Source organism: Zingiber officinale, chromosome 2A (assembly GCF_018446385.1).
Source record: "Zingiber officinale cultivar Zhangliang chromosome 2A, Zo_v1.1, whole genome shotgun sequence".
Taxonomy (NCBI): domain Eukaryota; kingdom Viridiplantae; phylum Streptophyta; class Magnoliopsida; order Zingiberales; family Zingiberaceae; genus Zingiber; species Zingiber officinale.
In genome coordinates, this window is record NC_055988.1 from 170,048,434 (window position 1) to 170,120,043 (window position 71,610).

Below are 71,610 nucleotides of genomic sequence, written 5' to 3' on the forward strand. Positions count from 1 at the left end.
AAGGAGCCTTACAAAAGATGTGACCGAAGGAGGAAGCGAGGGATCACCGGAGTGCGGAGAAATGAGTTCGCCGGAACACTGAACGAGACTAAGCGAAAGCCCTCGGATGCGCACGCACGATAACGCGAAGCGGATGGGGAAGAGGAGATGCCCTTATAAACGTTGGGCTCGATCGACCAGAGTCGTCTGATCCAGGTCACAAGATTCGAGGAGCGAATCCGACCGTCGAATTCGAAAAGCCAAAGGTCACATCAGCCTTGACAGCTCGAGCGAGCGGTGACGACTGCACGACCACTTGGCGCCCGCTCATAGGTCGCATTTAATGAGCACCATTATGTGGGCATGGTCGCGTGCTCAACCTTAATGACATTGATTTGCATAAATCCCGAGGAGTTTCTAAGGATACCGGCATTGACCACTGCCGGAGCGGCGTGACAACCACTGGCAAACAAAATTTGCCAAGTGCTAACCGGTGACATGCCGATCGACATCACCCATTTGTGTAGTCCCCGATCGGATAGACACTAACATCAACAGCCGAGTGGCAGACACGCCACCAAGCCAACGGTCCAGTCAGTCGGACTTGCCGTCTCCTTCGACTAGACTTGAAGGGAAGACATGTGATTTGGTGGTAAGGATCGGGGGCCTACAGAGGAAGGGGTCAATGGAACGGGGGAGTCAAAGGTCCGGCCGAGCAGAGAGGAATCTCCTGGCCAACCGGCCTGGGTAGACCCCGGGCTGGCATGAAGACAGCTCGACCTCGGGTTGAGCTTCCGACGCTCACAAGCTCCTTTATAGAGGAACCAGTATGCCGAGTAGCTGAGCTGCTAGGCCAAATGGCAGAACAACTAGTCGGTGCCCCATCCGAGTATGTGACCAATCGGCTGTCTCACCCGGTCCGAGGTGCGTGTATACCCGGGCGCCCGGGAGGCCGAGCGATCAGCCCGACCGACCCAGTTAAAGACAAAGGGCTTAGAAGAGGACAAAAGGGGCAGCTAGTGATATCATTCTCGAGACGTCTGTCGCCGACAAGCAGCATGGTCGGCGACCGGGCCGTACCAAGGATCATACGGAGGAAGTTTCTGTTGCCATGACAGAGATATGCTCGGACAATTGAGGTATGGCGTCAGACATGCTTTTCTGACACAACTATTCCAAGGTATGCTTTGAGGAACGTGCACGCCTTGGGAAGCGTGCACACGCCTCTCCGGGGTCCTATATAAAGACCCCCGGACTTCGACGGAGGTATGATTTTCTCCTATTCTACTGTAGCCACAGTCTCTATTTTACCGGTGTTTCTTCTCGCCATCGTCTGACTTGAGCATCGGAGGGTCGTCACCGGGAACCCCTTCCCGACCCGACTTGGTTGCAGGTTCATCGGAGGCTTACGTCGCTGTGAAAATCACTTGGAAGCAGCAGATAGCGTCACGTCTCCAGTTTCCATCGACTCAGTACACGTGTTGGTGCAATATCCCTCAGGTCAAGGTTGACCTGGGTAACCAAGCTGAGTCTTGGTTTGGGTTTAGATGTTTGACAATAAGATATTGATTGAAGAAGAGTCAAGTAGGTCAAGGTTGACTGGATACTTGACTGGTAAGTCCTAACTGGGATGTTAGGCAAAATGAAAGTCCTGGTGAGTGAAGCCAGGCAGAAGAAAAGTCCTGGGAGTGAAGCCAGGCAGAAGGAAGTCCTAGTGAGTGAAGCTAGGCAGGTGAAAGTCCTGGTGAGTGAAGCCAGGTGAAAGTCCTAGTGAGTGAAGCTAGGCAGATGAAAACCCTAGTGAGTGAAGCTAGGTAAAAGTCCTGGTGAGTGAAGCCAGGCAAGGGAAAATCCAGATGGATCAAGGATGATCGGACATCTGGTGTTGGGAAGTCCAAGTAGGTCAAAGGATTGACTGGATACTTGGCATGAAAGAAAAGTCCAAGTAGGTCAAAGGGATTGACTGGATACTTGGCACAGAGAAAAGTCCAAGTGGGTCAAAGGGATTGACCGGACACTTGGTAAGGGAGTCCTAGCAGGTCAAGGGAGTGACTAGATGCTAGGCATGACATACCAACAAGTCAAGGTTGACCGAATGTTGGTTAGGGATGTTTGGGACTTGGTTTTGGACAAAACCAAGTCTTTGGATCGATCCGTGGATCGATCAGCTGGATCGATCGATGGATCGATCCGGCCTTTCCAGCCGATCGAAGCACGGATCGATCCGTGGATCGATCAGAGGTCCCAATCGATCGCTGGATCGATTGGATTCGCGCGATAAGCGCCGGATCGATCCGTGGATCGATCCAGCGCTTTCGATCAGAAGCTCGGATCGATCCGTGGATCGATCCAAAGCCTCCCGATCGATTGGGAACATTGAATCGATCGGGATCCGACCGTTGGCGTCGTTTATAGCTGCAGGCGTTCGATGGCTGCGCAAGAACTTCATAGATTCATCTCAGATCTTCACCAGCTCCTCCACAACTCTTCTCAAGCTCGAGATCGCCAGTTCTTGAAGGATCTTGGAGGCTCTTCCAAGTCAAGAGGCGGATCAAAGCAAGAAGAAGAAACTAGGGTTAGGGTTTGTGCACTCATTGTAAGCTTGTAAGCTTGTATTTCTTTACTACCCTTTCTTCTTCTTGTATTGAGTCTTGTAGGGCTTCTCCGCCTTTGGTAGTTACCATAAAGGAGAGTTTTATTAGTGGAGGGTGTGTGTGTAGGTGTGGATCCTTGGACTAGTCACCTCTTGTGAGGTGGATACCAAGTAAACCAACCTTGTTAGCGTTGTGTGATTTGTTTCTGTATTTTCCGCTGCGTATCTTTGAAGAAACAAGCAACGCCGAGCAACGAGCACGCGACGAGCTATTCACCCCCCCTCTAGCTACTTTTGGTCCTAACAAGTGGTATCAGAGCGAGGCCGCTCTTCACCGGAATCATCGCCGGAAGGGTCAAGCATATCAAGAAAAGCTAGAGGGTGAAGAAATTGGAGCAAATTCTTCAAGTTCAAGACTTTATCAAGCTCAACTTCAAGATGCAATTCCAAGATGGGCTTGGATTTGACACAAGGGTGGCTCCACCATACACTTCTACGAGTTTCGATTCTTGGAAATCAAGAATCGAAAATTTTCTTATGATGGAGATAGAGCAATGGTTTGCTCTAATGGAAGGCTTCAAGGCTCCAAGAAATTCAAAGGGCAAAGTTCTAAAGAAAAGCAAATGGAGCCCGGAGCAAGTCCAAAGGTGCGAGGCCAATGACAAAGTGACCAAGCTTTTGGTCAATTTATTGCCAAGCACCATCCTTTGCAAAATTGGAGAGTTTGAAGATGCAAAGGAGCTATGGAGCAAATTGGCCAAGTTTCATGAAGAGATCCCCTCCACTGTACGAGATCATGAAGAATCCAGAGAGGGTGACTCTTTGGAGCAAGACCAAGAGGAGGACTCCGAGGTTGAGAGATGCTCAACCTTCGAAGAAGAAGAAATCCAAGAAGCTTCATCCTCAAGGGAATGCAACGAAGGGAACAAGGAGGGAGCATACTCCTTGTTTCATGATCAAGATGATGAAGCCTCCACCTCTAGGATTGAGGGGGAGCAATCCTTGGTGACGCCGGATCAAGAAGAAGGAGAAGCTTCTACATCCGGGTCAAGTGAAGAAGAAGAAGATGGTGCCACCTCCGAAATTCAAGAAATAGCAAATGGAGGAGCAAGTGCCATCCCTACACAAGAAGGTATAAATGTTTCAATTAAAAATAAAAATCATATAATATGTTTTGAGTGTAGGGAAAGTGGGCACTACAAGAGCAAGTGTCCCAACTTGGCCAAGAAGAAGGGTCAAGTGACGCAAAAGGGCAAGGAGAAGCCCGAGGAGACCATTCCCGGAACAAAGAAGAGCAAGGAGCATATCATATGCTTCTCTTGCAATCAAAAGGGGCATTACCGGAGTCAATGCCTCAAGGGGAAGAAGATGGTCAAGGCTCAAGGAGGCATTAGTCAAGGGGGAGCCTCCAAGGTAAAGAAGAAGGTAACATTTATTGAGCCTACTCCTTTACATTATGGTAAAAAGCATGATAGTTCTAATTTTTATCATTTTAATGCGATTTACCATAAGAATAGGAAGCATGAGGGCTTTAAGGAAAAGCATGTGGCCCTACATGCCAAAACTACTACACCTAAGGCTAGGAATGTAGGTAAAAACCTAGGCGATAACTCTAAGGATGTAAGATACAAGCCTAGAAACAAAAATGCTCATGAACTTAATGGAAAACCAAAAACTAAGGACTTAGTGATGGAAAATCAAGTCTTGAGGTCAAGACTTGATAAAATTGAAAAGACCCTAAAAAGGATGGAAAATATCCTATTAGGGCAAAATGAGCATAACCTAGGTCTAGGAGCACAAAGGTCATCTAATGGCCATAGAGGTTTGGGATACAAACCAAAGGCTAAGAAGGATGTGCCCTCTTACCATAGAGTTCCATATAGTTATGGAACAAACCCTAGGTCTAGTGGTCAAGCCAAGAATACTAGGGAAGTCATCCCTAAGAGTATTTTTGTAATAAATGTGACTAAGACTTCTAAGAAGTCTAAGAAAGTCACAAACAAGGTCACAAGGGAGGTTATCCCTAGAGTTGACCTAGGAAATGTGACCAAGGCTTCTAAGAAGCCCAACAAGGTCACTAGGAAGGTATCTAGGGAAGTTATCCCTAGTGAGTACCTAGAGCATCCAAGGAGCACCAATAGGTGTTGGGTTCCTAGGAGCATCTTCTCTACCCCATAGATGGGTTAGAGAGTGTCAACTCCGATTAGAAGGGTAGTTAACCCAACTTTGAGGAAATTGACACTCAAGGAGCATTTTCAAGGTTTAGTTAACCTTTGAAAATGAAATGGACCTATTATTTACTCCTTGAAAGAGTAAAATGTGCCTAATGGTGGAAGATTTGATTTTAATCTTAAATGGCACATATTGGAAAATTAATAAGAACTATCAAGTTGGGTTTTTGGTATGTTCTTAGGCAATTTAAGGCAATCCGGGCCTTAAATTTAAAAGTGCTGCTCTTGAGGAAAAATGGAATATGCCAACATTTGAGGACATGTTCATTTTAATTGGCATAAATTAATCAAGGGAATAAGAAATGCAAACTTAGGCTTTGGCATTTTCTTGAAGCACTTTGGGCAAGCTAGGGTTTAAGTCTTAGGATTAGCTAAGATTAACGATACTTAGATAGGTAATCTAGGTATATTTTATTTATGCTAAACCTTGCTATGATTGTTTGCTCATAATATGCCATGACATCATATTTTATCTTATTTGTATTTTGCATTCATGACTTATCATGAAAAATACAAAAATACCATGTCATGTCATACATACATCATGTAGTTATAGGAATCTTTCTTTTGAAAGCTATTTTATTTTGATGTATGTCATAACATTATCATGCATTATGTTTATTTCCTTAAAAATTAAGGACATATGACATTAGTTAAACAAGTGGCATTTGTTTACAACAAGTGGAATAAACAAGTGACATTTGTTTAACAAGAAAATCAACAAGTAACATCCTTTGTGGATGTCTACCTCTCAAAATGCCTAGATAGATATGCATGATCCCTAGAATAGGGCAAAACCAAAATCTTACATCTCACAAAGACCTATAAGATGACTTGTATGTGTTTCAGTGCACATTAGATACAAGTGAGATGTTAGGATGATGAACAAAACTCAAGATGTTGATTTAGTGCATTCTTTTGAGTTTTAAGTTCATCAAAACACATAGTTATGTGTTTTCCCATCATTGGGAAAGCTAATGTACAAGTCATGTGCATTATGCCCAAGGAACATGATGGGATATTGGTTTTGAAAATGTTTTAAAATGTTTTTGGAAAACCTTGGTGAAGGCTATCTTTTGATAGTAATCACCATTGAATAGTTAGACACAAACTTGAAGAAAAACACTAAAGTTTTTGCAAGTTTTCAAGTTTGTGTCAATCTTTGAAAATATGATGTATTTTCATAGAAAACTATTTTTCCATGATTAAGTATGCCCTAAATAATGTCTACAGGAAATTTCATGATTTTTGGATTTTTGTAGAATTTTTTAGGGTTTCTTGACTGAAATGGAATTTCAGCAACTATCGAGCTCGATCGATCCATGGATCGATTGAGTTCTGAATCGATCCATGGATCGATTCAAACGGCAATTCCCGACAGCATTTGGATCGATCAGCCGATCGATCCAGGGAGTCTGAATTGATCCGTGGATCGATTCAGAAAGGTTCAATCGATTGGAACCCAACTCCAATCGATCCAAGTTGCTGATTTTGGCTGGGAAGGCCTGATTTCAGCATTTTTGAACCTCTTTGAGTCTAGGTAACCATTCCAAACCCCTTAAATACGTTTGTATACATACAAAGGGTGTTTTCATGTTGAAAACAAGGATGGATTGGTTAACGAAGACTAAGTAGAAGTTTAGGTTGAGGTTGTTTCAAATTTTGAATATTTGAACCTCAAAACTTCCAAATTTGGGTTTCCTAATGTTTTAGGGATTCCAAGTCATTGTTGGTGCAATGACAGAAGTTACCACCATGTCTTTAGGGGGAGGGACTCTTTAAAGACATGAAAATTATTTTTCATGAACCTTGGAAGGTGGTTAACCTTCTGTTGTAAATTTGCTCAAGGTTGAGCATTTAACACTCGAAATGGGGAGAAATGGGGAGTGGATATCCTCATTATTTCAAGTGGACACTCAAGTAGTAGATAATGCTCAAGGTTGGGTAGTTGTCTACATTGAGGGAGAAGTTAAGGATAAATGAAGGGTATGAGACCTTCATTATCGTGTTGATCACAACGAGTGATGTTGTGAACAACGATGAGCAACTCTTCAGGGGGAGAGTCTTCAACAAATGGATTTGTTGAAGTGTGCCCAGAATTGGAGCATAGGTTGATGTGTGTCCAACGATGGGTTGATGTGTGCCAATAGGGGGAGAATGTATGGTTAAGTTTAGGCCTTCATTACCTATGGGAAGGTCATAGGGGGAGAATGAAAGGACTCATGAAAGGGAGTAAGTTAGGCTTTCATTACCTAGAGGGAGTTTGCCCTCTTAGGGGGAGAATGAAGAGCTCAATTTATGCTTTCATTACCTAGTGGCATGAAGAAGGAGGCTATGGGATTAGCCGAACACACATATGGGATTGTAAGTGTTATTGTGGTATTGTCAAACATCAAAAAGGGGGAGATTGTTGGTGCAATATCCCTCAGGTCAAGGTTGACCTGGGTAACCAAGCTGAGTCTTGGTTTGGGTTTAGATGTTTGACAATAAGATATTGATTGAAGAAGAGTCAAGTAGGTCAAGGTTGACTGGATACTTGACTGGTAAGTCCTAACTGGGATGTTAGGCAAAATGAAAGTCCTGGTGAGTGAAGCCAGGCAGAAGAAAAGTCCTGGGAGTGAAGCCAGGCAGAAGGAAGTCCTAGTGAGTGAAGCTAGGCAGGTGAAAGTCCTGGTGAGTGAAGCCAGGTGAAAGTCCTAGTGAGTGAAGCTAGGCAGATGAAAACCCTAGTGAGTGAAGCTAGGTAAAAGTCCTGGTGAGTGAAGCCAGGCAAGGGAAAATCCAGATGGATCAAGGATGATCGGACATCTGGTGTTGGGAAGTCCAAGTAGGTCAAAGGATTGACTGGATACTTGGCATGAGGAAAGCCAGGTAGGTCAAAGGGATTGACCTGACATAGATGAAAGTCCAAGTGGGTCAAAGGGATTGACCGGACACTTGGTAAGGGAGTCCTAGCAGGTCAAGGGAGTGACTAGATGCTAGGCATGACATACCAACAAGTCAAGGTTGACCGAATGTTGGTTAGGGATGTTTGGGACTTGGTTTTGGACAAAAACCAAGTGCTGGATCGATCCGCGGATCGATCCAGGCTCTGGATCGATCAGTGGATCGATCCAGACCTGTCCCAGCGAACAGAAAGCTTTTGGATCGATCCGTGGATCGATCCAGAGGTCCCAATCGATCAGTGGATCGATTGGGACGCGGCTGCTTCGCGCGATAAGCGCTGGATCGATCCGTGGATCGATCCAGGCGCGTTTCCAGAGCACAGAGGCGCTCTGGATCGATCCGTGGATCGATCCAAAGCCTCCCCGATCGATTGGGAACATTCGAATCGATCGGGATCCGACCGTTGGCGTCGTTTATAGCTGCAGGCGTTCGATGGCTGCGCAAGAACTTCATAGATTCATCTCAGATCTTCACCAGCTCCTCCACAACTCTTCTCAAGCTCGAGATCGCCAGTTCTTGAAGGATCTTGGAGGCTCTTCCAAGTCAAGAGGTGGATCAAAGCAAGAAGAAGAAACTAGGGTTAGGGTTTGTGCACTCATTGTAAGCTTGTAAGCTTGTATTTCTTTACTACCCTTTCTTCTTCTTGTATTGAGTCTTGTAGGGCTTCTCCGCCTTTGGTAGTTACCATAAAGGAGAGTTTTATTAGTGGAGGGTGTGTGTGTAGGTGTGGATCCTTGGACTAGTCACCTCTTGTGAGGTGGATACCAAGTAAACCAACCTTGTTAGCGTTGTGTGATTTGTTTCTGTATTTTCCGCTGCGTATCTTTGAAGAAACAAGCAACGCCGAGCAACGAGCACGCGACGAGCTATTCACCCCTCTAGCTACTTTTGGTCCTAACAACACGGACAGGATCAATATAGATTTTCAGACATGAAGAAAAGAAATAAATCTCAACATATAAATCCTAATTCTTAACTTGTAAAGAAAGAAAAGGAGTTCACAATTCTATTCACAATAACTCCTCCAACTAGCTAATCTCGCTTCTTTCTCAATACGTATGCCTACATGATTCTTCGAGTCCGTCGTCTCCAATTCATCCCCAACCTGACGACTTATTCATTTGGTCGTTCCTCGAGCTTCGATGTGATCTTGTGCTGGTCTGTCTCTTCGGATTTACCTAGCCGTAAGAAGACGTCGGAGGAGAAAAGGGATGAAGGCATATAATCCGAACATGTAATGGCTACGTATATTTTTTTTCTCTTCCTTGCATTAGTGATAAGCTGTCCTAGGTTTAAGGGATAAATAGTAGAATTAGTCTTCCTAGTTTTAAGGGATAAGTTATTGGACTTAGTCTTAGTTTATGGTGTATATAAAGGGTTCTAGAGGTGTGTATTGATTCATTCATTTTTCAATCATCTTCATCACTGTAAGAAAGTAGTGTATCAGTTGTCTTCCTCCTCGGTCTATTTTTTTTTGCATATTAGTGTGTGTCTTGGGTGTGCTATTCATTGATTCTAAGCCAACATCTGGTATCAGAGCCTTGGTAGTATAGAACACCCAAGAATCCACAATTCCACAAAAATGTCTGGCATCCCACAAGTTGTTGCGAAGGAGAACGACGGAGTGTCATTTCTCTATCCGATGCTAAGCCCTCACAATTACACTGTGTGGGCAATAAAGACAGAGGCGATCCTTGATGCCCAGGGAGTCTGGGAGCCGGTGGAGCCAGTGGAAGGAGCCCAGGTGGATGCAAAGAAGGATAAAAAGGCACGTGCATACATCTTGCAGTGTGTCCCCGAAGACATACTTCTCCAGATCGCAACAAAGAAGACGACGAAGGAAGTCTGGGACAGCCTCAAGACGAGGTACCTTGGAAGTGATCGAGTGAAGAAGGCACACGTACAAACGTTGAAGAGCGAGTTTGACGCCCTCCGGATGAAGGAGACCGACACGATTGATGAGTTTGCTGGCAAACTCAGCGCTATGAGCAGCAAGTTCTCCGCTCTTGGTGCCACGCTTGAAGATTCATCTTTGGTAAAGAAGTTACTCGATTCTGTCCCTGATAAGTTCTTCCCTATTGTTGCCGGTATTGAGCAGTTTCACGATCTTGAGATGATACAATTTGAGGAGACTATTGGGCGACTGAAGGCGTACGAGGAACGAACACTACGATTACGCAGCAACACCAACGACACTGCAGGTGAGCTCCTACTAACTCATGCCGAATGGCAAATGCGACAGAAGGGGAGCAACGTGGACACTTCGTCAGGAGGAAAGGGGCGTGGGTCCAGCAGCCCTAGTCGTGGCAAATGGTGTGGACGAGGGCGAGGGCGCGGTCGTGGTCGTGGTATGCCGAGCCAAGATAGTGGAGGAGGCACTAGCAGCAATGGCAGAGGCACTCGAGACAAGAGACATATAAAGTGTTTCAATTGCGAGAAAATGGGGCATTATGCGTCTGAATGCTACAACAAGCGGCGTGATGATGAGGCTCACCTCACTTGTGCCACCGATGAAGAGCCAGCACTGATGATGACCGTGTCCCACGAGGAGTCTGACGCTAGGCATGAGCGGCAGGATACCATTCTACTCAGTGAAGAGAGGTTGTTACCGGAGATGTACCGAGGCGTTAAGAAAGAAGATAAAGACGTCTGGTACCTTGACAACGGTGCCAGCAACCACATGACTGGCCATCACGAGAAGTTTCAAGAACTAGATGAAACCATCACCGGGAGGGTGAGGTTTGGCGATGGATCAACCATTGAGATCATGGGCAAGGGGACGGTTGTGTTCGAATGCAAGAATGGCGATCGGAAGGCTCTCCACGAGGTATACTTTTGCCTATTATTAATATTTAAATTTCCTCAATTTTTAATCCTACGCCCCACATACACACAACAAATCGTGAATCATTAACCTTACTCCTTAAAAATCCAACATTCCGATCGAGATACTTAGAAAAAATAACAATCCAATTTTCGCGCCATTATTGGCTTCTCTGTCATCGGAAATTAACTCACTTGTATAGGTAATACGCATGGAATCCATCTTCTAATTTTATTAAAAATAATTTTATAGATAATAATACAAACTGTCGAATCTCGATTGATTGGGTGAAGTCCAAAATTAAATTACGTTAATATCCATTTTTATTTTCATACCTAAAATAATTTTAAAACTTATTAATAATTTTATCTTCTTATCTTTATCAAAATTTTTATAAAATAAATACACATAACATGTTTATTTAATTAATCAAAATGTGAGATGTATTACATACTTTAATTAATGAAATAAATAAAATAAATAATCGATGCATATAATTGAAACATACTAAATAAATTTGAGAAAGGGAGCAAATAAATTTTTTGATATATTACTAAAATAGATTTAAAACTACAATTTACAATTCCATTAATTAAATTGTATACCGAATAAAAACAAACTTAAATTGTATAATTATATTTTATTTATATAAATGGATGCAATGGAAAATTTGCTCGTTAGTGAATTATTTTAAGAAAGAATAAAATTCCTATACCTGCACAATTTTAATATGGTTCACCAAGATTCTAACCATAAAATTTTACCAAAATAAAACTAAAATACCATATTTATTGACTATGAAAGGGCTCCCTTTTTTTAGCGCTCATATTATTTTGCTATTTTTTTCGTGATTCCCGCTTTTAATTTCTAGAACCCTAAACTTACCTATCTAATGTATTGATATATATTGCTTCATCTACTCATCTCCTTTTACCGATACTTCTTAGGGAGAACATTACAACTAATTTTGATTCTTGGAGGTAATTTCTTGCTTAATATATATATATATATATATATATTTGAATCTAGTTTCATTGTTTTAGGCGTGATTAATTTTTATTTTCATAGTTTAAAGATGTTGATGTCTTGTTATGTTTTTGACTACCTTTTGTTAGCTTTTGTGATTAATTTTGATTTTCATGGTTTAAAGATGTTGATATCTCGTTATGTTTTTGACTACCTTTTGTTAGCTTTTATTTATTGTTGTCATTTTTTAGATAAAATTGTCTGACCTTAATTTTCTGGCCTTTTTTTTGGAATTGTCAAAATTTAAAAATATAAAATCTGGATAAGAGTTTGAATTTGCAACATAAATATGAGTATGTAATCATCTTTTGAAAAATGTCACACACTTGTTGTCTATTTCTTGTAGGAATTGCTTCACTTTGAAAATGGTGAACAAAAGAATTCAAAAGTTGCTTCAAAATACCAGAGGACGATCTAGAAGAGAAGAATCAAATAATAGAGGATTAAATGGTGAAAATGAACCACAAGATGTACCACTGCCGCAGTCTCAATCGAAAACACAAAATGCTGAATTGGACTTATAACACAATGTTGAGCATAATGAGGAAGGTTAGAATTTTTTTGGGGATATGAATAGCTAATTGAATTTACAATGAAGTAACATTATGTTTTTTAATGAATTAATATTATGTTTTAAATACTTTTTTAGGTTCATCTCAAAGGAGCCAAAATACACGGGGCAGGGCAGTGATGAGGGATATTCATTCATTAGGTCCCAATGACTTACTAGTTGTAAGATTTAATGAAAGGGGTCAACCTTATGGAGAAATGCAACCCACGCTTTCAAATTTTGTGGGAACGATTGCTCGAAATGGAAACTTGTTACCCCATAGTTTTCTAGACTGGAGGAAAATACCTAAAAATCGTTTGGATCTTGCATGGGGATATGTAACTGTAAGTTGAGAATCTTTTAGTTCCAAATTTCAATTAGAAATTAATATAATTTGTTTAATATTCATAGGAACATTTTTGTATCCCTACTCGCCACAAAAAATTGTGATGCAAATGATGGGAGTTGCATGGAGGCGATGGAGGGTCGAAGTCAAGGCAACGTCTTATGACCCAATATTCCTTTAGATGAGCTCTTGCAAATTCATCCTGTCCCTCATAAGCTGACACTCGAGATTTGGGAAACTTTATGTGACTATTGGAAGAAGAATGAGGTAGTAATAATAAATTTATTATTTTGTACATATAGATGGGTGTATATGATGCATTTTTGTTAACCTATTGCAGAGAATGTCAAAAATTAATAAAGAAAATGCTCATAAAAAATGAAGAATTCATGCACAAGGACGCATAAATATTCTAACATTGGAAGATAAATTTGTAAGCATTATATATAATGATTCTTTATATAAGTTCTATATAATTTTTAATTCACAAATTCTATATTTTTAGGGTCGGGATTTAAAGTATTGATTAAAGTGAATAGAATATAGTTGGTGTTAGTTAAGTTTGATGGCGCAATTTGTTGATTAGTTTCAGGAAAATGGTGTAAAACCTACTCGTATTGAAATATTAGAATTAAGTTGTCATAGTAAAAAGAAACGAAGGTCTCCTATTGCTGATGAAGCTATACGACATGAGGTAAGAATTTTGTTTCAATTTTTAAAAATGACTTGTCAATATTTTTGTAATGTTATTCACAATTTTTGTGTCAAACTTTATTGAATGAGGCTGTGAAATGTCATCTCCAAGACATGCCGGAGGGAACAGATCCAAGACAAGTGCATGAGCAAGCATTTCGGTAATGAGCACATTTAATTTTTGCTAAAGTTATAACTTTTATGATACTAATTATTTTTTATACAGTGAGGTGTTCGGGCCTGAGCATTCTGGCCGAGTTCGATGTTTAGGAGCTGGTGCACTGCCTAGCCAAGTTTTTCCTGACCAATATAAGCGTAGCCATTGCCAAGGATATGACACTGGATGCCACAGAAAAGTTCAAGCAATTGAAAGAAAAAATAAAGGAAATGGAAGCTAGGGAGGCAAAGCGAGAAGCACGACTACAATTAGAAATGGAAGCACGTGAAGCACAAAGGAAAATAGAAATGGAGCAATCGATGAGGCGGATGCAGGAACAACAATTCCAAAATTTTATCCGTATTATGCAAAGTATGATGGTTGGAACTGTTGGGGAATCTCAAGGGCCCGAAATGTTATCGGGACAGGTATTAGCATGTTTGATGTTAACAAATGAGTTATTAAAAATTACTTGTATAAATGCATGATGTAAAATCTGCTTTCTTTTGTAGATGACAAGTGTGATGACAGAAATCATGCAACAATATAAGAGTATTCCATCAAACACTCAACAAAATATCCGTAGACCTCCTCCATGAGAGAAATCAAATGGTAGCAGCTAGAATTTGAGAAAAAAGATATTTTGATTTATATTAGGGTTGGAAATAAATAATATGTTTTTAGATGAATAATATGCTATTTTGATTGACAATGATTGTTCGTAAGGATTATGTACTTATTTTTTATGATGGAATGCAATTGTTTTTTTTCATCTATTTATTATGTTGAGTTATGGAATGATTTATAAAGAAACATAAATGTTTTTTTTAAAAAAAATCTGGCATCTACAAAAGACCGTTCCAAAAAATTAAAAAATTGATGTTAAACCATTCCAAAATTATAAAAAATCGCTTCGAAATATGACTTTCAAGAGCAGTTACGAAATCGTTTCACATGAACACATATAGAAGCAGTGAATAGAAGCGCTCTTGTAACCCACATTTAGGAGCGGTTATTATGTGCTCTTGATATGTGCAAACAAAAGCGGTTTTGTAAACCGCTCCTAGTTTTCACCTTCTACAGCGGTTTAAAAACCATGGCAATATCCATGTCTCACAATCGGTTGGTCAACCGATTCAACATCCTCACTTGCAAAATCGGTTAACAACCGTACCTAAATATAGATTTCAGATCAGTTTCAGAACCCGCTCTAATTGAGGATATATTAGAGTGGTTTTTAACCGGTGGGAAAAGTAACATTTTAGAGCGGTTAGGACAACATTTACCACCGCTTTTATCTTCCGCTCTAATTGGGCCTAGCAACGGTGGCAACAAGTGCGCTTGCCAAACCGTTGCAATATTTATAGCAGCGGTGGAAAACCGCTCCTACAAGTCAAATAAACTGGTCCTATAGCTTCTTTTTTTTGTAGAGCTACATTCCGAAACTTTGTAGTAATATCATAAGTCTCGGTCAATTGACAAAAACTGGGAACGAAGTGCACATGGAAAAAGATTGTTGGGATCGATGATCTCGGCTAGAGAGGGGGGGTGTGAATAGCCGCCCCAAATCCTTCGCGTTTCTTCCTACGATTAGGGTTAGCGCAGCGGAAATAACTAAATAGAAACGCAAAAAGGAAAGATCAAACCTCAAACTCGAACTCGACGATGTAATGAGGTTCGGAGATGAAACTCCTACTCCTCGGCGTGTCCGTAAGGTGGACGAAGCCTATCAATCCGTCGGTGGATGAGTCCCCGGAAAACCGGCTAATAAGTACTCCTTGTGGGTGGAGAAACCTCGCCACAATAACTTGCAACAGCAATATGGAAATACAAAGAAGAGCAAGAACAAAATACACAATGAATACTCGCTTGCCTTCTCGTCGATTGAAGTTCCGGATGAAGCACCAACTTCACGGACGAATGCCAACAAGCAACTCAGTCGAAGAAGCTCACCCGAAGCTTCGGAGCTCAGCAAAGCTCAAGAGCACAGTAGTGAAGAAACAGAAGCTTCGGACCAGAAGAAGAGTGAGAGTGAGCCTTCACTGTAGAAGCCCTCAGCCCTCTTATACCTGCATCCACCTGCGAAGAACAGAAGACAGAAGACTAGCCGTTGTGTCACAACGGCTAGGACCTGGACCGATCAGGCTGAAGCCTGATCGGTCCAGGGCCCTTCTGATCGGTCTTGGGGACCAATCAGGCCCCAGTCTGATCGGTCCCCGGACCGATCCCACCTCTCTATAAGAGAGGTGGCTGCGTCTCTGATCGGTCGTGGTGACCGATCAGACTCCCTGCTGATCGGTCCCCAGACCAATCAGTATGCTCACAATAGTTGCCTCACTCCTCTGATCGGTCTCCAGACCGATCAGATAACTACAGAACCCATCTGTAGTTATCTGATCGGTCACCGGACCGATCCGATACAGTATCACTAGATCGATCCACTGATCGATCCAGAGCTTGGTTTTTGCCCAAACCAAGTCCCAAGCCTTCCAAACCAACATCCGGTCAACCTTGACCTGTTGGTACATCATGCTTAGCATCCGGTCACTCCCTTGACCTGCTAAGACTCCCCACCAAGTGTCCGGTCAATTCCTTTGACCCACTTGGACTTTTCTCTTCGTGTCAAGTATCCGGTCACTCCCTTGACCTACTTGATCTTCTCAACACCAGATGTCCGATCACCCTTGATCCATCTGGATTTTCCCTTGCCCGGCTTCACTCACCAGGACCTTCACCTAGCTTCACTCACTAGGATTTTCAGCTGGCTTCACTCACTAGGATTTCCAATCTGCTCGGCTTCACTCACCAGGACTTTCCCACTGCCTGGCTTCACTCACCAGGACTTTCCCTTTCACCTAGCTTCACTCACTAGGATTTTCACCTGGCTTCACTCACCAGGATTTCCAATCTGCCTGGCTTCACTCACCAGGACTTTCCGCATCCGGTCCAGAGAATGAGCTACCGAGCCCTCTCTGACCACAGTTCGGAGAACGAGCTACCGAGCCCTCTCCGACTCCCATCCGGTCCAGAGAACGAGCTCCCGAGCCCTCTCTGACCTAGTCCGGAGAACGAGCTACCGAGCCCTCTCCGACTTCCACTTGTGGTCCAGAAAACGAGCTACAGAGCCCTCTTTGACCTAGTCCGGAGAATGAGCTACCGAGCCCTCTCCGACTTCCACTTGCCAAGTTCCCATACTTGGACTTTTCCCGTGTCAGGTCAACTCACCTCGGGTCAACCAGGTCAACCTAGACATAAGGTTGCACCAACAATCTCCCATCAAAATACAACTCTTTTGTTCTTGTCAAACATCAAAATACAACTCGAGTCAGGTCAACTCGAGTCGGGTCAACCAGGTCAACCTTGACCTAAGGTTGCACCAACAATCTCCCCCTTTTTGATGTTTGACAATACCTTTAAGTTAGGCTAATCCAATAGCCTCAACTTTCCTCATGCCACTAGGTAATGAAACATAAGTTACAACCTTACATTCTCCTTCTAAGAAGGCAACCTCCTTCTTAGATAATGAAGGCCTAACTTAAACCCTTCATTCTCCCCCTATTGGCACACATCAACAAACTCTCCCCCTGAAGAGTAAGTTATCGTTGTTCACAACTTCACTCGTCGTGATCAACAAACTCTCCCACTAACTCCAATGTTCTTCCTTGAACATTCTCTAGACATTCTTCCCCTTTTTGACACACATCAAAAGGAGTGAATCAAGGTCAAGAGTTTCTTCCTAATGAAAGTCCCATACCTTTCATTGAAACCCTTAATTTCTCCCTTGACACTAGAGTCAACAATCAACTTAGTGATAATCCCATATCACTCATCCTCAAAAATTTCGACGAGTAAAAACTCCTCCTAAAAGTCAACTCCTCCTTGACTAATAGGTAAAACTCCCCCTAAAGGTCAACTCCCCCTTGACCATTGCATCAACAATGTATTGGAGAGTTTCAAACCTTTAGAAATCCAAAACACCAACTCCCAACTGAAATTTCAGACAAAACAGTCGAAAATCAGCAAGTTGGCACGCGCTGATCGGTCACCAGACCGATCAGCCTTCACTGGATCGGTCACCAGACCGATCCATACTCTCCTGGATCGGTCCTAGTGACCGATCCACACCTTCCTGGACCGATCAGAATCCTCTCTGATCGGTCCACAAGTCTGATATCAGAATTTCTGATTTTCCTCCCGAAATTCAGAAACTCCTAGAAAATTACAGAAAATTCCAAAAATTGTAAAATTTTGAGGATACACTCCTCATAACATATACTATTATGGAAAAATAGTTTTCTATGAAAATAACTTCCATTTTCAAATCTTGATACAAAGTTCAAAAGTCTTTGAAATAGCTCAAAGTTACTTATCTTTGTATCAACTTGCTCAATGATGAGTGCTATCACTAGAAAAGCTTCTTCAAGGTTTTTCAAATCAATTTTGAAATGATTTTAAACCCTTTAATTTGGGACCACAATCTTTGGGCTATGTGTACATGACTTGTACATAAGCTTTCTCTATGATCCCCAATTTTTGAATTAGGCTCATCTAGGTACAAGAACTATGCACCTTGATCCTAACTCATTATCCTAATATCTCACACACATCTAAGGTGTATCAAACACATCCAAGTCAATTTTGATGTGAGATATGGGTTTAGGTCATCTTAGGCTAAGTTTTCATGCATTTTCTAAACATCAATTTGATCTCCATATCAAATTATGTTTTTGTCCTTAAATCAAATTAATTGATTATAAATGCAAGATAAGAGATGATGACATGGCATATACTGATATCATAAATGAAACATGTGCCAATGTCATGATGTCATGGCATAAAGTATGAAACTTAAATAAAGCATGACATTTAACTAACCTAAGTATTATCATGACATTTTAAATGATCATAAAATAAATATGATGTCATGACATGGCATATGACAAACAATATATGGCAAACAACATGTAAAGGTATAGAAGATACCTAATTCTAGCCTTAGTTGTCATTTTTGATAATTTTGATCATTTTGCCATAAATTCTATATTCCTAAGTGTAATAGACCTAAAATCATATCCTCAAGATTTTTAGATCACTATGTGCCAACTAGATTGACTCTAGAAAAATTCCTCAAATGTGGTTGGCACATCCTAATTATCTTAGGAATAACTTTCAATTTCATTTTCAAGGCTTGATTGCACCTTGAAAATTCCTAAAGTGCCACCTTTTGCCATGATTAGGTTAACTACCTATTCAAGTAAGGTTGGCACACCCTAACTCATCTAGCGTGATGAAATCACGCTCCTAGGAACCCAATACCTATTTGAGCTCATTGGGTTCACTAAGTATTCACTAGGGATGACTTCCCTAGCAACCCTTCTAATGACCCTCCTAGGCTTTGAAGCCTTGATCATTTGGGACTCATCAAGATCAACTCTAGGGGTGACTCCCCTTGTGACCTTGGTGATGGTCTTCCTAGCCCTAGATTTTATTCCATAATCGAATGGAACATTAAGATAAGTGGGCTTGACCACTTGGGACTTAGGTTTGTGACCCAAACCTTTCTTGTCCTTGGACATTGGTTTTTGACCCTTAAACCCTAGAGATGACTTCTCCAAGTTCTTAAGAGCCTTTTCCAAAGTATCAAGTCTTGACCTCAAGACTTGATTCTCCTTCTCTAATACCTCAATTTTTAATTTTTCATTGTTCTTTGAGGTACTCCTAGGCATATGTCTAGTAGTTTTGGGATTCCTATCTAGGTTTCCCTTAACCTTAGATGAGTTAATCCTAGGGTTGACATTTCTAGAGTTATCCTTATCTAGGCTCACATGTTTGGCACCTAAGCATGTGTATCGATTTCTATAATTAACATGCTTATCATTCTTGACAATAGCAATAAGGCTACTAGCATGCATCCCACTAGAATTGCAAGAATGTGCCTTAGAGATTACCTTAGGGTTTGCCCTAGCTCCCCCTATACATGTGCTCGATCTCTTGTCCTTGTGAGATTGCCTCCCCCTCGGACATTGGCTCCGATAATGTCCCCTTTGCTTGCATTGGAAGCACACCACGTGCTCCTTGCCCTTGCGTGTTGGGACTCCGGCTTCCTTGACCTTTGGCACCGGTGGAGTCTTTCTAATCCTCTTTGGACACTTACTCTTGTAGTGCCCAAATTCCCTACACTCAAAGCACATTATGTGTAATTTGCTAGAAACTAAATGGCTTGAGTTACCTAGAGGTGAGGATGGATGAACACTCTCTCCTTCATCCCTTCCGGAGGTAGAAGCTTCTTCTTGCTCCGAACTTGAAGAAGAACTCTCCTCCTCTTCTTCTTTAGATGTTGAGTGGCCCTCAACTTCTAAATCCACATCTCCATGAAGTGAGCTACTTAGCTCACTTGACTCCTCTTCATGACTTGAAGTGGAGCTCCCCTCATGAAACTTTGCCAAGTTATTCCACAACTCCTTGGCATCGTTATATCCACCTATCCTACACAAAACATCGTTAGGTAAAGAAAATTCAATGATTTTCGTTACCTCATCATTGATGGTTGATTGGTGGATTTGCTCCTTCGTCCACTTCTTCTTCTCAAGAGGTTTTCCTTCTTTATCCATCGGAGGAGTGAAACCTAATTGTACACAACTCCAATTTACAAGGTTAGTCATAAGAAAATACTTCATTCTTACCTTCCAAAATGCGAAGTCGTCGCGATCGTAGAAAGGTGGAATCGTGACATCTTCTCCAAGTAGATCCATCTCTAGCTTGTGCTCCCTCGGGTGTTAATCCGGCGAAGAGCGATCTCGCTCTGATACCACTTGTTGGGATCGATGATCTCGGCTAGAGAGGGGGGGTGTGAATAGCCGCCCCAAATCCTTCGCGTTTCTTCCTACGATTAGGGTTAGCGCAGCGGAAATAACTAAATAGAAACGCAAAAAGTAAAGATCAAACCTCAAACTCGAACTCGACGATGTAACGAGGTTCGGAGATGAAACTCCTACTCCTCGGCGTGTCCGTAAGGTGGACGAAGCCTATCAATCCGTCGGTGGATGAGTCCCCGGAAAACCGGCTAATAAGTACTCCTTGTGGGTGGAGAAACCTCGCCACAATAACTTGCAACAGCAATATGAAAATACAAAGAAGAGCAAGAACAAAATACACAATGAATACTCGCTTGCCTTCTCGTCGACTGAAGTCCCGGATGAAGCACCAACTTCACGGACGAATGCCAACAAGCAACTCAGTCGAAGAAGCTCACCCGAAGCTTCGGAGCTCAGCAAAGCTCAAGAGCATAGTAGTGAAGAAACAGAAGCTTCGGACCAGAAGAAGAGTGAGAGTGAGCCTTCACTGTAGAAGCCCTCAGCCCTCTTATACCTGCATCCACCTGCGAAGAACAGAAGACAGAAGACTAGCCGTTGTGTAACAACGGCTAGGACCTAGACCGATCAGGCTGAAGCCTGATCGGTCCAGGGCCCTTCTGATCGGTCCTGGGGACCGATCAGGCCCTAGTCTGATCGGTCCCCGGACCGATCCCACCTCTCTATAAGAGAGGTGGCCGCGTCTCTGATCGGTCGTGGTGACCGATCAGACTCCCTGCTGATCGGTCCCTAAACCGATCAGCTGTTCTTTCCCAGCTCTGGTGCCTCCTTCTGATCGGCCTCCTGATCGGTCTTCAGTTCGATCAGATAACACACAGAAGCGATCCGATAGTCAGGCGTATCACTGATCGATCCACTGATCGATCCAGAGCTTGGTTTTTGCCCAAACCAAGTCCCAAGCCTTCCAAACCAACATCCGGTCAACCTTGACCTGTTGGTACATCATGCTTAGCATCCGGTCACTCCCTTGACCTGCTAAGACTCCCCACCAAGTGTCCGGTCAATTCCTTTGACCCACTTGGACTTTTCTCTTCGTGTCAAGTATCCGGTCACTCCCTTGACCTATTTGATCTTCTCAACACCATATGTCCGATCACCCTTGATCCATCTGGATTTTCCCTTGCCCGGCTTCACTCACCAGGACCTTCACCTAGCTTCACTCACTAGGATTTTCACCTGGCTTCACTCACCAGGATTTCCAATCTGCCCGGCTTCACTCACCAGGACTTTCCCACTGCCTGGCTTCACTCACCAGGACTTTCCCTTTCACCTAGCTTCACTCACTAGGATTTTCACCTGGCTTCACTCACCAGGATTTCCAATCTGCCTGGCTTCACTCACCAGGACTTTCCACATCCGGTCCAGAGAACGAGCTACCGAGCCCTCTCTGACCACAGTTCGGAGAACGAGCTACCGAGCCCTCTCCGACTCCCATCCGGTCCAGAGAACGAGCTCCCGAGCCCTCTCTGACCTAGTCCGGAGAACGAGCTACCGAGCCCTCTCCGACTTCCACTTGTGGTCCAGAGAACGAGCTACAGAGCCCTCTCTGACCTAGTCCGGAGAACGAGCTACCGAGCCCTCTCCGACTTCCACTTGCCAAGTTCCCATACTTGGACTTTTCCCGTGTCAGGTCAACTCACCTCGGGTCAACCAGGTCAACCTAGACCTAAGGTTGCACCAACAATCTCCCATCAAAATACAACTCTTTTGTTCTTGTCAAACATCAAAATACAACTCGAGTCAGGTCAACTCGAGTCGGGTCAACCAGGTCAACCTTGACCTAAGGTTGCACCAACAAAGATATCATGAAGGTGATTGATAGGAGCGGAAAGCTCTTGATGCGGGTAAAGCGAACACAAAATCGCTTGTACAAGGTAACCTTGAAGACATTCAAGCAAGTCTGTCTCCTAGCAAGCCTAGAAGACCCAACCTGGTTATGGCATACAAGGCTCGGACATGTAAATTTTCACGATTTGAAGCTGTTAGGGGAGAAGAAATTGGCAGTTGATGTGCCTCCATTGCCCCAGCCGAACAAGCTTTGCGAGGTGTGTGTGATCGTCAAGCATGCAAGGTCGTCATTCCCGTGTTAAGCAAACTTTAGAGCGGAGAAACCATTGGAACTTCTCCATACTGATATTTGCGGACCAATTTCACCATGTACACTAGCCGGTAACAAGTACTTCCTTCTAATTGTTGATGATTTCACAAGGTGGATGTGGGTGTTTATATTGGCAGCAAAGAATGATGCATTCCGAGCATTCAAGAAGTTCAAATTCTTGATAGAGAACAAGATTGAATACAAGATCAAAACACTCCGGACAGACCGGGGCGGCGAGTTTCTATCCATGGAGTTCACTCAGTTCTGTGAAGATGAAGGAATCGAGCGACATCTCACGGCTCCCTACACACCCCAACAAAATGGTGTTGTGGAGCGCCGTAATCGCACTGTGATGGCCATGGCAAGATCTCTCCTCAAGAGTACACATATGCCGGCAAGGTTCTGGGGAGAGGCGGTTAGGCATGCTGTCTATCTGTTAAACCGTCTCCCAACTAAGGCGCTAGGAGAGCGCACGCCATTTGAGGCTTGGATGAGGAGAAAGCCACATCTCGCCCATTTGAGAGTGTTCGGTTGTGTTGCATACGTGAAAAATACAGCCCCTCACCTCAAGAAACTCGACGACAGAAGCTCACCCATGGTATACTTGGGTGTCGAGGAAGGTTGCAAAGCTCATCGTCTATTTGATCCAAGGCATAGCAAGCTACAAGTAAGTAGAGATGTGATGTTTCAAGAAAATTGTGAATGGACATGGAATGCAGGTGCCAACAATGAAGAAAAAGTACCAGAGTTTGTGGTGGTGGATACATTCGGCACTGACGAGGTGATTGTTGCAACAGACATTGAGGTCGCAGCGGAAGATGTCACAACACCGGCAGCAACGTCAAGTCCATCTACACCATCATCGAACACCCATACAGCTTCCTCGCCTTCGATAACAAACTCACCCGAGTCTTATGAAGGACCGGTCCGTTTTAGATCCATTGTTGATATCTACGCCAACACTAAGGAAGTGGTTGGTATTGATGAAGAAGAGGATGAGGTGATGTTGATATCTGAAGAGCCGACATGTTATCAAGAAGTTGCAACCAAGGCTTGCTGGTACGAAGCAATGGAGAAAGAGCTTAAATCTATTGAGATGAACAATACCTGGAACTTAACTGAGCTCCCATTAGGCCATAAACCTATCGGCCTAAAGTGGGTGTTCAAATTGAAGAAAGATTCAGATGGGAAAGTCGTTAAGCACAAAGCAAGACTAGTGGCTAAAGGCTATGTACAAAGACAAGGCATCGACTTTGAAGAAGTGTTTGCGCCTGTCGCTAGACTTGACACTATTCGAGTCATTCTTGCACTTGCGGCAAATCAAAGCTGGGAGGTACACCATCTAGATGTGAAGTCAGCACTTCTCAACGGAGAATTAGAATAAGAAATATATGTCACTCAACCAGAAGGGTTTGAAATACAAAATCAAAAGCATAAGGTATACAGGTTGTCCAAGGCCCTCTATGGACTGCGCCAAGCTCCACGAGCTTGGAACATGCGCTTGAATAGGAGTTTGGAAGAGCTTGGCTTCAAAAAATGTATTCAAGAACATGCAGTATATACAAGAGGTGAAGGAGAAGCAAGCATACTTGTTGGGGGTATGTTGACGATCTCATTGTGACAGGAAGTAGCAAAGAAAAAATCAATAAGTTCAAACAACAAATGATGACAGAATTTGAGATGAGTGATTTGGGTCTTCTCTCCTACTACTTGGGGATCGAAGTGGAGCAACAGAAGAGCAGAATTTTACTTAGGCAATCAGCTTATGCCAAGAAAATTCTATCTCAGTTCAAGATGACAGACTGCAATTCCACAAAGCATCCAATGGAACCCAAGACACAGTTGCATAAAGACTTGGAAGGGACTCCAGTTGACGCCACAGAGTATCGGCGCATCATTGGTTGTTTGGGATATCTGTTACACACACGGTCGGACCTGTCATATTCTGTCAGAATGGCGAGCAGATATATGGAGAGGCCTACAATCATGCATCACAAGGTGGTCAAACAAATTCTCAGGTATTTGAAAGGTACAATATATTTTGGCCTTGTTTATATAAAGGGACCCCCGGAAATTGGTATCTTCGGCTACTCGGACAGTGATTTAGCCGGCGATCTCGATGGGAGGAAAAGCACAAGTGGAATGACTTTCTATTTTAACAAAAGTTTGGTATCCTGGAATTCACAGAAGCAGAAGACAGTAGCGCTTTCATCTTGTGAGGCAGAGTTCATGGCAGCCACAACTGCAGCCTACCATGCTTTGTGGTTGAGGAGCCTTGCAAGCGAATTAACAGAAGTAAAGCCAAAACCGGTAATTTGTTTGTTGACAACAAATCTGCCATAGCTCTCATGAAGAATCCGGTATTCCATGGTCGAAGCAAGCATATAGATACAATGTTTCATTTTATCAGAGAATGCATTGAGAAGGGACAGATTGTGGTTGAATTCGTTAATACTGGAGAACAGCGAGCCGATGTATTAACTAAAGCATTGCCAGGAGTGAAGTTAGCTGCCATGCAACAACTACTCGGTGTTCGTGACTTAGAACCATGTCAGGATTAGGAGGGGTAATGAAGGCATATAATCCGGACATGTAATGGCTACGTATATTTTTTTTCTCTTCCTTGCATTAGTGATAAGCTGTCCTAGGTTTAAGGGATAAATAGTAGAATTAGTCTTCCTAATTTTAAGGGATAAGTTATTGGACTTAGTCTTAGTTTATGGTGTATATAAAGGATTCTAGAGGTGTGTTTTGATTCATTCATTTTTCAATCATCTTCATCATTATAAGAAAGTAGTGTATCAGTTGTCTTCCTCCTCGGTCTATTTTTTTTTTTGCATATTAGTGTGTGTCTTGGATGTGCTATTCATTGATTCTAAGCCAACAAGGGAAACAAGAAGAAGAAAAAGAGAAAGGTTTAGTAGAGAAAGTTGTGATGGTTAGATTTCAAATAAAAAAATACGTTTACAATCATAACACACTATACAACCAATTAAAAAAAATGAATAAATAAGATTTAATTGTAAACAAATAATTAAAAGGTAATTATTATAAATCAAATGTACATATGCATATAATTAATTATATAGATTGAGCTATTTATATATTGATTGATTAAAATTCTTAATCAATTTAATAAGTTAATATGGATGATGAAGTTAGGTTGGAAAATATATTAACCTAATGAAACTTCAAAATTAAGTCTAAATAATTTTTGAATTTTTGAATTCTTATTTCTAAGTTGTTAAGCGAAGTTATTTTATATTTGAAAAGGAAGAGGTTTTAGTAGCAAGCAAATCATCGAAATTAAAGCCGGAATTAAAGGGGATACTCTATTGTTTAATTTTTTTAAAATACTTTCCATGTATTAATAAATAATTAAACGAATTATCAAAAATTTAAAATGGGTGCTTTATATTCAATTGCTCGGTTAGTTGACCGTCCCTATCATAATCTACTAGAAGTAACAAATTTATATTACTATATGCTTGTTATAATGAAAAAAGGATCAATGAAAACCAACCTCGTTCGTCGCCAGGACCGTGACAGTTTAATCATTTAGGCACCTTGAGCACTCGTCTTCCCCTTCTATCTCCGGCTTCCCTGCGTGGCTCGGGCCGTCAAGGAGGGCACCGACTCCTCCGTCGCCTTCACCGACCGCGGCTAGACCTGCTGGAACCGCACTATTCTCCTTGGCGCCGCCCCCGCTGCAAGCTCCTCCTCAAGGCCCACCACGAGCGCCAACAACTGAAGCCGGCACCACCCGCTACGGCGGCGCTCGGGGGGAGGGAGGCGAGCAATCGCGGGGATGAGATTTGAGTCCGTCCCACCTCGCACAAACTCCCCAAATATAATGAGATTTGAATCTATCACATCTCTTACCACCGCTGTTGAATTATAAAGTGATATTTTATTTTTTTTTGGTTTGTAATTTTTTAATTAAGATTTAAATATTTTATTTTATAATTTGAAAGGTTAATCATTGTCCGAGTCTTTAATTAGGATAATCTTGTCCGAGTCTTTAGGTGATTAGAATTTATCTTTGTGATCCTAATTTATAGGATCTGGTCTTATGTGATCCTATTTTATAGGATCTAGCGATAGTTTGTAAAGCCTATTTATAGGCTCCTTCTTTTCTAATTTTTAACGCAAGAGAGTTTTTATTATTCCATCGTCCAGTTTTTTATCTCTTTAAATTTCTTCATATCAAGAGCTTCTTCACGGTAAGTCACTTCGATATTCTTGGAGTGACAGAAGTTTCGTCGATTCTGGTTTTCTCTACATGGTATCAGAGCTTTGGTTATTTTCGTGAAGAAGGTTATTGCTCTGTCGATATGGAAGGCACTGGTCGTGTAGCGGGACTTGGTTTGGAATTGTTGAATCAGTCCAACTACCGGATCTGGAAGACGTGTATGGAGTCGTATCTAGTCGGTGAAGATTTGTGGGATGTCGTTTCCACTAATGGAGTTGTCGCTCCGGCAAATATCATCGAAAATGCAGAAGCGTTTAAGAAATGGAAGCAACAAAATGCTAAGGCAGAATTTGTTTTGAAGAGATCCATTTCTCATGGAATATTTGAGCATATAATCGGATGTGAGTCTGCTCGTGAAATTTGGCAAACTCTCGATCGATTGTTCAATAAAAAGAATGAGGATCGGTTGCAAATGCTCGAAAATGAGTTGGCAGTTACGAAGCAAGAAGGTATCTCTATTTCTGAATATTTTCTCAAAGTAAAAAATTTATGTTCAGAAATCTCTCTTATAAATCCTGAAGAACGAATCTCGGAAGCAAGAAAGAAGCGATATATTATTCGTGGTCTTCAACCTGAGTATACTCCGTTTATCACTTCAATTCAAGGATGGGCTCAACAACCATCACTAGAAGAACTTGAAATTCTTCTCTCGTTGCAGGAATCATTGGCCAAGCAAATGGCTACAACGAGTATTAAGGAGGAGCCAAAGAGTGCCTTGTTTGTTAAAAAAATGCAATTTTATAAAGGAAAGGGTAAGATAGAAGAAAGTACTCCAGATTATTCAAATGCACCTAAGAAGACGTTCAAATGTCATAGGTGCGGCAAACTCGGTCATATTAGAAAAAATTGTCGAGTTAAATTAAAGTCAGAAAATTATGCAAATTTGGCCGATATGGACAAAAAGCTTGAAAAAGAAGATGATTGGAAGAATTGCTTTCTTACTGATATTGTTGATACTCAACGAGGAACATGCTTAGTAGCAAAAGAAACTTCTCACACAAAGCATCCAACCAATAATGAATGGATTATAGATTCTGGTTGTGGTCATCATCTTACAGGAGACGAATCAACTTTTTCATGCTCTCAGGTACATGATAGCGGCAAGGGTATTATCACCGCTGATAATACAATTCATAAAATTCAAAAAGAAGGCACCGTTGTTATTGACAATAATCGTGGAGAATCAATAACACTAAACAGTGTATATCACGTGCCTAGGATACAAAAGAACCTTTTCTCTGTTGCAAATGCGGTGGATGCTGGAAATTTCGTGCTCTTTGGACCGCGAGATGTGAAGTTTCTTCGGAACGTCAAAGAAATTAAAGCCGACGTTGTTCATACTGGTACGCGTGTGAATGATTTATTTGTTCTATTTGCATCAAATTCATACATTGAAAAGATGAGTAGCAATGATAATTCCTCTTTGTGGCATGCAAGACTTGGTCATTTAAACATGACTAAGTTGAAGGTTATGATTCAAAGAAAATTAGTTGATGGTTTGCCCGATCTATCAAAAGTTGAGGATGAAAAAATTTGTGAAGGTTGTCAATTTGGAAAGGCACATAGACTTCCTTTCAAAAGTTCAAATTCACGACGCACAACTCCTTTGGAACGAATACATAGTGATTTGATGGGTCCCACTCTAACTGCTTCTTATTCCGGATGTCATTATATGTTGCTGTTTGTGGATGATTATACACGGTTCACATGGGTTTATTTTGTGAAACACAAATCAGAGGTATTTTCAAAATTTCTAAAATTCAAGGAAACTGTGGAAGGAGAATTGTGTAGAAAAATCAAGATTTTACGGACAGATAACGGAGGGGAATTCTGTTCAAATGAATTTTTCTCATTTTGTCGAAATAATGGCATTAAAAGAGAATTATCTTGTCCGGAGACACCACAACAAAATGGCGTGGCTGAGCGAAAAATTAGACACCTTGTGGAGACCTGCAAGTGTTGGTTGCATGCGAAGAATTTATCCAAGGCATTATGGGCAGAAGGCATAAAATGTGCAGCTTATGTTATTAATCGGGTGCCACTCAGATCAAGCAATAATAAGGCACCTTATGAATTGCTTTTCGATGCTAAACCAAACGTGAAGTATCTTCGAGTCTTTGGTTCAATCTGCTACGTTCATGTGTCTGATTCTCAAAGAAGTAAGTTGTATGCTAAAGCAATCAAATGCATTTTCGTCGGTTATGACGAACAAAGAAAGGGCTGGCGGTGTATGGATCCTACGACTAATAAATGTGTTGTTTTTCGCGATGTTATCTTTGATGAGATTTCTTCCCATGATTCTGCAGATATCAACAAGGAAGAAAATAATATGATAACTTTGCCATTATCCCATTTCTCAGAAGACATATCTAAAGAAAATCAAGGAGAAAAGGAGAGCTTGTGTCCAAACCAAGATGATGGCTCTCAGGAGGAAATAACCAACCAACGCCCGAGACGAAATATTGTGCGACCATCTCGTTATAGAGATGATAATTTTGTTACAAATTTTTCTTGCTTATTTGCTAATCCTATTGATGATGATGAACCTTCCTCTTATGATGATGCTAATGGAGTAAAAGAATGAGAAGCTGCTATGAAAGAAGAAATGGATGCCTTGCAGAAAAATCAGACATGGGACTTGGTTCCTAAACCCCCTGAAGTGCAACCAGTTTCGTGCAAATGGGTCTTTCGAATAAAGAGGAAGGCTGATGGGAGCATAGACCGATTCAAAGCAAGGCTAGTAGCCCGAGGTTTCTCTCAAAAGTACGGGGAAGATTATGAAGAAACATTTAGTCCCGTGGCAAAAATGAGTTCGGTACGTACTGTTCTAGCACTAGCGGCTAGCCTGGATTGGAAATTGTGGCAGTTGGACGTCAAAAATGCCTTCTTATATGGAGAGCTTAATAGACATATTTATATGGATCAACCGCTTGGATTTGTGTCCGAGTACCATCCGGATTTTGTGTGTAAATTACAGAAGGCCCTCTACGGATTAAAGCAAGCTCCACGTGCGTGGTACGGAAAAATTGCAGAATATTTAAGATTCTGTGGCTACGCAACTTCTGAAGCAGATTCAAGTCTCTTTATCAAGAAATGTCAAGGACTCATGGTGATCGTTCTGTTGTATGTGGACGACATAATTCTAACAGGCAGCAATTATGCAGAGGTCACTCGTCTTCAGGAAGAACTTTCGTTGCGATTTGATATGAAGAAACTTGGGGAGCTTAGTAATTTTCTTGGGTTGCAAATTGAAAATCTGGATAAAGGAATTTATGTGTCTCAGTTCAGTTATGCTAAACGACTCATTGAGAAATTTGGTTTGATTGATGGAAAGAAGCGATCTACACCACTTGATGTAAATACAAGACTTCATCGTGACGAAGGAACATGTTTGTCGGACCCTCGTCCCTTTCGTACACTTGTGGGAAGTCTTATTTATTTGACAATAACAAGGCCGGATATTGCCTTCTCTGTTGGTATGGTCAGTCGATACATGCAAGAGCCAAGGAAGCCACACTTCGAAGAGGCTAAGAAGATCTTAAAATATGTTAATTCTACTCTTAACTTGGGTCTACTCTATGAGAAGGGTATAGAGTTTTCTTTACAAGGATTTGCAGATGCTGATTTTGGTGGAGACTTGGATGATCGGAGATCAACTTCTGGTTTTGTATTTCTGCGAGGAGCAACAAGTATATCATGGTGTAGCAAAAAGCAAAGTTCAGTATCTCTATCCACGACTGAAGCAGAGTACAAAGCATCTGCTCAGGCTGCTCAAGAGTGTATGTGGCTTCGTAGACTCTTTGAAGATCTGCACGTACCCATTGATCAACCCATTCCTATTCATGGAGATAATCTGAGTGCAATCAAACTTACGTCTAATCCTGTCTTCCACGCGAGGACAAAACATATTGAACTTGAGCAACATTTCATTCGTGAGAAAGTGCTCGACGGAATTATTGATATGGTCGCAGTTAAGAGTGAAGACAACATTGCTGACATTTTTACAAAAACACTTCCAAAGGGTGCATTCGAAGATCTGCGATCAAAGCTCGGATTAGTTCTGAGAACATCACTTTAAGGGGGACTGTTGAATTATAAAGTGATGTTTTATTTTTTTTGGTTCGTAATTTTTTAGTTAAGATTTAAATATTTTATTTTATAATTTGAAAGGTTAATCATTGTCCGAGTCTTTAGGTGATTAGAATTTGTCTTTGTGATCCTAATTTATAGGATCTGGTCCTATGTGATCCTATTTTATAGGATCTAACGATAGTTTGTAAAGCCTATTTATAGGCTCCTTCTTTTCTGATTTTTAACGCAAGAGAGTTTTTATTATTCCATCGTCCAGTTTTTTATCTCTTAAAATTTCTTCATATCAAGAGCTTCTTCACGGTAAGTCACTTCGATATTCTTGGAGTGACAGAAGTTTCGTTGATTTTGGTTTTCTCTACAACCGCACCATAATCCGGGTTATTGTTCTTCTGATCTATATTGAACAATCCTTTGTATCTATCTATACATGGATGGATTCTAAGAATATGATAGAAAAAGATTTATTTTTTTTATTTTCAAACTTTATGATTACAAAGATCATCTGTCTTGATGAGATGAACTGAATTCACATGATGCAAAAATTACTATTTATTATGATACACAACTATATCCTGCCTACAATATTGGTGTATCTATTTTGTTATAAAATCAGCAACTTTGTGCTGAAGAACTGGAATAGTACCTACAAGTTCGGCTGGTTAATGCCGGCCGCATTGTGACAATGGCTGAATCATTAGCTCCAGCCCTTAGAGCCGCCCATCCGGCTTCTAGGAACCTTGCGACTGCATCGCTGGTGTACTGGTTTGCCTGGGCCATGGTCATGCTTTTGCCGATGTCTGGGTAAGTGTTGAGGGCATGGTCTCCGTTGAGCTGAGATGCGAGTTGGATTAGCTCAAGCTGGAATTTCGAGAGGACTTTGTCTTCGATCCATCCCAATGGTCGCAAGGGCTTCACTTTAGGGAGTGTTTCTGAATTTTAGAGATCAACATTAGCTGCAAAGTGAGACGAGTTCTGGTGTAATACATCTTTAGTCTACGATAGTCAGGTAAACCCAGCTTCATAAGTGGATGACCTACTTCAACAATACTGAACTCAAAACTGAACATAAAATTGGAAAAAAAGAAGAAGAAGCATAACAAATAAAATGAATACCTGGACAGTCCGTTCGGGGTGTCTTCCTCAGGTAGAAATAGCTCTCGAATGACCCAGCCCAAGCATCTCTCTTTGTAAGATAATTAGATTTCAGGTTGAATAATTTCTTTACGGTGGCTGGAACAGAAGAATGTTCAAACTGTGAATCTTGCTTTGGTCCTTTAGGTTCATGGATTACTGCAAGGGAACATGAATCACATTCAACATTTCAGATTGAGAAAAGTGTGAGCTTTGGAAGAAGATGAGTAGGATGTACAAGTTTCTGGAAAAAAAAACACTGCTAATAAAATGCTTCACACAAGTTCAAACAACGCTGCCTTCTGTTCCAACAAATATCAATTCCATAAAGGGAACAAAGAACTCATCTTGAACTTATACTATTACAGATACTCCAATTTTCAATGCACTTTGCATAACAAGCCTAACCAAAATTCCATTGCTGAGGGGATGAGAACTAATAAGCAGCTTGAGGAGCGATGTTGGCTCGCTGAACATAGAAAAGATCCTCAACCTTTTTATCGGCCATAACATCTGCTTGATTAAGCTCTGTAACTAGCCAAATTTTGTGGGTAGACTATAGATTTTGTATACCAGAAGAATCAAAATCACTGAACCTTCAAGAATATTTGTTATTTCATACAATATGTTGTACTTGCCGGCAAAATAATGTAGTCTAGTAGGGCCACATAAATGTCACTATGCTTATAAGACCTTGATTAAGTCCCACATTAGATTCAGTCACCGTTTTGATGTATCAACTAATAAGAACTAGATAATTGTGCCACCATTAACATAGACTTCACATTTTGGACATGTTTCTTTATAGGACCTACCAAGCTTGGCAAAATCATCCAACCACAAAGAAGCTGTGTTGGTTGAACAACCACAGGCCTCAACTATTAATGACTAGGAATGTTATTAAGATGAATTAGAATGGGACCTTTATATGAAGATGATAAACCCTACCCACGGTTTTGACAGAGGTAAGCAAGGACACTGGAGTTTATTTCCTCTCATCCCTCAATGAAAATAGACTGAAGTGAAGAAATCATTATGCCACAATTCAGTCTCCATATTGGAGATTGTTGATTGGTTCTGAGATACTACATGTTCATGTCGCCTAGATAAATCTACTACCTTAGCTTAAGCATTTTGGACTAGAGATATAGACCAATCAAGTGTCAATCATTCCTTGGTCCATGTTTAAACCAAACAGAAGCGGAAGCATTCATCTTATTTTATCTCCCTTCAGTTGTCAAAACTTCACATCATATAGGTTGCAGAAAATGTTTACCCAAAACCGTGCCAATTCATCTGATTGAATAGGAAGTTTATAAGTAAGAACAAATTACAGTTATAGAATATCATTTCTTCATTTTATAGCATTAGTGATCTCTAAATCACCTGAAGAATTACAAAAATAAAATAAAAAATAAGCATAATGTTTTGACAATCTAACAAGGAAGTAATCACAAGATAACTGATGAACTTGCCACCTGCAAGTGCTTTTTGCTTGATCAATATCATTTAAATTATGCATAACCGATGCACTAATATGAGCTACTTGTTACATAGTATTGTAACTCAAGAAAATCAAAGTTGAGTGGCACCAAAGTGGTTAATTAGAAAGAATTACAAGAAACAAAAGGTTCTTCAGACATCACTTAGTAATCATATATTCATGTTTTGTGATTACACACTTGTCTATATAGAAAAATGAGTTTCCTAAGCAAACATGTGAGGTCTAGATGGATAGCAGGTAGTGTCTAGACTTTTTTAACCCCTAAGAACATGCTGGAAATAGGAAAATGCTAATGCTTGAATGTGAGTATGCTTAGAGCTATCATTTTCATTGGTCTTCATGGGATAATTTAACGCTTTTCTTGGTGGCAAATGGGTCAAATGTGTTTGAAGTATGCTAAGTCTGTAGGTTACAACTTGTGATCTTTTAGCAACTCGTTTAGACATCCGAAAATACATAGCATTCATCTCGCTTCCCTTGTCGCCTCTCAGAAATTTTATTTACTTTTATTCTGATGTTTGGTGCTCAAATGCTGCGGAAAGAAAAGTCTTCCTCTAAGAGTTCATCAGACACACGACCGATGTTCACAATTGTGTTTGAGGCGAATGAGACAATGCTCAATCAGCACTACACCAAGGATCCATCTCGGACCTCGGTACATCTAGAGTGATTTCAGGTTTTTGTTTTCTCATCTATCTCAAGTTTCAAAACTACTTCGTTTCATCAGTTTTTTTTTTAATCTTAAAATCATATCCACAAACTATTCATTTTGTATTTGGAAATCATGAAACAAGATATGGTCAGTATAGATATCACGATCAAGTAATAAAAAATCTTGAAGGCCACCTTACCTGTTCGTTTGTTGATCCACGGTGAGACGAGGATGGTAGGAACTCTGATTCCCAACCTGCCAAATTTAAAGTAGAATGGGTCAGGGCCAATGATGCCGTCCGGGTTAGGCACTCCCGTGGCAGGGGTAGACACATGGTCGTAGAATCCGCCATGCTTATCGTAGGTGATGAGCAGGGCCGTCTCATTCCACTGCGGGCTCGCCCGGAGAGCCTCATAGACCTCTTTCACGAGCCGTTGCCCTCGGACTACGTCATGGGAAGGGTGGTCGTCAATGGCTGGTGACATCTTGGTATCGAAATAGTGCTGCTCGATAACGACGTAGTTGGGCAGCCGGCCGAACATCGCGTGCTGCTTGAAGGCGAGCTTGAATCTGTGAAACTTGACGAGATGCTTGAGCTTTCGCAGGCTCTTGAAGAAGAACACAGATGGGATGCTCTGGTAGTAGACGCCGAAGCTGAGGCCCTCATCGTCGAGGGAATCGAAGATGGTCTTCTGAGGGAATCCCTGGACGAGGTCGCGGCGGACGTTACTGAAGGCGCCGTGGGAGGTGGCAGAGTGGACGAAGAAGCGGTTGGGCTGGGAAGAGGCCGGCACGGAGGCAAACCACCGGTCGAACACCGCGAACTCCTCGGAGAGGGCGGCGTAGATGGGGACGTCCTCGGGGGTAAACCCGCGCATGAGGGTGGAGGCCACGCCATCGTCCATGCTCTGGGCTTGCTGGGCGAATCCGACCATGGGGGCGGGCACAGAGGAAGTGTCCTCGGAGCCGAACATCTGCTCGCCGATGGCCTTGAAGGAGTGTCCAGGATGGGAGTCAACGTGGGAGGCGCCGAAGACCTCGGAGGCGTTGAGGCGATTGGACTCGCGGCCGCCCTTGGCACGGATCCAGCCGAGCATGTGATCGAACGACCGGCTCTCCATCACGAGGATCACTAGGGTTTTGATTGGTCCCTTGATCTCGTGCTTCTTCTTCTTCTTCTTGATCGTTCGTCCGGCGTCCAGACAATGGGCGGAGGCCACCAGGGAGAGCAAGAAGAGAGCGGCGATGAGGCGGCGACGCCGCCCAATGCGTCGATCCTCCGGATCCATGTCGATGCCGGACAGAGGAGGAGGACGGCGATGCTCCTCCTCCTGGCCAGGCCACACTGAAAGGGGCGATGTTGGTGGGTACGGGGTTTTAGTTAAAGAGGTGGGAAGGTGGAGTTTGACACGGAAGCAAGGCGAGAAGGCAAAGGGCCGTTTTCATATAATTAAATACTTAAGAATAATAAGAAGTCAATAACAAACTATCTAGGGAGGTGGACCGACAACAACTTACTTATGCGAACAGCCCAAAAAAATTTAAAATAATAATAATAAAATTGATTTACAATCTAATTATTTTATAAGGAGTAAAATATAATTAATAATTAGATCTTTTGTTAATATATTATTTTCGTTACTGCATAGAAATAACTATGGGTAGCATATAATAAATATTACTATATATAGTGTATACTTACCTACTAGATATATATATTATATTATGTTCGAACAAGAATTCATTGTACATTCCAAAATTGATGGGGTGATTTGGAGTGTTAACCACTTCGATTAATAAAAAAGATGATTTCTGCTGATGTGACCCCACACCAAATCTGGCCTACCTACCAAAATATCGACATTGCCATTGGACTATAGACATAGCCTGCTTTCTAAACGCCGAGATCGCCCACCGAATGCCGGATCCAATAGTGCGACAGTTACTCCCTTCACAAAAATAATTAAGAGATGTAAAATTTAACGTGGAGTAGGAGATTCTTGATTCTCTAAATACTTCTTAATTTATTTTAATAATTATTAGAAAATTTTTATAAAATAAAATCTGACATAGGGTTATGATAGGTCGATTTATCGAATGAAATAAAAGTCATGATCGAAAAAAATAAGAAAGGTCTATAATTAGTTGAGTGAATGTATGATTAAGAAGATAATGAATGAACAAATAAAATGTTTTCTGCATGCACTAGATCCGACAAAGTCTGACCGAGCGTAAAGAAACTTAGCCTTATACAGTTTTTAGTATATTACTGGTCGAGTGAAGGTCGAGCGAATACCAATGTACTTATATGTGTCCGGCTGGACAAAGCCCGACCGAGCGTAAGGGTACTTAGCCTTATAGAGCCTTTTAATATATCACCGACCGAGCGAAGGCCGAGCGAGCACTAATTTACTTATATGCGCTTGGCCGGGCAAGACCTGATCGAGCTTAAAGGCATTTAGCCTTATAAAACCTTTAGTATATTACTGGCCAAGCGAATGCCGAGCGAGTACCAATGTACTTATATGCGATCGGTCGAACAAAACTCCACCGAGCATAAAGGTATTTAGTCTCATACAGTTTTTAGTATATTACCGATCGAATGAAGGTCGAGCGAGCACCAATATGCTAATATGTGCTCAATCGGATGAAGCCCGACTGAACGTAAAGATACTTAGTTTTATACGGCTTTTAGTATATTACCGGTCGAGTAAGGCTGAGCGAGCACTAATGTTATATGCGGTCGGCCGGATAAAGCCCAACTGAACCAAAAGACACTTAGCCTTATACAACTTTTAATATATTACTGGCCCAGTGAAGGCCGAGCGAGCATTGATGTGTTTATATACGCTTGGTCGGATATAGTCCGATCGAGTGTAAAGGTGCTCAGCCTTATAAAGTTTATAGTACATTCTCGGCCGAAACATGCTTAACAGAGGGTATTCTCATTATATATACAACCGACTTCTGAATGATCGGCCGAGACATGCTTAACAGAAGGTATTCTCAATATATATACGATTGGCTTAAATGACCTATCGAGACATGCTTAACAGAAGGTATTCTCAATATATATGTGACTGACTTGAATGACCGGTCGAGACATGCTTAACAGAAAGTATTCTCAATATATATGTGACTGACTTGAATGACCGATCGAGACATGCTTAACAGAAAGTATTCTCAATATATATGTGACTAGCTTGAATGACCAGTTGAGACATGCTTAACAGAAGATATTCTCAATATATATACGACCGACTTGAACGATCGGCGAAAACATATTTAACAGAAGATAGCACACAAGTAGGACAACTTAACAAATTTGGTAGGAAATATTCTCTAGAAGCTTCTTTAGTTATAGTGACGTGTTCCTATGCATAATTCATCAGGAATATGAGTCACAAACGATAAAAGAGGTACATTTAAGGTTAAAAAAGATTCCTTAAAGGATTATTGTACGAACCCTAAAGTATGACTTCATCATCTAACAAACTCTAACAAATCAGGGACCACCTCATGACTACGGAGGTTATATGAGGTAGTATAAAAAGGGGAATCCTCTCTGTTGGCAAGGTACGCAAGTTCTAGTATCCAAAACTCTGTTTCGAAGTACTTTAGTTACTGTACTTCTTCTTCGTCTTCTTCTTCTACCACCTTCAAGAGAGGAACTGACTTGAGCGTCGAAGGACCTAGCCAGGGATCCCCACCCGGTCCTAGATCACTAATGCTTTGTTGGCTCGTCTCACTGTGCGTAGGATTATTGAGGAGCTCTTCCGAATCTTCAGGAGTTCATCTTCATTAGAACTACCGTTCACCGAAGCCAGTGCACCACCTCGCAGATTTCAGATAGGATCAAATTTGGCACTGTCTGTAGGAATCTTCACCTGGATCTAAAGCTACGAGATGGAAGAGAGGCTATCTCGGTGTCCTTAGAGTGTAAATCAGAGACTTTAGTAGCCAATTCTGAAGCATGAGCATCCTTCAGCACTTGCAACTGAGATGATAATTAAGCATTCTCTGTAGTAAACTTATCTAGTTTTGATGTCAGCTCAGTGAGAAGATTGATCTCTGATTGAACTTGAGATTCAACGTTTTCTGCAGAAGTTCTCCATTGGCTTAGGTTTTTAGATTTAGCCTCAAGTAGTTTGCGAGTCTCTTGTAACTGTGCAGACAACTCAGATTTCTCTTTAGAAGCTTGAGAAGAAAATGTTTCAGGGGCTTATTGCCTCAACGTATCATTCTTTCGAGCCAGGTCATATAGTTGGCAGACCACACTCATATTAGTGACCCAACGCTATAGAGTGAAAAGTTATTAGTAAAAGGCATTAATGAGGAAATAATTGAGTGAAGAATATCTTACCTTAGTTTCCTCAAAAGAGAATTTATCTACCAACTCAGCGGAAGTGAGCTTCTTAAGCTGTTGGTGAGTCTCTACCAAACTGTTGTTAAAGAACCTTCCAATAATATTGGAGGGGTAGAAGAAGGTGTGGATAAGGATGATAAAGAAGTATGAAGTAAGGGTGGAGAGAAGAAAAGAAAAGGAGGATCCTGAGTCTCTTGGAAAGGTAATGGGATTTGTTCTGGAAAGGTTATAACAAACCTAGGATCCGGACTAGACCCTGAGTCGGGAGGTCCTCCTAAGGTGGGATCGACGGTGAGGCAAGAATAGGATATAAGGATGATAAGGTGAGTTAAGGAGAAGTAGTTTGAACATCTCCTTGGGCTACATCTTCAGGAATAGAAATGACACGTCTTTTGGGAAGAGGTGTCAGGGTCAGTCTACGCCTCAAACGTTTCCTTTTAGGAGTAGCTTCTTGCACTTGTTTTTGCATTTTCATAGGAGTAGTTTCCGGTAATATGGGGGAATCTGAAGATGTTTCCCCCAGAATGGTTTGTGAGCTGAAGGCAACTGCCTATTGGATGGAGGGTTCAGGCAAAGGAGCAGTAGAAGGTTGATCTCGCTCGACATTAAGTTTGACATTAAGTTCTTGTTCCTTGGCCAAGAGTGCCCCCTCTTCTAGGTGGATTTCTTTGTCGACCAAGGTTTCAAACACAGCATCCACTACAACAAACAAAGGGTATTTTAGTTAGTAAAAAAGTAATGGTGAAGGTATTATAACTTACCAAAGGAGCAGCGCAATTTCTTTTGAACAGGGCTTAAGCCAAAAAGGTATAGAAGGTCTCTACGTATCCATTTGTGAATGTAAAAAACGATGACCAAGTAGTCTAGTGGAATAATGGTGAAGGTTGGTTGTCGATGAAGTTATTTTATATTAGGAAGAGGGGGAAAGAAGATCACCATGCTGTAGACCATGCGACGGGTTTAGGAAATCTTATGAAGAAGAAGCGTGACTTCCAACTCTTGTTGGATGAAGACATTTCTTCAAAGAACACCATCTTCGGACGGGATCGGAAAATAAATACTCCTGGCTCCGATTTTTAGGATAAGAGAACATGAAGAAATTTTGAGTAGTAGGAGGAATACTGAAGAGGCGAAATAACATGTATAGCCTACATAAATATTGGAAAGTATTTGGGACAAACTATTGTAAAGGAATACCAAATTACTGACTTATCTCTGCTAAGAATGAGGGAATAGGGAAGCGTAAACCTGCCACTAATTGATCCTTGAACAAGGTAATATAGTTATCAAGAGGGAGATGGGGATAAGCATCAAGATGCGGGACCTTGATACGATACTCCTTAGGGATTTGATACTGAGAACGAATGGAAGTTCGATCGGCGGTACTGAAGGATGAATGAGTCTGAGCGTACCAAGGAACCAGTGATTCCTCAGCCAAGGCAAAAAACAGAAACACTTAAGGGATAGACAACTCACTAAGTCCTTAAAAAAAGGAGGTAGTAGAAGAAGATCAGGGAAGATAAAGAAACACTGGGTATTGTAAAGAGTCAGAAAAGAGAATCGCCAGAAAGTGAGTTGAGGAAGACAAATGGTAAAGAAATAAAAAAAGATTTATGGTTTTAGTATGGTAAACTAGTAAGGATCATCGTTAAATTAGAACAGTTTGTGAAAGGAGAGTCGTAGATTTGTTAAAAAGAATATATGATAGAACATTGACAAAGAAGCATGTTAAAGGTTGCATCAAGAAATAGGAGAAAATGCTACGTGACGCTCACCTATAAAGAGACATTTATGATGGACAGGACAAACCAAATCATAGGCTGAGATGTCATATCTTCGAGCGCCTCCAATATTCTCTTTTCGTTGAAGGACCAATTACCAACGAAACAATTTTGAAAAATCGCTTGACTCTCAAGGCATAGTTAAGAGAGAAGAGAAAAGAAAACATAAACCAATGACTTAGATGAGTAGAGCAAATAAATAAAATTGAGACTTGTGTCTAGTTAGTCGGTTATACCTCCTTTGACTATACTTAAAGGGGAGACTAATGATATGGGTTATGATAGGCCAGCCTGTTGAATGAAGTACAAGTCATGGTCGAGAAAGATAGGAGAGGTCTACAACTGCGTGAATATATGATTAAGAGGATAATGAACGACCAAATAAAAGACTTTCTGCAGGCGCTCGGTCAGGCAAAGCCCGACCGAGCGTAAAGGGACTTAGCTTTATACAACTTTTAGTATATTACTGGCCGAGTGAAGGTCGAGCGAGCACCAATGTGTTTATATGCGCTCGGCCAGATGAAACCCGACCGAGCGTAAAGGTACTTAGTCTCATACAATTTTTAGTATATTACTGACCGAGTGAAGGTTGAGCGAGCACCAATGTATTTATATGCGCTCAGTCGGATGAAGCCCGATTGAGCGTAAGGCTACTTAGCCTTATAGAGCTTTTTAGTATATTACCGGTCGAGCAAAGGCTGAGCGAGCACCAATGTTCTTATATGCACTCGACCGGGCAAGACCTGACCGAGCTTAAAGGCATTTAGCCTTATAGAGCCTTTAGTATATTACCAGCCGAACGAGTACTAATGTACTTATATGCGCTCAGTTGGACAAAGTCTGACCGAGCGTAAAGGTATTTAGTCTTATACAGTTTTTAGTATATTACCAATCGAATGAAGGCCGAGCGAGCACCAATATACTTATATGTATGCGCTCGATCGGATGAAACCCGACCAAACGTAAAGATACTTAGTTTTATACATCTTTTAGTATATTACCAATCAAGTAAAGGCTGAGCGAGCACCAATGTATTTATATGCGCCTGGTCAGATAAAGCCCGACTGAATAAAAAGACACTTAGCCTTATACAGATTTTAATATATTACTGGCCAAGTGAAGGCCGAGTGAGCATCGATGTGCTTATATGCGCTCGACTGGACAGAGCCCGACCGAGCGTAAAGGTGCTCGACCTTATAAAGCTTATAGTACATTCTCGGCTAGAACATGCTTAATAGAGGGTATTTTCATTATATATGCAACCGACTTGAATGATCAGCCGAGACATGTTTAACAGAAGATATTCTCAATATATATGCGACTGACTTGAATGACCGCCCAAGACATGCTTAACAGATATTATTCTCAATATATATGCGACTGGCTTAAATGACCGACTGAGACATGCTTAACAGAAGGTATTCTCAATATATATGCGATCGACTTGAATGACCGACTAAGACATGCTTAACAGAAGGTATTCTCAATATATATATACGACCGATTTGAACGATCGACGAAAACATGTTTAACAGAAGATAGCACACAAGTAAGATAACTTGGCAAATTTAGCGGGAAATATTCTTTAGAAGCTTCTTTAGTTATAGTGATGTATTCCTATACATACTTCATCAGGAATATGAGTCACAAACGATAAAAGAGGTACATCTGGGATATAAAAAAGATTATATTCCTTAAAAGATTATTGCACGAAGCCTAAAGTATGACTTCGTCTTCTAACAAACTCTAATAAACCGGGGACCATCTCATGACTACGGAGGTTATATAAGGTAGTATAAAAAGGGGGATCATCTCCGTTCATAAGGTACGCAAGTTCTAATATCCAAAACTCTATTTCTAAGTACTTTGGTTACTGTACTTCTTCTTCAGCTTCTTCTTCTGTCACATTCAAGAGAGGAACTAACTTGAGAATCGAAGGACCTAGCCAGGGATCCCCACCCTGGTCCTAGGTCACTAATACTTTATTGGCTCATCTCACTGTACATAGGATGATTGAGGAGCTCTTCCAGATCTTCAGGAGTTCATCTTCATCAGAACCACCGTTCACCGAAGCTAGCGCACCACCTCGTAGATTTGAGACAGGATCAAGATCGATTACCTTTACAATTAGTCTATTCAAAAACTTACCCATCAAAATTTGATCCAATGACAAGAATATGAGTTATAGTGACGTGTTCCTATGCATACTTTATCAAGAATATGAGTCACAAATGATAAAAGAGGTACATTTAAGATATAAAAAAGATCATTACCTTTACAATTAGTCTATTCAAGATCGAGTACCTTTACAATTAATCTATTCAAAAACTCACCCATCAAAATTTGATCCAATGACGAGCAGTTTAATTCTCTTGGTAAATAACAATTAGTCTATTCAAAAACTCACACATCAAAATTTGATACAATGATAAGCAGTTTAATTCTCTTGGTAAATAAACATTTTTATACAATGATAAACAGTTTAATTCTCTTGGTAAATAACAATTAGTCTATTCAAAAACTCATCCATCAAAATTTGATACAATGATAAACAGTTTAATACTCTTGGTAAATAAACATATATAGCGCTCGAATCTTGTAATAATCAACTATCCTATTTGATACATTTGTACTTCTAAATTTTTTCGATAGTCAATAAAAAAATTACTGTGAGACATAACTAACCATTTCTTAGTGAATGAAGGATATAATTATAATAAAAAAATAATTATAAACGTCCCTCACACTCCGTCTTCAAATTAAATAAAGAAAAATAAATTAAACAGTCAACTATTAAACTTATAGAGGATGAAAGAGATTTTTTTTCCCTTGAAAGTATTCATCGAAAATTAATTCCTCATCATATCATATTGTAGTAAAACTGACAACTTGTAATGAACTGGGAATCGTGGAGACAAGGGAAGGATATAAAAACTTAGATGCCTGCGCTTTAAAAAAAACAAAACATCTCAACGTCATGTTACCTTACAGAAAGATCATCAAAGTAACATTACAGAAATAATGAAACACTTTTCACTTTAGCATCTTAATTTTTTTTCCATCAATAAAGAAGATATTAGTTAAAGAGCACCGACAAGCTTAGACAATTGACTTATATGTCAATGCGTTAAAAAAAAAATAGAATAATGCATTGAAACGATCAATCAAATCCATTTTTTTTTTCAAAAGAATTGACTTCCTTTGGAGTTCCACAATGCATGACATATCGGCTTACAAAAAGTCGTACGTATTAACACAACCAGAAGCAGATGTGCGACCCAACTCTTCCTTTACAAGAAACCGTAACGGTGAGATTTAAAAAAATCTGGGACAGGAAACCAAAGATACACTGATTTACAACTCAATTACTAGATGAATATTTCTCGATAAAAAAAAAAAAGAGTAGAAGTTTGACAGAACAACACCCCATTGATATCAACCATGTGGCCGAGAGCCTGTGAGTCAAGAAATGAATTTGTTGTGCAAAAATGTAGCTCATGTCCATTTCAAATTGAAAAAATGAGATTGCCTCTCAAAGACCAGTAAAACGTCCATCTATGATTTGTTCTTAGGTGCTTATCCGTGAGTACTTGAGCTCGGGTTATATAAGTTGTGTCTATAAATGTTTGCATCATATTTGTTGGGATAGGGATGGCATCTTTCACTTCAAAATCCGAACTCAAAATTAGTCTTCTTCACCTTCTGAATCTGCAATTAGAATTAGATGGATATCAGTATTTTGCTCGAGAATGTAAAAAAGTGCAAAATTTTACAAACATGCTGGCATATAATATGTTAGATGGATTGTGTCACACACACATATATAATTTTTTCCATGGGAGAGGTGAACACCACAGACAACAGGAAAGGGATGAAGCAGTTGAAGGCACACATGAGGCTAATGGCCTCTAAGAGGAACACAGCATTGGTGGAGAGACTGATAGCCATGATATGTGGACACAGGTGGGCATAGGATTCAAAGATGGCGATGGTGGTTATTGACTTATTAAGCTAGACGGGCATGGGGAGGCTGATGACAACGTGGCCGAGGCTAGTGAAAATGAATATGGTGATTAGGTTGAGGTGGTTGCCAGAGCTAATTCCACCTACAGGGAAGGCTTCCCACTATCACTCACTTAATCCTCTCTCTTTCACTAAATTCTATAGAATATGCAACAGTTTAAAATTTTACAAATGGCAAATACTTACCAGAGCGAATGTCCTCTCCAACTTTTCCTCTATTGCCAAGCTGTTTTAATATCATTACAAATATAAGTTTCCACCAGTAGATGTGAAAGACAAGCAGGGTAAGAAGCATCATGTTGAATATGTAATATAGCATTGTCGGGAAATTGTCCATCCATGACAAGGCTTTGATACTATCGTAGCTGAAAATGCAACTGCTACTTCATTAGCACAATGACAAAGTAGATCTTTTAATCACTCAAAAAAAAAAATTGATGGCGAGATGGACCTGGAGGACTTGATGATCCAGAAGGGAAAGTATACCAATCGCAGTAACAACCATGATATTGCAAAAAAACCAAAACACACACTAGCTGCCAACTCCTTTTCTGAATATTTGAACAACTTGGCTGCTTCTAAAAAAACATCACTAGCATCATGAAGGGCAAGAATTATAGTCCCAATACGGAAAAACCTGCATGATCAAATATGACATCAAGACAGAAAATAATGATTGAAATGTGAATTATCAAATTTCTAAGAAACAACTCACAGTGATATGATTGTATTGGCATAGTTCTTTTTTTTTGTTATGATTAGTGATAATCATGACCATATCAAATTTCTAAGAAACAGGATTACATGAAATTATGAATTTCCATACTCATTTGTTATGATTATGCCATGATCATGACCAAAAGGAAATATTTAACCGTAGCAATTCAAAATCTCCTAGTCATGAAGCAAGGAGATAGCACAAAGGTAAGAGCAACAAAGTAGAATCTTCATGTGACAACGAAAATTAAAAAAAAAAAAAAAACTAATTTGGTGTTTTGCATTCTCTCCTCTCAGAGTCATTTCAAACTGTTATTCTATTTCTCCACACATTTAGTGGAGTCAATTGGTAGAAAATTACTCTCTTTCTATCAACATTTTTGATAAAAAATTTAACCCCTTTTTCAATCCTAGGTGCAATGTTCCCTTGTCTACTCGTATAGTAAAATTTTATCTCTCTCAATTATTGTGTTTATAGTGTGATAAAAGCCTAATTACTTACAAACAAAACTTCAAAAAACCTATGCAAGTAGTATAGTTTCAATTCATTGCATAGAGCATATGCAGTATGAGAGAACATATATGGTCATTAATATTATAAAAATATTAATATCGGAAAAAAGATTACAATATATAATAAAGTATATTAATTAACAAGTTTAATGCTTATTCCATTTTAAAAAATATATATGTTAGTCATACAATGAGAATACATTAAGATATCTAATCAATATTAATTAACAATATAAATTAGATCATATACACAAGTTACATATACTATCACTTGCAAACAAGAAAAAAAAAATCAGTTAACATTTACAAGCTATCCACATCAAAAACTTAGGATTTTATATCAATTTGGTTTAGTCTAACCTGCTTCAAATGAACCACACATGGCATATGCAGGTCCAGTAGGCACCCTACCGCCTAAAGGGGAACACATATCCAAAATATGCTGACAGTCCCCTTCCAAATATATTTAAACAGCAGCATAGACTGCTTTTTAAACCTTGCTTACAAATCAGGCTCCCAGATTGAAAAAAAAAAAAACTGTTTCTGGGTCATGCTTTGTCTAATGGTTGGTTGGTTGCCAAAATATTTGATCACTAGAGAAGATTCCTTGCTCATCTCTATTATCTTTCCTTCTTGTGAAATTTGCAAGTTAATATATGTCTACCAAAGATTGACTCCTTTTAATCTCTTTATACTAGGAATTAAATATACTCAAGTATAAACACAGAATAACAAATTCAGAAACTACTAAATCAACACCTACAGAGAATTTAAAACCGTCTTGAATATCAAAGGAATAACAAACTCAGTTAATCTTATAAATGATACCTGGTAATATATGAAAATCCAATCAAAATTGAAGTTACTATGTGATGAGACATCATTATTGAGAAATCTTTTCTGCGAGTTTCCCATGCAATGAGAGCAACAATGCTGTAAACGTAAAATCCACATTGACACATGTAGAATAGCATCACAGAAGACCTAATAAAAGGAAGAAAGTCAGAAAAGCAGAAAATTTGAGAATTATGAATGACAAACTGTCAGATTAGCTTATATTCTAAGTACAAGTAATCAAGGACTAGTAGAACTAAAGACACTACTACAGCAGCTCCATTGCTCCTCAAGAGGATGTTTGTGAGACAAAATAGAGGTCCGACTAGGCATGTCTCAGGAAAATCTTTTCCTATTAGTTTGCTACTGATTAAACGTTTGAAGTATCCGAAGGAATAGCAAGTTCAGGTGAATAAAAGGAAAGTTATGCATCCCATAAAGAAATGCACTGTGATGGATGCCAAGTTTTTGAATAAACCCCAAGTGAAAACTTGCTTTCAAGTGTATATGATATATCTAATGGGCACATTGAAGAGTAATAATATGAGACAAGTTGAAATAGAAAAAGAACCATGCATCTTTTTTCTCATTTCCCATTCCATCATTACATATAAAGAGGTGAGTGGGTTCAGTTACTTTTGGAGACCACTTGAAACATACAATGAATAGTATCAATGTGAAACCAGTTGAAATTCAGGAAACCTTCCTTTTTTCCATTTCCATTTCCAATTCCATGATTAGATCATTTTGTCACTTATATAAACCCAGACAGGTTAAGTTTTTGGGAGAGAACACAGATATATTCATTTTCATGCATGAACAATGATGATAGAGGATGAATTCTGTGTCATTTGCATCTTTTCTATATGTTGGAATGTTGGAAGGCTTTTCTATATGTTGGAAGGAGCCTACTGCTGAGATGCTATAGCTGTAAAGGTCATTAGTGTTAATAGCAACAACTTCTTAGATGCACATTTGCACATATTGCAGTTTGCAAATGGCTAAAACATAAAACTGTGTAGGCAACTGAGTCCTATGAGATTGATAATTTCATAATTAAGTTGGGATCTAATTATTCTATTCATTGGTAGTTGGTGAGACTGTCTAAACTAGTACTTTGACAACTAGCTAGAGATAAACTGCTATCTCAAGATTGTCACATATCTAGAGGAACTTTCACTGAGTTTAAAAAAAACTTAAGTCAAGATGCAGCAGAAGGTCACTTGCGGTTGTAAAGAGGTACATCTAACCATCATTAGTAACAAAATTCAAAGGTAGCACACAAAATCAGCTTAAATTAACGAAGCAAAGGAAAGTCAGATTCCTTTTACTCACTTCAGTTCTTGTTTCGGCCACCCTTCGAAGTATTGCTTGGTGTCCAATGACCAAGGTTCATGCTTGATGATAGAAAGGACCCATATTTCAACAGAAGCATAGTATGTCAGCTTCCACATCGACTCAGTACACTTTAAAATTTTTGACCATTTAGCAGCACCAGTCCTCATAAGAGCAGTTTTATAACCTAACAATCTCATGGCGCAAGGCTGAAAAGCAAAGCATGACAATCGTTATCATGACAGCAATTCAAATTATACATAAAAAACTTGTTATTTTCAGAAATGTCAGAAAAATTGTGGTAAGTGATGACTAATGATTAACCAAACTAATGTCTACCTATGGAAGAGAAGCATATATATTTTGATCTACCAAAGACAATAATGTCCAATTAAGTATTTTAACTCTTTAAAACTAAAGATTGCAGAAATTTTCTATTTTGTTTAATAAACTGCAAATTCATGATTTATCATTCAAGAAGTGAATTATCCTCAGTGTACCTCACTAATCATAGTGTCACAGAAACACAACATGTCTAGACCAAGATCATATCGGAAAATGGAAATGTAAGCCTTTTCAATGGATTAGAAGTTTGCAGTAAAGGAACAAGGTGCATCAAAATAACAAAACTAATAGAATGCACTGCAGCTGAATAAGGAACTGTTCAATAGAAATAGGAAAAAAAAAAAGATAGATTCCTATGTCATATTTGATGAAGTTTCCCATGTGACAGAAGTTTTGGAGGTTGATTGATGTAATATCATCGTTTTATTGGGCAAATGAATGTGGGAGCCTATGGAAACAACAAAATATAAACCAGTGTATTCATTAATTCTATGTGCTTCCTACTATGAGGATTAATTACAAAAAAGATATAAAGATTTCGTGAAAAACTCAAAGATGAAAACAGAACAAGGAAGTGAAAGATGTAAATTAACTACTTCAAGAAGAATATGTCTCACATACCTACAATGTGACTCAGTGTATCATGAAAAACTAGCTTGTTCTGTGTCTTGAATTGGTATTGACTCTACACCTGACCCTATCAACCGCTCTACTGGTCTTATCAGAAGTTTTGCAATCCAACCTGACCATTGATTCATCTGACTTGGTTTACTATTCTACCAATCCGACCTCACATGACTTACAACTCTGCTGACCAGATCCTACATCATTTGCAGCTCTGCCAACTTGACCTGATCTAAACATTCCAACAAGCAAGTTTGTCTTTGGTCTCAGCTAGTCCAAAGTTTAGTTCAATCATCTCACCAGTTAAATAGTTCAAACATACCACAGCAAGATCATCCATCAGTAGAAGATATACCATAATACCGAATGCTTTTTCATGGTCAGCTATTGATCATCTTCTATATAAAGAAAACTAACAGAAATCTACTACGGACAGAGAAAACAAACAACAAGAGCTTCAAGCGTTTACGTTTTTTATGTTTTGTCACCGGTACGAATCCGGTTAGTCTCTGATAAAAAGAAAAAGTAAAGGAAAGATTGGCTAATGTTCCACGGAATCATTATCGAGCGTTAAAGCGAAAAGATACTTTATATACATAAGGACTGCGCTTCTGGTCTTTCTCTCTTGTATTCAAACAAGAACAGGTGGTAAAATGCGGTAAACACAATCTTTATCATGCTCATTATTCAATATGGATCTCACTTTTTGGCAGGTAACGAAGGAAATCCTATTCAACAAACAAGGAAAGAGAGATCAGAACCTTGTAAACGAAGCGGTCAAGCAAGAAACGGGCAAGGAAGGACCCCAAGGCGAAACATAACACGAGAATGAAATTTCCCGGGTGCGGGTAGCCTTCTTCGGCGCCCCAGATCAGCCCCATTTACGCCGAATGAGTCCCCCACAGCGGTCGCTACTCCGGGAGGTAATCAGCAACAAATCCGGCGAAGCAGCCGAACCACGAGATACTGTAGGATTTCTAGGCCGCTGCCACCCGTCGGCGCCGGACACGGAAGGCCGGGATCAAGAAGCAGAGTGACTGGGCAGGGAGGAGAATGAGTGATCTACGAACTCGGGAATGTGAGAATGTCTCAAGATTTGCCCTATTTATTATTGGTAATGTTATTAATTCAAATTTTTTGCACCCGATAGAATTTTATGATTGACAATATTACGTGAAACATTTCATATCGCCCCATTATTTAATCCCATTTTTCAAAACACGCCCTAGATTTGCTCCCAAGTAAGCGGGCCGGGCCATGAAGATTTTACTTGCCTTCTAAACGGGCCATTAAAAATTCTACAAGACACCATCTGAACCGCTCCACGGCTTCCCCTTTCACTAGCTGCCTCTAGATGGCGTCGCTCTCCCTTGGAATGGCGATGGGAGCCGCTCCCATCGCCGTGGCCGCCTCCCGCCTCTCCTTCTCTCAAACTGAGACACTCGCCGGTAGCTCATCCTGCCTCTCAGTCTCTCCCCACACGGTCTCTGCCACCCTCTCCACAGCGCTCCCTGTCCCTCCTCCCCTCTACAGTTAAGATCGACCAATCTGCTTGCTTTTCTATTTTGTTTGATTACCTTATCCATATTGAAGCGATCGCTGTCTTGTTTAGTATATTGTGGCAGAGGAGACAAGAAGACTGCGAAGGGGAAGCGGTTCAAGCACTCCTTCGGAAACGTAACCAACTTCTCACTTCTTGTCTCCTCCTATTCCTCTTTCCCGCCGCAAGTATTCATCTCTTGGTTGTGTTTGTTGATCAGGCGCGTCCTCGGGACAAGAACAAGGGCAGAGGCCCCCCTCGGGCTCCGCTGCCGCCTTCGCCTCCCAAGAAGGACAAGTTCGACGACGGGGAGATTGTCAGAATTGAAATCGATCAGTACCTCTTCTCCTAAGATATATCCTTTTGTTGTGAAACCCGATTTCTGTGCTTGATTAGGCGAACCCGTGATTGTTTATTAAAAGTTCGGATTTTGATGCGAGCAACAGTGCGATTCCTTTTGCATCTTTGATAACATTTGGTCCTGATGAAAGCAAGGTTAGGATTATGATTGTGCAGAGCAATTGCATGAACTATTTTCTGAGTTCATGCTATTTGTGTGGCCTCCTAATCTTTAAGCATTTTTTTTTCTCTCGAAACGAATCAACAATTTGCTCTAGGAGACAATGTCGAATCCCAAACTTTTGCAGGATATGCTGCTAGTTGGCCCTGTGATCTTTTGCTTGCTTCATTAGCTGCTTTCGTTTTCCCTCATGTTGTTGCACATAATAGTGTGTGTTTACGCTGATTGAACTGGAAAGATAATGTCAGGGAAATGAGTAGTGTCCTTGGAAGCTTTATCATTTATCATTATCAGTGTCACATCTATTCATATAAGAGAATGATCCATTGACATATTAAGTTGAACCTACTAGCCCAAAATGTTTAATTGGCTATGTGCGACTCGGTAATAGTTTAATAATCTAGGCTTATATATTCCTTTGTAATTTGTAAACTCTCCATGTGAGACTAAGTTACACTGTCGCAGCCTTTTCCAAACTAAAGTTTGATGTTCCCACCCTAGACCCACTCTCTTAACTTTTAGCATCATTGTTAATTAGTGCTATGTGAGATCCAATGATGGTTTCATTACGCAAAGGACCTCTTTGCAAAACACTTATAGTGTCTTGGATTGGGCCGTCTTGGCTACCAAAATCTCAAATTCTGTCATTTAATGCCCAAATGAAATAACTCATTCACTTATTTCATTCAAGCATTTGCCTGTACTACTTAATCTCAAGTTAGTAGTTGTATTTGCTTTAACTACTTAATCTCAAGTTAGTAGTTGTAACTACTTAATCTCAAGTTATTTGGTTCAAACATTTGCCTGATAAATGGACCCATAGGATTTCCTCACCACCAGCATGACAAGGGCACCGATTGAGGGTATTCAACTTTCTTTGCTCAAGGAAGCTTCTAGTCATTTGGTGATTCGAAAGAAGCCACCAGTGGAGAATTGATGGTTGTATACACCAACCAAGTAGTCTTCTATAACTTAATTTTGATTTGCTGAGTAAAGATATATAAGGGAAGGAGTTTCTTCCGAGTGTGAAATCATCAGGAGAATAGAAACTAACTTAATCCATAGGCAGTGTAGTAGGAACTTTAGCTGCTAACAGAATAGTCTTTGTTTCAAAACCAATTTTCTCAACTTCCATTGCTTTGTTGTTTCACCCCCCTTGATCAATCTGCTTATTACATATGCAAGCCGAGAATTGAATATTCCTTTGTATTGCAGCAGTTGGATTTGCTTGTCTCCAGTAGTAGCAAACCAGAACCCAAAAATTAATAGTCTAAGCTTGTAGCTCAAAGCTGTGAAGTAAAGGATCCCAGTTGACAGTTCATTGTCTGTGCATGTATATGGCAATAAGATTCACGCTCTCATCAAAAAGGAAAAAAAAAAAAAAAGAAGAAAGGAATGCTACATTCTGTAGCTGTGTTTGGAGTCGGTTACTTCAGTAAATAGTATTGTTTCCAAATGATTATATATCGTTTTAATTGGCAAGACGCCTGATAGAATTTTTCTTGAGCATTTTTAAGTAGCCAAAACATTTCATACGCAACTCAAAATGCAAGATCTTTATCTGTGTTTAATAATTTTTCTGTTCTATCCAATTGATCTCGACCTCCTGCCCAACTTATTTCTATTCTGACACTCTCAAAAAGAACATCTTAAATGAGTATAATTATGTGCATTAGCCAATGGACCATCTAGCTAAAATTTGTGTAACTGGTGCTTGATGTGCATGTCTTACCTTCTCAGTTCTCTGTCAATGTCTTATAGAATGAAAAACCTATTTGTTGGGTTGCCCGACAGTTTTCTTTTTCCCTATACATTGGAATCAATGATCGACGTTCCTTTGTTGCTTTCTCATGTTCAGAAATCTGAAATGATCTGAATCTTCACCAGTTTATTTTTGATAGCCAGTTTGTTGCGCATTACAACTTTAAATGCAGCAAAATTCGACTGTGTGCATGTGACATCAGATCAAGTGACTATCCACCTTGTGATTTTAATTCGACTTTCATTTTTGGTGACAGATTACCTACTGAACACATGAACGGCTGCATAGGTCAGAATCAGATTGACCCTAAAGGTATAGAATTGGAGTGGATCATTTAAACAATAAGGCTTTGTTTGGTAGGGCGGAATAGAAATGAAGTTAGAATAAATCATTCCTTTAGACTAAGAATAAAAAAATTAGACGAATGAACATGATAGTTGGTCTATTTGAATGGATTAAGGGTAGAGTGAGCAAAAGTTTTAAATCGAACTACCCGATTGAATTTAAAAGTTTAGTTTGGTTATTTCACAATTGTTTTTTTTTTAAATATTGATTATTTTAGATAATTCAATATAGTATGGTGAAGGTCGGATTCTCATGTTTATTAATGTGCATAGATTCCATTAGATATACATACTTTAATCGACAAGGACATTGAAACAAGACCGTGCCTAGCTGGCACGTGATCGCAGCTTTTTAAAGAGAGACACAAGATGGCAACTAGGATAGTGACCTAATAGCATTCGCGGGCCCCAATGCTGCCGACGTCCACCTCAGCTCAAGTGGAGTAAATGATGACGAAGCACGGCAGCACCGCCCTGGGACTGAACACCAGCAGCTCATCCTCGCCGACACCGACGCCGACGCCTGCCAGCCCTACAGAGTCGAACCCGGCCCCCTTCTCCTCCTCCTCCTCTTCCCCCGCGTTCGACCTATGCAACACCCTCCCCGCAACCACTCGGCATACCAGCATCGCCCGCCGCGCCCCCAGGAACGCGAACTCGCGCTCCAGCTCCTCTGGCAGCGCCCTGTGCGCGCCCCACCCGGTGGCGTGCGTCGCGATCCCGTCCAGGTCCGCCTGCTTCCCGGCGAACCCGTGCCGCACCACCGCGCAGGCGCAGCAGTACGGGCTCCCGCAGCCTCCCGCCTCCACCGCCCCGGCTTCCCACGAGCAGAGCGTCGTCGTGCAGTAAAACCGCAGCCGCTCGTTACCGTCGGCGACGCACCTCCCGTCGCCGATCTTTGCAGCGCGCGCCCGGACCGCGTCGCGGTACTCCTCGTAGCGCGCGAGGGCGCGCGCCGCCTGGTGGATCTTGAGCACGCGGCGGACGACGGGCGGCGACGTCCCCCGCCAGCCCGACTCGAAGATGATGCGCACGATGTTGTGGGCGGAGTCTGAGGCGCGGAGCTCGGAGAGTGAAATCTTCGCGGCGGCCTGGTGGTAGTCGATAGGTGCGCTGGCGGGCACGGTGGAGTCGAAGGTGTCGATTCTACCGTTTACTTCGGGCGACAAAGGGATGATCATCTGGATTGGAGCTGGGCTGAGTGGCGAAAGAAGCTCTTGTTGCCGGTCGTTGATAGCGGTTTGGGAATTGCGGAAGCAGAGTAGGCGCCGGAGATAGCATCGAATGGAGTGGAACTTGGAAGTACTATGGGTTGAATCGGGTAGCTGGTTATGGGGGGAAGATAAAGGGGTGATCTTTCTCCTCTTCGGCGCCCTCGGCGACGGCGGAGGCGGTGGTTGATCGTCTATGTTGCGAGAGGGGAGGAATAAGCAGGCGAGGTGAAGGAATAGGAGGAAGAGTAAGGAGAAGGAGGTTCTGAAGTAGGACGGCGAAGTCGCCATTAATGTTGGATGTGTGGAGAATGCGTGAAGAAGACGAAGCAGGACCGGAAAGATTATAGAAGAGCGAGGGGGATGGCCCTTCGGTTCGAACCCGGCTTGTTTTAGATTCGACCTAGTAGCTCATTGAAATGGACTGAACCCGGGTCGCCTTGATCTGATTTGCTACAATGTATGAACATCTGATCCACCGGATGCTCTGTACCTTATTCAAAGTGATCGTACACCATGGATTGGTTTATTTATTCTTTATTTACTTGGAGGTGTCGGTGAAAAAGGGGAAGGAATTTTCAGTGAAAATATATTCCTGGGAAGGTCGGACCACGCCCGCGACCTCATGCCTCGTCCACGACGCTATCGCCGTGTCCATGGTCTCTTGTTGTAAGGGATCGAACCGGGGACGATAGACGATGCCAACTCCTCACTTGCCATAGCATAGTCGTTGGCACCATGGCCTCCTCACCGACCATGCTAAGTGCTAGTGACAATGTGTCATCGACTCCCTCGTCGCCAAGACACTTGAGGAGAGCACCGGTCCAATGGTGGTGACCGAATATTCATCAGGGGCAAGGAGAGGCAGACGGAGCAAGAGTTGTGGAGGGATAGCCAAGGGACGATGCAATCGTAGTGGTGGAGGTGGGAGCAGGGGAGGTAAGGACGCATCATCATGTTCTCATTTGTTCTTTCTAATCTATAAATTATTGATATATTTATTAAGACACATTTAGCTTCATGCTTTTATTTCTTATCGAATAAATTCTTAATACTTCTAATTGTAGCATCATAAGTTTAAAAGGAGATATTAGATTATACTACTATTATTATTATTATTATTATTATTATTATTAGATGTTTCTATTTATTAGTTATTAAAGATAGATTAGTCTTTTTATTCATTCTTGATATTTAACATACTATATAAATATTTTATAACTTTTAATGTATTAACGTACATAATAAAATAAACTCCTAGTTTTCTTCTCTCTTGATTTCTATATAGTTACCTTCGCCTCATAACGAAAATAGATTGACTTCAAAAGTTTCTAGTGATAAGTGTGCTTATTGCAAAGACAAGGAACATTGAAAATCTCGGTGTCCATTATTGTTGAACAAAGATAAACCGCCACAGCAGCAAAAATAACCACCGTAGCAACAACAATCAGAATATAAATAGTTATCATTTTTACAACAAGGGCAAATGTTTCCTCATAATAATATCATACTCCTGAGAATAACTTTTAGCAACCAGACGAGCTTTGTATGATTTGATAGATCCATCAAATTTAATTTTAATCTTATATATCCAACGAGAATCAATGGTGTATTTTTCTAGTGACAATAGTACCAAATCTCATGTATAAGTCTAATGCAAAGCACTTAGTTCATTGACTATAACATTTTGCCAAAGTGTATTACAAACAGTTTCTCTATAGGATATAGGTTTAGAAAGACAGTGAACAGATGTATCAAATGAAGCAAAAATAAGAATAACAAGAGTAAGTAAAAAATCATTCGAAGTGTATTCACCCTCAAATCATAACGAAAGTACTTTATGATACCAGAATGTTGAGTTTTCACAATAACTCTAAAATTATTAAAAAATGATAAGAAAATCAGACTTGCGTTTCATAAGATAGATCCAAAAGTAACGAGTGCAATCAACATTAAATAAAACATAATATCTTGACTCCGACTCCTCTTTTGTAGAAATAGGAGAGAGTCCCCACACATAAGAATATATAAAATCAAATGGAGTAGAAGTAAAAGAAAGACTTTTTAAAGGAATCTATTACAACGGTCTCTTACTCAATCTCTCTTAATGGTGGAATCTATGATTTCTTTAGTGGGCAAAGAGGACTTAGGCAAGGGGATCCCCTTTCTCCCCTATTGTTTGGACTATGTATTGAGTGTTGATACAGTCTGACCTGGATGTTGTTTTGATGTTGACACTGATTTAAGTTTCAATCAGATATTGAATTGACTCAGACAAATCAGGGTTGACTTGGTTGACCTGATTAATCTGATTGGGAAAAGTCCGAGCAAGGAGCTTGGCACGGGAGAAGTCCTGGTGAGTGAAGCCAGGCAATTGGAGAAGTCCTGGTGAGTGAAGCCAGGCAATTGGAGAAGTCCTGGTGAGTGAAGCCAGGCAATTGGAGAAGTCCTGGTGAGTGAAGCCAGGCAATTGGAAAGTCCTGGTGAGTGAAGCCAGGCAATTGGAAAGTCCTGGTGAGTGAAGCCAGGCAAGGGAAAATCCAGATGGATCAAGGGCAGGGAAAATCCAGATGGATCAAGGGTGATCGGACATCTGGTGTTGGGAAGTCCAAGTATGGAAACTTGGCATGTATAGTCGGAGAAGAGCTCGGTAGCTCGGTCTCTGGACTGTCAGGATTAAGGGTAGCAAGCTTGGAAGCTTGCCTCTTAAATCATCAGACCGATCCAGTGGCACAAGTGTGCTCTGATCGGTCTACGGACCGATCAGTAAACACTCAGTAGCATACTGTGTTGTTACTGATCGGTCCGCCGACCGATCAGTGAGAACTCAGTAGCATACTGCGAATACTCAGTATGCTACTGTATCGATACTGACCGGTCTCGGGACCGGTCAGATTGATGCCTGATCGGTCCGGAGACCGATCAGGCTTGTGACAAAGAGATTTGACCGTATGGATCGGTCTGCAGACCGATCCATACTATAGTCTGTTTTGCATGCACTTTCTCTGATTCTTTCTGATTCAAAGTTGCTTTTGCCTAAATATTTCTAACCATCTGCTGCAAGATTTTGAGGTGCAGGTTACTGGTAATTTGCAATTGGTTGATTTCAAATTGAGCTTCATTAGTAGAGGATACCAGAGAAACTTTTGCTATGTTCCACTGTAAACCTGTTAAAGCAGCAAAGTCGTGGCTGCGATCTGGCGGTGATCTGGCATCGATCAGCTCAACTCATGGTGATTGGGTGGAGCTCAGAGACACCAGTGAAGACCAGAATTCCATTGGTGTGAGCTCAGATGATCAGATGAGAAAGAAGCGTGATTGGCGATGCTATGGCTGGATGCAGAGATTTGCTGCAGTTTGGCAGGGATCCGTTGCGGACGAAAGGCAGAGATGGCAGAGACATAAAAGGCTGGTTGAAGAGAGGGTTAAGGAGGAGGTTTTTTTTTTGGGGAAGAAAAGAAACTCTCTGTCGATCGGTGCAAAAGCTTTGACGCTCGGGGCTGAGAAGCGGCTGTCTCGACTTGCTCTCTGTTTCACTGACCTTCGCGTGACTGTAAGCTTAATTTTCATTCTCCTAAGTCACCAAGCTCAGTAAGTCTTGTGCTATATTCTACATACCTGTTGAGATTTTGTTGAGAGGTCACTCCACCGAGAAGGAGAAAGTTCATAGCCGGGTGTTCACCGGGGTTGATCTACCGAAGATCGGCTTGTCCACCTTACGGACACCGAGGAGTAGGGGCAAGTTATCCCCGAACCTCGTAAACACTTGAGTCACTGTGATTTGCTTTGTTTCTTCTCTTATTCTTATTCTGTTCTTAACTTGTTTTCCGCTGCGCTAACCACTCGTGTGAGTTTTATCTTTAAGTTTTAGCTTTTGAAGAGGCTATTCACCCCCCTCTAGCCATCCAAGATCCTAACATTGAGGTGTTATCAAGGCAACTCAAAGCCACCTCCACATTGCCATCCTTCCATTCCCACCCAATGTGCAAGAATGTGGTCATCACACATCTTGTTTATGTGGATGATCTTATGTTGTTTTGTCAATCAGATATATCTCCGACGCAACACTTAGCGAATTGTTTGAATTTCATTGGAAATACTTCAGGACTAAAGGCAAATCCACAAAAAAAACACATATTTTCATGGTTGGTGTAGAGACAAGGGTGTAGGCTCAAATTCTTGATCTTTTGGGTTTCCAAGAAGGTTTTTTCCCTTTCCGATATTTGGGTATACCATTGACGGTGGAAAAAAAAAATGAGGATTGCTAATTATGGGCCACTCCTAGATGATATTACAAGAAAGATAAATGTTTGGTCTAAGCATACCTTGTTATATGCCAGAAAGTTGGAATTAGTAGGCATGGTCCTTCAAGATATGAAATGTTTTTGGCTATCAATGCTTCCAATTCCTAGTGGAGTAGTGGATAAGATAAAAGCTATTTGTCGTATGTTTGTTTGGTCCTCCAAATACCCTCCTATATCTTGGTCAAAAATTTGTCTATCAAAGTAAGATGGGGGATATGACCTTAGAGATCTATTTGCAGGGAATGAGACATTGTTGAGCAAAATCTTATTGGATATCAAGGACAAAACAGATTCGCTATGGATTAAGTGGGTACATCATCATTATATGAAAGATGCAGATTTTTGGCATGGGAAAGTAAAGCTTCAGACTCTCCTTTAATCAAGAGGCTTATAGAAATTCAGAACAAGATCGTGAGAACCTCAAATAGAGTCGGAAGAGCGAACATGGCATTGATGGATTGGTTTGTTGGTGAAACAAAAGGAGTTACGAATGCTTATCAATTTTCCATGCTAAGGGGTTCCGAGGTGGCTTGGAACTCGGTAGTGTGGAGACCGAAAATTATGCCAAGGTACTGGTTTATTTTGTGGATGTTGGCAAATGGAAAATTGAGAACAAAGGATAGAATGAAGTATGAGCCAAACAAAGAATGTGTGGTGTGTCGGAATCATGAAGAGTCAAATCATCACTTGTTTTTTGAGTGCACCTTGGCACGTGAATTATGGTGTAAAGTGAGACAATGGCTGGATATTGAGTAAAAATTTCAATCCTTTGATGAGCTAAAGCAGATTCTTGGGAGACATTATAAGGGTAGCACCCGGAAAACAAAGGTTCAGTACCTAGGTATCTCTAGCATGATCTACTTTATTTGGGAGGGGCGCAATAGAAGCTGGCATTAGGGAACCACCCCAGATATTGACTGGATATCTCGTAAAGTCCAAATTCATGTGCACCGTTTCATAGATCTCAACTCAACGTGATATGCTTCTCTCCACTACTGTACATGCTAGAGCTACTCGTGAGTTGCTACTAACTGGGATGAATGGACGGTCAGTCGAATGACTGGTCGGAAGGAATGGTTGGCCGGGCGGTGTTGCTGACCAAGATGAATGGATGGGCGGGTGAAAGGTCGGCCGGGTGCTGAAGAACACCATCGAGGTTAACATGTTGTTTGGATAGAGATGGTGGTCGGACGAACAAGATAGATGAGCTTAATGACCTGGCAGGATATATGGTCGACCAAAATGTGTGTGCTGAAGATCACCGGACCAACATAAGGTCGGGTGAAAGGCTGGCCGAGCAGTCTACTGACCGTGATGAATGGGCGTCTGGGTGAATGGTTGTTCGGGTGGACTTACTGGCCGGGCGGAATGACTGGTCTGGTAGAATGGATGGTTGGGCATGCTGATTGAAAGACCAGGCCAGGCGGGCCGAGCAGAAGATCGACCGACCAGCTTAAAGGAATGAACGACCAGGAGGAATTATGGGTAGACATGGGCTTGACCAGTTGGGTAGTATGGCTGGCCGGGCGAGCTGAATGAATGACCGGTCGACTGGGCTGAATGGGCGGTCGACCAGGCTGAACATGTTGATGAATGGCGAAGCAGTCCAGATAAGAACACTTGAGAGATGTGTGATAACCATATAGAGTGTGATGTGCCCATGTGGTTCTTGATTGTAGCAAGAATGAGCATTATGTTTATAGGGTTTACCTCAACTATTGAGGACAAACTCCTGATTATCTTGTATGCTTGACATTCGGTTTGAGAGTCTTTATCTCTCAAATCAGTTTTAATACATATGTGCCTACTTTCCATGAATTTCAACTGAAAAGGCTAGCGACTGCTCGATTATAGCATAACCTGTCCCAGGTGCTTGGAGAACCTCATATGGCTACTTCTGCTGGGATCTTCTCTCTGACACGGGAAACTCCTCTACCGAGGCTGCAGATGCCCAGTGCGAGTGATAATTACGGTCTGTTCTTGGGACAGTGTCTGCGCTTTGGCATTCATAAATATCTCGTACTCCCCCGTTGTCATGGCAACATTGATTTTACCTACTGCGTCCATCCTTGCTTTCTGAAATAGGTGAGAGTGTTAGCACGGACAATGTCAAATTTGATCCCATCTAGAAGTAGGGTAGATGAGCGGCCAGTAAGAAGGCAAGAATGTTGACGGAGGAAGGACCTAGAGTTGGAAGTTGCGGACTATAAGATCAAGACGTGCTAGGGGGGGGGGGGGGTGAAATGCAGCGGAAATATAAAGTAAAATAAAACAAACGCTAGCAAATGTTGGTTTTATTTAGTTCGGAGCCTGTGACGACTCCTACTCCAAGCCCCGCGATCGTTGATCGCTTTCCTTGGACAATTCACTATCAATTCAGAAATTTCAATTACAAGGATAAGTACAATAAAAATATAATTTGAATGCTTTACAATAATTATACTGACAACTTTTGGAATTTGGAGATTTTCTTTCGGTTGTCAAAGTCGTGTCGCGAAATCGCAGGATCGTCCTTGAAGTAACGCGCAAGAGAAGAATCGTAAGAATGAGTTGTGTCGAAATTCTTGCCTGAAGCCTTCTTTTATGGGTTATTGAAGGCACCTTCAATCCCCTTGAAGGAGCCTCCAGCTCATATCCTTATCCCCGAATCTGCGGAGACGATAATTCCTGCATTCTGTGAACTTTATCCCTTCGAAAGTGCCTTTAAACTCATGGAAGGCGCTTTCCATCTGGGATCCGAGGCGCCTTCAGGCGCTTCGAAGGTGCTTCCACTCCTCTTCCACGCAGACCTTCGTCCAAAGCAACCGAGGTGCCTCCAACAACCCTTGAGGTGCCTCGGACGTTGTTCTTCCGAGTATTTCTTTGTGCATCTCACTTCTTGCAAAATATATTAGTCCAAATACAAAGTATACCCCTGCAAGACAAATTTAACACAATAAAATATGAATGATAAATTATTCGATAGTCTTTAGACTGTCTAGTTCTGACTCACTACAAGAAATTTTATATTTAACCACACCTAATAGACAACAGTTTTTCGAGAAACTGTTGTCTTTTTGCCATTTAACAACGGTTTTATTGAAAATCGTTATTGTTCATCATAATTTTTTTTAAATGACAATGGTTTTTAAAAAACTGTTGTCTAATGTATGTCAAAGACAACGATTTTTAAAAAACTGTTGTCTAATGTATGTCAAAGACAACGGTTTTAAAAAATTGTTATCTTTTAGCGTTGCTTACATGATAATATACAACAGTTTTATTAAACTGTTGTCTATTGAATGTTGTTGAATCCCAAAAAAATAATAGTTTTTTTTAACTTCACGAAAAAAAACTCATGAACAAAGAGTTTTTTTGTTCGCGTGAGGCTAGGTCACCACTGCCGATTTCCCTTTCCCCTCCTTCCCAACCCGATACTTCTTCTCCCCGCATACATAACGACCAGCCAAGAGTTACTCGACGCCGGCTGAAGCCTCATTGAGTCGTGCCTTGCTCCAATCAACGCCATAGCTGTCGTCGCCGAGCCCTAACTCTTCCCCAACGCCGGAGCCATGAGGAAATCGATCGCGCTAGCACCAAGCGTCCACCGCCGGCTAAGGCTCTTCTCCACTGATCACTGGAGTATATATTATCGACAAATTGACTATATTGATTATGTATTTATGATAAATATTGCAATGCTTATCATCTGACAAACAAAGTTGCCCTGTCTCCATATGAATCTTTCACATTTCCTGGTTCATCTAATTAGTCAAGTGATTAATGTTTTAAGTCTCAATTATTTTGTCTAAGATGAAATTTAACCGAAGCATATCTTAAGTTAGAGTTTTGACTAAAACATGATAAAGAACAATATTGATTTGCTCACATTTCTCTTATCATAGAGATAGAAAAAGAACTGAGATGGTGAAGAGTACTCCTCAGAGTCTATGTTATGTGCCATGGCAACAGCTCCATCCACATAAAGAGGAAGCACAGGCATACTGCAACCATTCCTAATATAGTTGGTGAAAACCTTAACGTGTTCATGACTTTAAGAGCCACCAGATTGTTTCAAGAGGTTACCATTTATGTTACATAGATAACGCTTTTTGCACTTCTGTTAGATGACTAGATCAAATGATTTTTATGTTTATGTAACATTTATGCAGTGCAATTAGATTCACGCGTACAGTTTAGTTTCTAATTTGTAATATATATCTTTATTCGAATAGGTGTCCTCAAGAGTACTGGGAAGAATGCCGACAAGCCAAAAAAAATGGAGAGACTTTAACAAATTAAGGAGCACTAGGAGCTGCAGTCCCTCCTCTTCACCGACATCTAAGTAGAAAATCTCGTGTTATATTGTTCTACCTTTGTTTTAATAGTGTTATCATTTTATTGGTTGTTTATGAAATTTCTTCAGAATGTTATAGATATTATTTTTGAATGTTAGAAAATTGTATATTGAATTTTATTTTAAAATTTAATATTTTGAATGATTTATAATATTGAAAAATTGTGTATTAATTTTTTTTTATTTTTTATCTAAAAAAGACAACGGTTTTTCACCGTTGTCATAGATAGTTTAAAACTGTTATTGAAGACTCTGTTGTTAAAGGTAGACGCTCAAAGACAACGGTGAAAAACTGTTGTCGTTGAATGAAAAGACAATGGTTTTTCACCGTTGTAAAACTGTTGTCTTTGCCTTCAAAGACAACAGTTAAAAACTGTTGTCTTTGGGCACCCCTTTTAACAACACGGCATTTAACAACAGTCCGAAAGGGTCTACGACAACGGTGAAAAATCGTTGTTGTTAGGCTTTTTTCTTGTAGTGACTTTTGGATTTTCCAGAATCCCTAGATCGAAACAACGTCTACTGTTCCCTCAACGGGGAACGTGTCCTCACCTACTCCTCTTAGGAGAAATTATCTTTTGCCAGACTAGTCCTCCAAACCGACTGGACTTTTGCTCAGCGTCAGAGACGTCAGGACTTTATGCTGAACGTTGGATCTCGACCCGTCCAGTCTTCCACCTGGTGTCCGCGACTCCCAGGATTTTCACCCAGAGTCCTCGACTCTTGGATTTCACCCAACATCCTCGACGGCCCAAGGCTTTGCCCGGTCCCTTAGACCAGGATTATGTTGCTTAACCGCATCTAAGACTTTTCACTTGCTAGACTCCACTAGGACTTTCCTGCAAACTCATGCACACTTGTTAGATAACAAAACAGTCTTAACTTTGAACTCCTTTGTCATTATCAAAACACAGGCTCAATAATTTGGTGCTCCATGCACCAACACAGTCCTATGCACACCACAAAAAGAGCAAACAGAAATGTTAGAACAAGAAGCAAGGAGGTCCCTGACATAGACACTCCGATACTCAAGGCAAAATCGTAGCCCCGATGAAAATTTAAGAAAAAGATGAACAGTAGAATAGTAATATGGATGCATGTGCGTGCGCGTACTTGGCCAACGGAGGACCCTTTTTATATTGTCTCTCATAACATCCACAATAATGAGACGTCAGAGAATGTTTGGTTTCAGAATATGTCGGGTAGTGGAAAATATACAACAATCTTCCCCTATGCAGAAGAAGGTTTTGTTGCGTGTATATGTCAGAGTAGTGGAATATTTTCTAGTGAGTAGTCGTTATTCTCTGATAGGTGGTTGTGATTCTCTAACAATGTTATCTCCTAAAGGAAGTATGATCAGCTTAGAGCCAATGGCGTAGCCAGGATTTTTAATTAGAGGGAGCGAATTCAAGTCAATGAATTCAAGCCAACCAGGGCTGAGGGCACGCTACTGAGGTCGCGCCCGGCCTTGCGACCTCATTACGAGGTTGTGACCAAGGTAGACCTCGCTGCAAGTCCACCGCCAAGCTGTCACTAAGAGGGGACTGGATCCTCTGGTCCCCTTATCCTGGTCCGTTCCTAGACTGGGACAAGGGGATTGGTGGGAGGCAATGGCCCCACCTGTTAAAAGGTGGGGGCCCATTGCCCCCCCCACCAATGCAAAGGCTCGACCAATTCATGGTCCAGCCTGTGCAGACCAGAGGATTCCCCCCCCCCCCCCTCTCTTAGAGGAGAGGGAAGGGGAGAGGATTAAGCATATTGATGGGACTTGACGTGCAAGGAGGATTTTGACAGCTAAATTAGAGTTAGGGAGAGAATAAGGGATTAGGGAAGGAAGAAGACAACACGGGGAAAAAAAAAATTTGGCTTAGGAAAAAGATGTTCAGTTAGTGGGTTTTAATTAGACTTTTTTCCCAAAAAAAAATTTATAGTTAGGTCATTTTTTAAAAAAATGCCTAATGTATTATTATTTTTATTTTAATTCCTAGGGTGGAGTCGCACCCCCTACTTCAAACGTAACTACGCCTCTGCTCGAAGTTGACCGGGTTTATGCTGAGAGTCATATCCATAAGAAGTAGAGAGCTAAGTCCCGTATGTCCAACCGGCTCTAGGGCCAATCGACTTTATGTTAGGAGGCATGCCCATGAGAAGTGGAAAGCTAAGCCTCAGAGATCCGATCTTCTCTGGGGTTGATCGGGTTTATGCTATGAGTCATGCCTATGAGAAGTGAGGAGTTGAGTGACTGGCTCTTAGGTCAATCGGGTTTACGGTGGGAGTCATGCCCATGAGAAGTGGGGAGTTGAACCTTGGAGGTCCGACCGGCTCTGGGGCCGATCGAGTTTATGTTGAGAATCATGCCCATGAGAAGTTGAGAGCTGAGCCTCGGAGATCCGACCGACTCTTGGGCCGATTGAGTTTATGATGGGAGTCATGCTCATAAGAAGTGGGGAGCTGAGCCCCGAAGATCTGACTGTTGGTTGCTACTCGGAAAACCTATAGGTTCCACTGTACAAAAATTTTGTACAAAGGTCTGAACCTTTTCCTAGCTACCATGTGTTCTTTTAAATTAAATTTTGGATCGCCTGCGGAACTTAACACGTTTGATCCAAAACTTAATCTATTTGTTCTTTTAGGTTTTGACTTGGATCTCCTGCGGAACTTAACACGTTCGACCCAAGTCTCCTTAAGTTATTAATTCCATTAAATATTAATTTCCATAAAAGGTTCCCAGTACTGACGTGGCGAGGCACATGGCCTTCTTGGATATGGGAGCAACCACCACCGACTAGACAAAATCTTTAATAGAAAGCTAATATTTAATTTCCTAAAATAACTTTAGGTTAACCAAAGAGAACAATCAAATCACAAGGAAAAGAAAGAAACAAAAGAACACAACTTCGAAAAACCATATTCGAAATACTAGAACGTAAACCTCTTGTATTTGGTATTATTTCCATAAATAACTAGCATGATGCGGAAATAGAAATTACTAGTTATACCTTGTAGAAAAAACCTCTTGATATTCTACCGTATTCCTCTTCTAACCTCGGACGTTGTGTGGACAACGATCTTCCAAGATGAGAAACCACCAACCACCTTCTTCTCCTCCAAGCAAGGTTCGCCACAAAAGAAAAGCTTTACCAAGGAGAAAAACCAAAATACTAACCAAGCTCCAAGAGATGCTAGCTTTCTCTCCTTCTTCTTCTTCTTCTCCGAGTAGTATCCGGCCACCACAAGAACTCCAAGGGAGAGGGAGAGGTTCGGCCACCACAAGAGGAAGAGAAGGAGATGATGGCCGTCCACACCAAGGAACAAAAGAGGGAGAGAATAATAGATGTTATGTCTTGTGAAGGCACCTCACCCCTTCTTTTATATTCCTTGGCCTAGGTAAATTAGGAAATTTAATTACAATAAATTTTCCTTAATTTCCTTGACATGATTTAATTGAGAAAAATAAAATAATATTTCCCCAATTAAACAATGATGGCCGGCCAAATCAATAGGAAGCAAATTGGACAAGTTTCAATCAACAATTAAAACTTTCCTTATTTGTTTCCGGAAAATAAAATTTCTCTTTAAAATCTCTTCATGGTTAATAAAAGGAAATATCTATAATTTTAATTTTATTAACATGTGAATAATTTTAAAGAGAAAATAAAACATCTCTCCAATCTACAAATAAGGAAAGAGATCTAATCTCTTTCTTTAATCTTTTGTAAATCTTTTACAAGAGAGATATTTTAATTTTAATTCTCTTTTAAATTAAATCTTCCACATAATAATAAACATTAAAATTAAAATTTCTTTTTAATTAATTATGGCCGGCCCTACTAGCTTGGGTTCAAGCTAGGGCCGGCCACCTTAAACCCAAGCTTAGGCCGGCCCTAGCTTGGTTCCCAAGCTAGCTTGGCCGACCCTCTTTAGGTGGGTATAGAAGGTGGGTATATGTGGGTATAGTACTCTATAAATAAGAGGCTACGATAGGGACCGAGAGGAGGAATTGGTTTTGGTCTCCCGATAAAATTAAGCATCCCATGTTCGCGCCGAACACACAACTTAATTTTATCAATGATAATTCATTCCACTAGAGAACTATCATTGAACTACCGCACCAATCCCAAATTATATTTTTGGGCTCCTTCTTATTATGAGTGTGTTAGTCTCCCTGTGTTTAAGATATCGAATGTCCACTAATTAAGTGAGTTACTGACAACTCATTTAATTAATATCTAAGTCCAAGAGTAGTACCACTCAACCTTATTATCATGTCGGACTAAGTCCACCTGCAGGGTTTAACATGACAATCTTTATGAGCTCCTCTTGAGGACATTATCAACCTAGTATCACTAGGACACAGTTTCCTTCTATAATCAACAACACACACTATGAGTGATACCATTTCCCAATTTATCGGGTTTATTGATTCATCGAACTAAATCTCACCCATTGATAAATTAAAGAAATAAATACCAAACATATGTGCTTGTTATTATATTAGGATTAAGAGCACACACTTACATAATAACTGAGGTCTTTGTTCCTTTATAAAGTCAGTATAAAAGGAACGACCTCAAATGGTCCTACTCAATACACTCTGAGTGTACTAGTGTAATTATATAGTCAAGATAAACTAATACCTAATTACACTACGACCTTCTAATGGTTTGTTCCTTTCCATTCTGGTCGTGAGCTACTGTTTATAATTTATAAGGTACTGATAACATCATCTTCTGTATGTGACACCACATACTATGTTATCTACAATATAAATTAAATGAACAACTACAAACAAATGTAGATAATTAGACCAAATGTGATTCTTTATTCATAATTAATGTTTACAAAGCTTAGGCTTTCGATATACACTCCAACAATCTCCCACTTATACTAATGACTAAGTCGCCATATCTTCTACCATACATCTGATTCCCATTCCTCCACATGCCGATCGAAAGCTTTACGGAAGGGCCTTAGTGAAAGGATGCCAGTGATACGATCTTGGCGATGACAACTTCTCCTCGCTTCACGATATCTCGGATCGGTGGTACTTGCGCTCTATATGTTTACTCGCCTTATGAGCTCGTGGTTTCTTCGAGTTTGAATCGCTATTATCACAATAAATTGTGATGATCTTGGGCAAACCAGAATCACATCTAAGTCCATTAGAAAGTTCTGAGCCATACGCTTCTTTAGCTGCCTCAGGGCTACATACTCGACTTCCATGGTTGAGTCCGAAACGTATTTGCTAACACTCCTCCATGAAATGACTCCACCTCCTAAAGTAAACACATAGTCGATGTAGACTTACTATTGTCCCTATCGATTGAAAATCCGTGTAACCCACGTGGAGCAAATCATCCTTGGTAAACTAGCATATAATCCCTAGTCCTTCTCGGTACTTTAATATATGCTTTACTGCATCCAATGTCCTTGTCCAGGTTACTCCGATATCTGCTATGCCCACGGCAAAACAAATATCGGTCTCGTACATAGCATTGCATACATTAGGCTTCCTACAGCCGAAGCATAAGGAACTGCTTTCATGTCCTCTATCTCTTTTGATGTCTTTGGAGACATCTCTTTAGATAGAGCTACTCCATGTCTAAAAGGTAAGAAACCTTTCTTGGAGTCTTGCATGCTAAAACGAGCAAGGATTGTATCTATATATGAAGCTTGGGATAGACACAACATTCTTTTCTTGCGATCCCTTATAACTTTGATCCCAAGAATGTGTGCACATTCTCCTAAGTCCTTCATATCAAATTGTTTGGACAACCATACCCTTACGTCTGATAATACCTTGACATTGTTGCCAATTAACAAAATATCATCTACGTATAGTACAAGAAATACCACCACGTTTCCGTTACACTTCTTATATACACAAGACTCATCCGGACTTTGAATAAATCCATATGACTGGATTACTTCATTAAACCGGATGTTCCAAGACCTTGAAGCTTGCTTCAGTCCATAAATCCATATGCTCTTTGCCTTTTTCAATAAATCCTTCTGGTTGCTTCATATGGATGTTCTCTTCAAGACTTCCATTAAGGAAAGCTGTCTTGACATCCATTTGCCAAATCTCATAATCCATATGAGCAGCAATGGATAAGAGTATCCGGATAGACTTAAGCATGGCTACCGGTGAAAAGGTTTCCTCATAATCGATTCCCTCTTTCTGAGTGTACCCTTTCGCAACAAGCCTAGCTTTGAAAGTTTCTACCTTCCCGTCTGTCCCTCTTTTCCTTTTGTAGATCCACTTGCATCCAACGGCTTTTACACCATCAGGTGGTTCTACAAGCTCCCAGACCTTATTAGAGTACATGGACTCTATTTCAGAATTCATTGCCTTTTGCCAAGATGCTGCATCTATATCTTGGAGTGCTTCGTTATATGACCGGGGATCAGGTTCATGTTTACCACGGATCAAGTCCAAGACTCTCCCAAAACATGAATCTTTCAGTTGCCTACAATCCTCCCACTCGACGAGGCACTATCGTGGTTGTGTATCGTGTGTGACACGTGTTGCTCTTGTGGTACTTCATCTTGTCCTGTTGGTGCTGAAGTAGACATGTCCTCTCTAAGTTCTTCTAAAACAACTTTACTCTGGGCTTGTGATCCATTATATAGTCTTCTTCTAAAAGCGGGCATTGGTGCTAACAATGACCTTCAGTCTTTAGGACTATAAAATAAACCACCTTTCGTTCCTTTGGGATATCCTACAAACACGCGAACTTATGACGAGATTCTAACTTATCGATCTGGTTTTAGCACATGTCTGGACTACCCCAAATCCGAATATGTCTTAGACTGGGTTTCGCCCATTCCACAATTCTATGGGAGTAGAAGAAACCGATTTAGAAGGTACTAAGTTCGGAATGTGCGTTGCTGTTTCCGAGCGTATCCAAAACGAATTTGGTAATCTGAATAACTCATCATCGATTTAACCATTTCCATAAGAGTCCTATTCCTTCGTCCTGCCACACCTGTTGGGGTGTTCCAGTGCGAACAATTGGGATTGAATCACCTTCGATAAGTAATTCCTAAACTCTCTAAGAGGTATTAGCCACCACGATCGATCCTAGTGTCTTGATACTTTTACCTAATCGTTTCTCCACATCGCCTTGTATTCTTTGAACTTGTCAAAGCACTCGGACTTGGCGCATTAGGTAAATGTATCCATATCTTGAATAATCGTCATGAAAGAGACAAAATATTCAAAACCTCCTCTTGCACGGACGGACATAGGACCACACAAATCGAGTGAACCAACTCTAACACTTCTTTGGCTCTATACCCCTTGGCCTTGAGCGGCCTCTTGGTCATTTTACCTTCTAAGCAAGATTCACAAGTTGGAAAATTTTCCAACTCTAATGAACTCAAAGTCCATCGGCTATAAGCCTCTGAATCCTACTTAAATTAATATGACCAAGTCTTAGATGCCAAAGATATGCTTGGTTCATTTCAAGGTTCTTTTCTCTTATTAGAATTAGAAGATGAGTTATAAATTTCCATGTTTTGCTTTGTGGAAGAAATTGGATTTAAAATATACAAATTGCCAACTAATGCACGAGCAGATAATCATTTTATTTCTTTTAATAACTACATCGTTCTTGAAAGAAACTGAATATCCATCTATAAACAGTTTAGAAACCGAAATTAAATTCTTTCTAAAACTGGGTACATAAAGACAATTTCTTAAAACCAAATTCCTATTTCTACTAAAAATAAGTAGGCGTCTCCCAACAGTTGCCACCTTAGTAGCATTGCCCATGTAGACGGTAATTTCTCCTTCAGATAGTCGTCGGGTTTCTGGAACCCCGAGGAATTGCAGACATGATCAATGGCTCCCGTATCTACACACCAGGTTTTGGTAGATAACACCGCTAAACATGTTTCAACAACTAGAGTATGAGATATACCTTTGTTTTGGTTCCTACGAGACAGCCTTCCAATGTCCCGCACCTACGGATGAAGCACTTGCCCTTGACTTCTTCATTCCGACTTTAAATCCGTACTGAGATTTATTCACTTTCTTTCTTGAACCACTTGTTTCTTCTTCTTCTTTCCTTTCGGTTTAGAAGTAGAACCATTTTCGATAGTGAATTTGAGCATTGTGACGAAATAATCCTTCTGCTTCTTGAACAAGTAGTTCCGCTAATGAATAAACCCTCTTATTCATATTATAGTTCAGGTGGACACTCAAAACTTCTAGGTAGCGTTGGAGGATCATATCGATCTGGGTTTCCCATCAATTTCTCCTCCAAGGATCATATCTCGTTCGGATAAGCCATCATCTTTAGGATATGATCCCTTACGAGTACCCTCTTGCATGGTGGTCATTATCTTTCTCATGGCTTCTTGCCTAGAAGCCCTATCTTGATGACCAAAGAGTTCCTTGAGATTGTTCATAATATCATAGGCTGTTGGTAAATCTTGATGTTGCAATACATTTGACATTGAAGCCAAAATGTAACACCGCGCCATCTCATCCGCTTTTACCCATTTCCTATGATATTCAATCTCCTCTTGGGTAGATTCACCAGTGGGTGCTCAGTCAGTACATATTTATAGCTTTCAGCAGTAAGAACAATGTCCAGGTTTCTTTTCCAATCTATGTAGTTTGGTCCAGTAAGTCTATTCTGTTGAAGTATGATGGACAGTGGGTTGAAAGACATCCTAAGAATCACAAATAACTTTTGGTCAGAACTCTAAATTTAGAATAATATTGATTCCTCAAACAATACTATTTTAAATTAACCAACACCTCATAACACCGTGAATTTTGTATGCCACGTTAGTGTGGACGTATACAAATTCAACATTTATAAAAGGAGGGTTTTAACCCATTAATTTTATTATCTTGTCAACCTAACTTTTTGACGAATAAAATTAATAGTTGGTATCATTTGGTCACACAAATAATAGCAGTGACTCCGTTGGGGAGGATACTATTAGATGTGTCTAAGTGTATACCATTACTTGACACTAAGTCCATTAATAAGATTATGCCCCTTCCGTTGGGGAAGATCACACGCTCTTAATTAACTTCCTATAGTCATCCAAAAATGGAAGTCTGTTCTAGTGATCCGCAAACAAGCTCATC

At 40.7% G+C, this 71,610-nt stretch overlaps 5 protein-coding genes across 7 annotated transcripts; 2 read left to right on the forward strand and 3 right to left on the reverse strand.

Moving 5' to 3' along the window:
* The first annotated feature begins 23,980 nt into the window (after positions 1 to 23,980).
* LOC122044254 (uncharacterized mitochondrial protein AtMg00810-like) lies at positions 23,981 to 24,876 on the forward strand. The gene is made up of 2 exons (XM_042604771.1): positions 23,981 to 24,625; positions 24,742 to 24,876. Exons 1-2 carry the CDS (start codon positions 23,981 to 23,983, stop codon positions 24,874 to 24,876), a joined length of 780 nt encoding a protein of 259 aa, XP_042460705.1.
* Positions 24,877 to 31,106: 6,230 nt separating this feature from the next.
* On the reverse strand, positions 31,107 to 35,362 carry LOC122043224 (non-specific phospholipase C1-like). 3 transcript variants are annotated; one of them, XM_042603752.1, is made up of 3 exons: positions 34,146 to 35,362; positions 31,773 to 31,949; positions 31,107 to 31,588 (listed from the first exon to the last, which is right to left on the reverse strand). In XM_042603752.1, the coding sequence occupies exons 1-3, from the start codon at positions 35,233 to 35,235 to the stop codon at positions 31,269 to 31,271; spliced, it is 1,587 nt and encodes a 528-aa protein (XP_042459686.1). In that variant the 5' UTR covers positions 35,236 to 35,362; the 3' UTR covers positions 31,107 to 31,268. The 3 variants fall into 3 exon arrangements, with proteins under 3 accessions (XP_042459686.1, XP_042459687.1, XP_042459688.1); XM_042603753.1 differs by having other exon boundaries at positions 31,429 to 31,692; XM_042603754.1 differs by having other exon boundaries at positions 31,472 to 31,612.
* Positions 35,363 to 43,351: 7,989 nt separating this feature from the next.
* LOC122040269 (ASC1-like protein 3) lies at positions 43,352 to 49,603 on the reverse strand. The gene is made up of 6 exons (XM_042599598.1): positions 49,246 to 49,603; positions 47,516 to 47,724; positions 46,175 to 46,330; positions 44,568 to 44,753; positions 44,303 to 44,481; positions 43,352 to 43,801 (listed from the first exon to the last, which is right to left on the reverse strand). Exons 1-6 carry the CDS (start codon positions 49,363 to 49,365, stop codon positions 43,779 to 43,781), a joined length of 873 nt encoding a protein of 290 aa, XP_042455532.1. The 5' UTR covers positions 49,366 to 49,603; the 3' UTR covers positions 43,352 to 43,778.
* Positions 49,604 to 49,814: 211 nt separating this feature from the next.
* On the forward strand, positions 49,815 to 50,529 carry LOC122043227 (30S ribosomal protein S31, chloroplastic-like). Its single transcript, XM_042603756.1, has 3 exons — positions 49,815 to 50,016; positions 50,097 to 50,161; positions 50,245 to 50,529. The coding sequence occupies exons 1-3, from the start codon at positions 49,839 to 49,841 to the stop codon at positions 50,374 to 50,376; spliced, it is 375 nt and encodes a 124-aa protein (XP_042459690.1). The 5' UTR covers positions 49,815 to 49,838; the 3' UTR covers positions 50,377 to 50,529.
* Positions 50,530 to 52,882: 2,353 nt separating this feature from the next.
* Positions 52,883 to 54,396, reverse strand: LOC122043226. Its single transcript, XM_042603755.1, has one exon. It carries the CDS (start codon positions 54,150 to 54,152, stop codon positions 53,085 to 53,087), a length of 1,068 nt encoding a protein of 355 aa, XP_042459689.1. The 5' UTR covers positions 54,153 to 54,396; the 3' UTR covers positions 52,883 to 53,084.
* Between the last annotated feature and the right edge of the window lie 17,214 nt (positions 54,397 to 71,610).

Excerpts from the sequence above, each read along its gene's own strand:
- LOC122044254 (XM_042604771.1), top strand. The coding sequence starts at position 23,981 with ATGACAGAATTTGAGATGAGTGATTTGGGTCTTCTCTCCTACTACTTG. Across the intron at positions 24,626-24,741 it reads CAGAAGTAAAGCCAAAACCG|GGACAGATTGTGGTTGAATT; the intron begins GTAATTTGTTTG and ends TGCATTGAGAAG.
- LOC122043224 (XM_042603752.1), bottom strand. The coding sequence starts at position 35,235 with ATGGATCCGGAGGATCGACGCATTGGGCGGCGTCGCCGCCTCATCGCC. Across the intron at positions 31,950-34,145 it reads GTGGATCAACAAACGAACAG|TAATCCATGAACCTAAAGGA; the intron begins GTAAGGTGGCCT and ends GTTCCCTTGCAG. Across the intron at positions 31,589-31,772 it reads ACCCCGAACGGACTGTCCAG|AAACACTCCCTAAAGTGAAG; the intron begins GTATTCATTTTA and ends TCTAAAATTCAG.
- LOC122040269 (XM_042599598.1), bottom strand. The coding sequence starts at position 49,365 with ATGGGGCTGATCTGGGGCGCCGAAGAAGGCTACCCGCACCCGGGAAAT. Across the intron at positions 47,725-49,245 it reads TTGACCGCTTCGTTTACAAG|CCTTGCGCCATGAGATTGTT; the intron begins GTTCTGATCTCT and ends TTTGCTTTTCAG. Across the intron at positions 44,482-44,567 it reads TGGATCATCAAGTCCTCCAG|CTACGATAGTATCAAAGCCT; the intron begins GTCCATCTCGCC and ends TTGCATTTTCAG.
- LOC122043227 (XM_042603756.1), top strand. The coding sequence starts at position 49,839 with ATGGCGTCGCTCTCCCTTGGAATGGCGATGGGAGCCGCTCCCATCGCC. Across the intron at positions 50,017-50,096 it reads TGTCCCTCCTCCCCTCTACA|TATATTGTGGCAGAGGAGAC; the intron begins GTTAAGATCGAC and ends TGTCTTGTTTAG. Across the intron at positions 50,162-50,244 it reads TCAAGCACTCCTTCGGAAAC|GCGCGTCCTCGGGACAAGAA; the intron begins GTAACCAACTTC and ends TTTGTTGATCAG.
- LOC122043226 (XM_042603755.1), bottom strand. The coding sequence starts at position 54,152 with ATGGCGACTTCGCCGTCCTACTTCAGAACCTCCTTCTCCTTACTCTTC.